Source organism: Girardinichthys multiradiatus, chromosome 2 (genome assembly GCF_021462225.1).
Source record: "Girardinichthys multiradiatus isolate DD_20200921_A chromosome 2, DD_fGirMul_XY1, whole genome shotgun sequence".
Taxonomy (NCBI): domain Eukaryota; kingdom Metazoa; phylum Chordata; class Actinopteri; order Cyprinodontiformes; family Goodeidae; genus Girardinichthys; species Girardinichthys multiradiatus.
In genome coordinates this window covers 46,083,100-46,155,188 of record NC_061795.1, presented here as the reverse complement: position 1 = coordinate 46,155,188, position 72,089 = coordinate 46,083,100, and the positions used below count along the sequence as shown (strand labels likewise).

Below are 72,089 nucleotides of genomic sequence, written 5' to 3'. Positions count from 1 at the left end.
CTCTGACGGTTCCAGAGAGTGGACTGCCTCTGATTCTGGCTCCTGGACCGACAAACTGTGTTTCTGGCAAACTGTCTCTGCTCGTCCTGCACCTCTGGTCCACCACTAAAATTGAACTATGACACTTATGGTCTCTAAATAATCCTGGTGAATAGGCCACTAAGGTGTCGAAACAGTCAGGTTAGTGGTAAACATTTAGTTTTTTGTCTACAAATTCAGAGAAATTATTTAGCTATGCATTGCCTGTTGTGCATTAATTAATTAATTAATTGAGACAAGGACTCATATAACTATAATAACTATTATATAATTACATATAACGAGTATCTTTGTACTTGACATTTGGTATGTAGGGGACAGTCTACTTCCAACTGGATGAACATCTTCAATTTTTCACATTTTGCTTTACAACCACTTTTGGACCTCGGTTGATGTTTTGATGGCATTCACCTTTTTTGTTAAACCACATTCAGTCTTTGACAGACATATTCATGTAGATGTCTTCTCCAACCCACAAATGAGATGTCCTATCCACATTATGAATGAGACCGCTTTCGGACCTTCCACTTTTCAAATATGCTTACATATAGTTCTGAAAATATTTTCTTAAACACAAAGTGGCTCAGCATCTGGAACAGTGGGTCATTGTGGGAAAATTATTCGCCAGAACAGAGTTCAGGGACTTATACACATATAAATCCACTGCTCTGGCCTCAAATTCTCCTTTTTTGCCTACAAGACCCTTCAGCTAACAGATGGATACAATTTCTCGTTAACATAAGTAAACACTGCATTTACAATTTAAGGTGGATGAATGTTTTAACCTCTACTAAACAGTGTCATACAGCAGCAGGAGCAGCAGCTGGTTATAGTTATAACAAACGTGCAAACACACGTGAGATACTGCAGCCACGCCTGGATGCTTCTCTTTAGTGTTACTGCTTTAATAATCATTTTTAATGAGCATCAGTAGCTGTTATTCCCTCCAGCTTGAGTCTCTCTTTCTGCATCTGTCTTCTGTCCAAACATGCACAACGCATCTTTGATTCACACTCACTGGGAGGAAGATGAGATGCTTTGTCATACTTTGTCAGTTCAAATACCATTTTGTGTGCATCCTCATGTTGCTTGTGAGAGTGTAAATTGTGACCTTTGCTCTCTTGCCAGATTTTGAGTTTTTAGCAGCGTTCCCAGCTTGAGCTTTTGATGTGCCTCTGAGATTTTGTCCATTTCATTCCTTCCTGCTTCCAGTATTTTTTTGAGTTATTGAGAGAAATTGTCATAAAAATGCTCAATTCTGCTGCATATTTTATACCTGAGATGTATAGGCACATCCAATCAAAGATTTTTTATGTTACACTCCATTTTTATTTTTTGTGGTACTTATCCGCTTGGAAGTTCTGAAATCTGACAGAATAGGAACCCTCATCAAACATAATTTCGGAGGGGTCAAGTGAGTGAGGTCCATGAGTGTTTTGTGGACTTGGACACAGCTAAGGGATTTCCCTTTTAGGGACTAACTGGTATTTGACTAACTAAATACATTCCTGGGAGAAAAGATGAAATAATTTTCCAGTTCCCGATCCTGTTCGTGGTGTTCAAGGACAAGACTTTCATGCGTATTCATAGAGCCAGGGGTCTCATATTTGCCTTGTGCAGATGGTGTGATTCTGTTGATGTCTACAATCCATGACCATCAATGTGTCCTGGAGCAGAATGAGGAGCAGCCAAAATGAGACTCAGCTCTTTAGGACTGAATCCAGGGTACTCATCTGGAAAATATGGAATGCTCCCTGTGGGTTGGGGTGAGTCTCTGCCTTAGGTAGAGGAGTTCAGGTGTTTTGGTGCTTTGCTCAGTGTTGATGGCAAGATAGATATTGACTCAATAGATTAGACTTGTTTGTCCAGGACATCACCCACACGTTAGATTGCATTCAGATCAGGGAAATGCGGAGACCAGGTCAATATCTCAAACTGGTTGTGCTCCTTAAACCATTCATGAAACATTTTTGCTTTATGGGAAGTAAATCAATGTCCACATGGCTGGCAGGAACCAATGTTTCCTAAAAGAACATTGCTAAACCCAACACACTGCATAAGCCAGCTTGCCTTCATCCCATAGTACAGCCAGGTGCCCTATGCTCTCCAGGTAAACACACCCACACAGCCATCCACATGTTGTAAAAAAAAACATGATACATCAAATCAGTCCACCTTCTTTCATTGCTCCATGGTCCGGTTCTGAATCTAACGTGCCTTTGTTGGTTCATCAGGGGGGATAGAGGTCAGTCTGGTTCTGACACCTTTCTGTCAGAACCAGCATATCAGTGGTCTTAATGTTGTGCCTGATATGTTCATATTCCTTCTAGCCCACGAAGTCCTTGGAAACCACCAGGAGGACCTTGAAAGAGGAATGTCTACTTTTCCATCCTGGAAACCAAGAGTGGGTGGATGGATGGATGGATGGATGGATGGATGGATGGATGGTTTAAAGACTGAGAATAATAGCTGTATGACTGCATGCTAGCAGAATCATGTCCTGTAGAGCATCTGTTATTTATCAGTGTCTGTTGAGTTTGCTGCATGGTGCTAACCTCAGGGAAATATAATATATTGTATAAATTATGCAGCATTTTCTGATTTTTAATTGTTTGTCTACATCCAGGTAACGTGGCTGACCTTTTTAAGGTGGTAGTGATTTATGAGCCTGCAGTAGATAATTACTGCTGAGATGAAGTGAATAATTCATCTGGTTTTTGGAGAGCGAAGGAGTAGATACATTTATGTCATCTTTATTTGTGCAGATCTTAATCACTGTTAAGACTCTGAAGGAGCATCACGACCCTCACATTATAAACTTAGACTCCTAACTGAAGCCAGCAGGGAAATCTCATTTGTAGACCTCAAACAAATTTATTTTTAATGAATACATTTGAATCGAACATGTGCTGTTCCACACTTTGTTAGGGGCCTAAATTAAATGAAGACGAGACAGCGCTGACACAGCTTGAACATTAGACAGGGTTAGTCCAATGTTACTGATAAAATCAAGATATGATGATATTATAGCACCTCATTGTTTAAAAATCTTTAAATGAAAACACTTCATTGAACAGCTCACCTGATGAAAAAATCGAATCTTTATATCTGACAATGAAATTCAGGCTAACAGTTCACATTTAGCCTGGATGTGCATCACTACATAGAATTAAGCCTCAAAAGCTGCAATTGAATTTTTTTTACCTGTTTGCTTTCTCCTCAAACTATGTGCAGGAAAATTTATGAAAAAGCAGGAACCAGCTGATCTTCAAAAAATTCTTTAAACACTAATAATAATAATATGGTTTTCAACTGGCCCTAAAAATGCATAATTGTCCTTCAATTAACAAGGAATGCTTTTTGTTCCATATTTTTAAGACTGAGCGCAAATCTGTTTAGAGTTTAAAACCAAACAGGTTATCCATCCATCGTTGGTCGTCAGTTACGTCCAATCAGGAGAGCCGTCCAGCAGCTTTGCTATGAGAAACAAACTGTCCCTCCAAGCATATTTCGCCTGAGAAAACAATGATGACTCACAAGGATGAAGAACATCTAAAAACATCTTTAAAAAAGTTATAGCTTCAACAGGTTATAAGATATGCCTTTTTTAATTCAAAAGCCTTCTTAAAAACAGTTCAAAAAGGGTTTCTTACCTGAATACTGACTGAAGGTAATATTGTACCATTGTGGAACAACCCACTGAAACGAATGCCTCCAAGAGTTTTGTATCATAATTGCTTATATTGATAAATTTACCAAAATCTGAACATTCAGGCTATGAAAATGAAAAAACTCCATCCTGTAACATGAGTATCTTTATTCAATGGGGAAAAAAACACAATTTCAAAAACATTTTTTGAAACAAACTGGCAGCTGTTGCTGTTAATACTTTGTATTCCCTCGTTCCCAGTCCTAAGTCTCCAGAGTTGTGGGTTCTCTCTTCTTTTCAGCTCACTCACAGCTCATCTACAGGGTTTAGCTCTGGGGATTGTGGAAGTGGAAGAAGGTTATTTTCCATCAGGACCATTTCTTTGTTGATCTGACTATGAGGTTTGTTTCGTTATCCAGCTGATAGACTCATTGATGACCTATTGTCTGTTTGCTGGTAGGGGCCAGGTTTCTGTTTGAAGTCTCCTAGTATTTTAAACAGTCCATGATGTCATACACTCTAGAAAGGTTCCTGAGGTCCGTGGAAGTTAACCAGGCCCACAGCATCACAGATTCTCCACCATACCATACAGTAGGCATGAGGTGCTTTCCACAAATTCATCCTTATTTTTAAGGATGAAAAACACCTGGTCAACTGGTGTTTTATTACAGTTAACAGCTGGGGAAAAACAGTTTGATTTAAAAAATCTGCTTTTGCTAGAAAATACTTTTTCTTACAGTTTCTATGTCAGTTTAAGCCTTCTGGGAAAGATGGTTGCTGTTTTTTCTGTAGCAAAATTCTACAAAGAACAGCTGATGTACATCAGTGCAACACAATGTGTAACTACGTTCTCTCACGTCATTTTACACGCATGCTAGCAAGTGGCAGAAAGTTGAATGATTTTCAGATTTTAATTAAAGATTTTCCCAACATATCCATTATTTTTCTTATCTTGCTGAGAACATTTTACACAGTACTCAACAGAGGGTCCTCAGAGTACTAAAAAGTAATAACTAATAAAAAATGTATCAATAAATTAAGGATTTCTTGCATTAGGGGTCTCTTTCATGTCCGTGCACAGAATCCTTGTAGGTTAGTTTTGTTATAATAAATCCACAACTTTGACCAGAAAATGCCTTCTCAAGTTTGTGGAGGAATGTTACACCTGGACAGAGGATACAGACGGGCCATGGAAGGAGCTCATTCAGCATCTCCTGCGTCTAGTCACCGTAATCTCCACAGACAAGAAGGTGGAGACTGAGGACTCTTTAAAAAGGCGAGTCCAACACAAGGCACAGCTTGTTGAAGTCATTAAAATGTCACAAAAATATTTGAGGTTTGATATTACCATCCGGTCAGTAAGTTTTTCTAAGCAAATTAATCAACAGGTTGGGAATATTTGAGTGGATTTTTGTTGTTAGCTGCCATCTTTAAGGAAGGTAGAGCTTGTTTTTATTGTATTTTTTGAAGAAGATGACTCTTGACTGTCAGGTAGAAGATACTTTAATACCTACCTCTCATATTTTCAGCCACTGCTGCTCATTAACTGGCTGCACATCCTCCTGCATCTTCACTTTGTCTTTGTCAGATTAAATCAAGTTTCTTCATCCTTCGCTCTATTTTGAGCCAAGTTTCTGCCACCTTTCAGCAAACATACTTTCATCTTTTTATTGTTCTTTAGGCTTTTGGGGTATTTTATATAACAATGCCAGCATATAAACTGGTTGATTCTGTGTGAAAACATCTCTACAACAATGGAAAGAATTGTCTAGAGATTTCTAAGAGGACGGTTTTTATATATTTGATCTCAAATTCAAACTGAGCACAGAAAATGAAGCATGGTGTTTAAATAAGAGTGCATAACTGATTAATGTATTTAGCAAAGTTAATGGATTAAGATTTAACTGAAACATATTTTACCATCATACCTCATTAGCATTAGTTAAGGTTCTTGCTTATTTTCTACAGTTTAGTAAAAAGTCCAATGATTCACTTTTGTATGCTGGGAAGGCCTTATTCTGTGTATTTTTAATGAATAAACCTTATGTTTTATTGCTGTGATAATGAAGGATTTTACAGAATGATGCACCAGAGTTTGTTTCCATGTAGCAATGGGGCTGAAATACATTTAATAAAATAAATTTGGACCTTATCTTGTTCTTATGAAGACCTTCAGGTCATATGTACTTATAGGTTTGGTAACCATAGTTTAGTTGTTTGAATAATGCTATAATTGCACAAACACATTACTACAACAAGCAGCTAAAGTAGGATAAATCACTGACTTCATCCATTCTGCTGCTTTAAGTAAATATGGTAGAAACAGAGAAAAACAGCAATTTGCCTCCAACGTCATGTTTTTCTATATGTGTAAAATGCAACAACTAAACCTCACGGCGACTGTTACACAAGTCTTGAACGATAAAGTTTGGCATTTTTGGCATCATGCAGACAAAGCTGTGGGATTAGCTGCAGCCTTTCTGTGTGTTTCTGTTTGAGATTTGTCCTCTCGCTCCATTCTTCCTGACACCATCGTCCTAAAGGTCTCGTCATGATCGTGAAGAATGTTTCCTGTCCTGTGGACTGAATGTACACTTCTTTCATCTTTAAGTACAATTAGTGTGGATCAAATGGAAAGGGACCTGTGCAAAACTTTTTTTTTTCTTTAAATCCATGCTATCATGGCAGTCTGAGAATGAAAATATGCAGACAGTATTTTTAAACACCGGCTGGCTGGCAGCATGTATGTTTGTTAGTATTAGTAGTAGTTGTAGATCCTATTTGGTTTTCACAATCTGTTGTCAGCAGCTGCTTCTGTAGTTTTTATTTAGTATAGAGCTTTCCTAATATTATCAAGCTATACTGTATATTTGTATACAATAAATATTTTGCAATTCTGTCTATAGACAGTTTTTATTTAGCATTTTATATACAACGTCCTAAAGCTTTAGATACAGTTGTAACGGTCAATTTTTCAATGTGTTTTCCTATTTTGATTTAAATAATTATTTAGTCATGATAAAATCTACTCTCCTCAGAACAGGTTTCCTCGTGCATGTCTCTAGTGACATCACAACCAATTGCATGTTTCTGATCAAATTTCTCCTTTGAGTGTGTTTGCTTGTGCTTTGCAGGACTGCAGAAAAATGTCTGAGCTGTAAGTGAGAACCGGCGCGGATCTGAGGAACATTAGAAACACACCAGGGTGGACTGAAACGGGACGATTTTATTATCAAAGACCTTCAGTGATTTGACGCCAGTTTGTTATTAAAATGGAAGAAAACAATATATAGTCTAATTAGTTAACATCAGGGTTTCTACAGAATCAGGAAAAGTATGGAATAGGATCAAAGTACTTTCTATTTCTGGAATAGTATGAAAAGTTCTTTCTTTTCTACCAGCGTTGGGAATCCTAACATCTTTATCCAGCTGGGTTTTACACTGTGTTTGAATGTAAAAAACCACCTCTGAAAGTATTTTTAAATTTTATTTTATTATATCTTTGTAGAGTCGATACCTTTGCTGCTCTAACTGTTCTGGCTTTTATTTTATTCCAACCTCCATCCTAATGTTCTGACACACGTTCTTTCTCTTACATTTTCTGCTTTTCCCTTCGTTCATTTTTCCCAGACAGCAGGCTGGCTGACAGCGCATCTCAACTGGAGCATTTGACCTTGAAGATATGAAACATCTTCATCTTTTCCTCCTCTAAGTCTTTCACATCTCAACCTTTTCTCCCATCACCGTCATTTTCTTTTCCGTCTCTCTTTTCCATTCTTTGCTGCCCACTTTTCCTCTTTGTTTAACCTTATTTTCTTATCTTCAGGATTCACTCTGTCCTCTCTCCATTTACTCCTGTCTCACACCTCTCTCCCCTTCCTCTCCTCTGCCTGACACACCGCTTGGTTTCTCTTCTCTCTTCCTCTCCCTCGCTAAGTGATGGAGTTGTGTTTTTACAGGAACTGACAGAGTAAAGAGCTGTATAAAGGTTACAGTGGCTTCCTCTATGACACCACTATATAACATATCACACACACAACCTCACACGCGGTCTCATATTTTATCTCTCGAGTGGATCACCTAGCAGGAACGAGGACGAGTCCAGTGTCATTTGAAAACAGCTCCTAGTGGGTTTAAGACCATTACTGCCAGTTTAAACTGGTACCTGCACAGCTGAATGTGGAAAAACAAATCGTTGCTTTTGCAAGTGTAAAGCAGTCCAAATGTAGACAAGACTTTGGAATAATTAAGGTTACATAAATTAAAACTTCATTAGCAAGCATGTTAATGAATCATTTATCCAAAGAAGAATTTCTACCCAACATTATAAACTGAAAACCCAACAGTCTTAAAAAACACATGGAGGTGTTTTTATTCACTAGGAAATGTTCACATACCAATCTTCCAATTTTATTTTTCATTTCTCTCTGGAAAGAAAGTGATTTAATTGGAATTAAATACAAAATATTATTCTCGTTTTACACATTCAACTAATGATATCAACAAAAATGCATCTTGGTTCCAGAGAAAGTAAGGACACCCTTCCCCCTAATAGCCAGTGTTACCTCTTAGCCTGAAATAACCTCGGTGAGATGCTTCTTGTTGCCATCTATCAGTTTCCGACATCATGTGAGGAAAGTTCCTGCTCCACTACTCGCTTTCAGCTGTGAGATTTTCTTCCATGTTGTAACCCTGTAACCCTCAATTCTCCCGTATGTCCTTACTACTTTTTTCCTCAGGTGCTTCCTTATGTACTACCATATATCCTTCCTTTTTTGATTCCTTCATTCCTTCTTTATTTGCTTCCTTCATCCCCTCCTCATGTCCTTGTTTTGAGATTAAATATATGAGGCCAGCCTCCTGAATAGGTGTCCACCATAAATTCACAGTGATCTTTGGTGCTTCATATTTAAAATGAACACAAAGGACTTGTCTTTCCAGGTTTGTTGGCTTCCTCCACAGTCCAAAAACACGACCGTTAGGTTAGTTGGTGACTAACACTGTGCTGAGGTATGCGCTGAGTGTGTGCGTGCATGCTTGTTTGTGTCTCTGTGTTGCCCTGTGATGGACTGATAACTTGGAGATAGGCACCACCATCCTGCACGGATAAGTGGGTACAGAGAATAAAATGATGGATAAATTGAACTTGAAGTCTGGAACTTTTACATGAAAGCTGTGTTGAAACCCTCAGGTTTCTTTGCAGATTCCTGTTACTCCATCCTCACTCTTCTCCTCTCTTCACCTGCGGTATCAGTCTTTCTAACCTGAACATATTAATGATTTCCAGCTGTGACTATAAGACTCTTGAAAGCATCTTATTAATCTCTTTATAAATCTGCATCTTCAGAAACTGCAGATGTTGGAGAGAAAGTCAGATTTTTGTATTCTCCCTCAGTTTTTGGCTTATTTGTCAGCAGTCACACACAAATACACTGAAAAATGAAATAGATGCTCTGCAGTAGCTTCATGAGAGAAAAAGAAACACTCCTTCAAAGTGCATGAAAGCACAAACGGGTTTATATAACCCTGAAGTTGGAGGAAGCACAGCTCACACAGTTTGCCTTCGTGCACCTTTTTGGTGACAGCCTGTCGAGCGCTCTAATGGAAGAAACGACACACAGAGCTATTCTTTTCCATTGGGTCTGTCAAACATGTTTAATCCAGAGCCCCGGTCATTGAGGTGCAGATACTTTGAGCGTTCAGCTCTCTGCTGGGAACCAAATGCATGCTCAAAATTTAACAAAGTGGCTCTTCAACAAATTGAGTTTTAGAAGCAGACATGGCTGAACGTATTTCGTTTATTGCATTCTCGGTTTTGAAGTCAATCCTTTGTCATATCAGATGTGAAAAATACACTGGCCCCCTGTGTATCAGAGCAGATTAGATTATTTCAGAAAATTGCTCCAGCCAAAATAAGACAGCTCCTTGTTTTTCAGTTAGAAACTTTTCTTTTGTTCTTCCCTTTGCTGTGTTTACATTGTTTCTTCTTACACAATCACAAACCTTTGAACTTGAAGATCCTTTTTGATTTCACACAAAAAGAAAATAGCTAAATCTATTTGCTGCAAATGATCACCAACAGTTAATTCAGCCTGGAAAGACTCACAAAGAGAAGATAGGGATGCAATTAGAAAAGTTTATTAGTGAATATTTATATATTTGGCGCTCGGACCCCAGTGAAAGACATGAATGCTGAGAATGACATGCGCTTGAATGAACATCTTAGGGTTAGATTTAAAGATGTCTTCCCCCCTGGGATCCGATCCTGGTGGTGCAGTGGAAACCTGAGGAGATTTGGAAAGAGTTTGGAAGCCAAATGGTGGAGATGGGGTGGAGGAGGGTCAAAGTTCAGCTGCTGAACGGAAGGTTCCATGGATGAAGATCTTTTAAAGCGGAGCCTTGAAGGATGATTGGCCGGGAAGAGATGCAGACTTGACGCTGATTGGTGGAGCAGAGCCGCATGGAGGAGTAATTAGATGAAGCTGGAGGTGATGGTGAGTCTTCCATGTTGAATTTTCGTTTAAACTCCATGAGTTATGATAAACAATGAGGACACCTATTAAATATAAGTTCTTTATAAAGAAACGTTCACATATCCATGTCTCAATAAATGTTTTCTCTTTTGAAAACAGACAACAGAAAACTTTATTTTACTCAGAACAAACTAGCAACATAAATCGCGGAAGACGCCCTGCAGCACCTCAATGAGATCAGGATTTGGGCTTTGATGTGGCCCAGAACTTTCCATTTCTCACATCTCAGCCAGTTCTTGGTGGATCTACTGCATGGTTTCATGATCCGCACCTGTTTGTGTTTCTGTTTATTGCATTCACCTATGACCTGCACTCACTGGCTCATCTGTTGTAGTCCCTGCTGTTATCGCCATTATTGTCTCCCTGTTTCCTGTGTTTCATCTCAATTTAACTATATCCATTCCACCATTGGTCCTTCACAACCACCATGACAGTACGACCTGACCAGAAAAAAGGCCAAACAACAGGGGTGGAGCTAATTACTCTTTTTGAGTGGAGGTGGAGATAAACATGAGGACACGGGGAAGCAGTGATTGCCTTTCTGGGGCTCAAGCCTGGCGATTCCACCACCAGGAAGAGGTCTGCAGTACTACAACTCTTGTCAGCCTCTGAGTCTTGAACCTGCCTTGTACTTCCTCTGCGAGTCAGCAAAGTGCAGCGCCGGCATGCCTACAGCTTGCTTTTCAGTCCGTTTACCCGATTAAGAGGCTGAATTGGACTTTTTGTTCAAGGTCCCAAAACCTGCTCCATGCAGCCTCCAGGTCCTAGAGCCAGCCTCACACTGCCTAAAAGCATCAGAGCCTGCGCCAAGCTGCGTCCGAGCTCCAGTGCACGCTCCTCGCCTCAAGCTGCTGCTGCTGCCTCATGCTCCATTGCCCGAGGTCTCCGACGAGGGTGTGCAGGTGGACGGGTCTCGTGTTCTTTTCCTGAGCTCCTTTGTGGGTCCCAGTCTCCAGAGCTCTTCTATGGGTCTGAGTCTCCAGAGCTCCTCGACCAGCCTCCAGGATTCCTGCATCGCCGTTGCTGGTTTCCAGAACTCTGTGCCTCCTCAAGACGACCTCCTGTTCATCCGCCAGAACTCGTGTTTTTTTGTTTGTTTGCACTTCCGCCAAGGCTCCCTCTGCCCGCCCAGTTTGGGTTGTTGTTACGACCCCACTCGGTCTAGGGGTAGGGGGAAGTAAACATTCAAACCAGGTGTTGTTGGTTTTATGAAAGAAAGAGTAATTTATTTCTTTTTAGTTCAGTTTCCGTTATTTTTAACAAAACAAACAAAAGGAGGATACTTAACAAAGTACAAACCGTTTGAAAATAAAAAGGGGTAAAACCCAAAATACACAATAACCATAAATTTTACAAAATACACAACCATCAGTAATTTAACTAAAAATAATCCCCCAAAAGGAGGGACAAACTAATTCAACAGTTTCCTAAATCAAAAACGTCCCTGCTAACAACAAGCAAACAAACAAATCAAGACAAAGCCCAATCAACTTTAAAGAGACTCCTTTGAGCCAAGATGGAGTCATCAAGCAGGTGAGCACACAAAAATAACCAAGCTTCAAAATTTTACAACACCAAAGTCAGAAGTGGCGAGCTGTTCTGTCCAAATACCAGCTGCCTTTAGTGGCAGGTGCAGAGAGTTTATATAATGTAGTCCCTTCTTGATTGGCGGCGAATTAGGAAGAACCAGGAAATGAATAGTCCAACATGAACTCCCGGAGACGTCCAGCAGGAGGAGTGCAGAGCGCGCAGGGAGATCAGAGTCCGTCAGGAACAGCGAAGAAGAATGTATCCAGCGAAGCGGAAATCCGATCCTATCAGAAACAGCGGTACCGATAGCACGGAGGAAAACGGTGCTTTTCAGCGACATCGGCTGGCCAGTCTGTTGATGAAGGTACAAAACAAACACAAGTACGGCCACCAGCCGTAACAGTTGTTTTCTTTCTTTTTTTCATGGACTCATGGGGTTGTCTGGTATATGCCCTTGGGGGAGGGGTAATGTCATGATCCACTCTTGTTTGTCTTTCTGTTGACTGTTTTTTATGTAGTTCTTTTCAACTCCGTGTATTTAAGTTCCTGTTTTCTGTCCCCTTCATGGTCGGGTCATCTTTTGTTGCTGCCGTTGTCGTTGTTGCCATTCCCAGATCCCTGTGCTTCCTTTGTTGTCCTGTGAGGTTAGTATTTAAATGTATACATCCACTATACGCCTGCTGATGTCCAGTTGCCACTTTGGTCCTCCACCATACACCGTGACATGATGATACCATTATCATGGTGATACTCCCACCCAGATCTTTCCTGCTATGATTAATTTTGTTTGTGCCATGCAGAACAAATGTATAGACTTCAAATGTTGCAACCCGGACATGTTTCCATGTAACACATTCGACAAATCAACATTTCAATGAAGACAAATGTGATGCACAGCAAGCAAGTTACTTTAGAAAGAATAGTTGTGTTAATTCAAATCAAAAACTAAGATTCATACACTTTAAGAGGAAGATGCAACACAGCAACTGTTAACAGGAAGTGTTCTGAAAGAAATACTGTAAGAGATTGTCTATAATGCAGAAATTAACAGGGGTTACCCCAGAGGAACAGAATAGAAAATAAAAGTTTTGATGGTTTTTGTAGTCTTGTAAAGTCTGGAAAAGTATAAAGTGTGGTTTTATTTTTCCAAGTTTAGATAAGTATTCAACTATAGAGTATGGAAAATGATTTATATTTCCAGATTTTACTTTGTGTCTGTTATGATTTGGGGTTGTTTGGTTTTTGGTTTTGGGTTTTTTCTTATGTTTTTCACAGTTAAGGTTTTGACTCGTTCTTTTGTTATTATTATTTTTCTTCTTAGATTTTGAATCATGCTTCTGTTTATTATTTTTCTGGCCATGTTTTAGTCTTGTTCATGTTTTGTCAAGTTTGGTTTTGTTTGTATATTAGAGTCTCTGTTTTTGCCGCAGCCACGTTTTGTTCTGTCTGTCAATTAAGTTTATTCGGTTCACCTGCACCAAGTTAATCTGTCTCCTTGCTCCACCTGGTTTTCACTCCATATATACACATCTGTTCAGTTAGTCATCGCGGAAACATTTCTCAAACCAATATATATATATACAAAAGTTGAACCAGCCAGAGTTTTTTACTCTTATAACTCCAAAATTACCAAAAGATAATTACATGGGAAATCCCTTTCATTTATTTTACACAGTCTGTGTTTAGGCCTGATTCATTCTAAAATTGGTGACAGATTTTTCATGTATGGCAAATTAGCTAAAAATTGACAAATAAATTTCTGATTTAAGTCTAGAAATGTATGCATTCTTAAATTATAAGATGCATGAAAGTGTGAGATATTTTCTAGATAGGAAAGAGTCACGTTCCGTGTGGTTCATGGTATCAGTAGTTTGAAGACTGCAGTCATCAGCATCACAATTAAACAGAACTCATTTATGGAGCCCTAAAATCGAAGACCACAAAGCTAAAGGATCCCAAACGCATAGAAAAGAGAAGGTCCAGTTGGTATGAAGCTGTGTGTAACTGTGAGCAGAGATCTGGTCCATGCGAGTCTCGCCCAGGTATTTCTGTCAGTGTGTGTTATGTGAAACAGAGTCTAATGTGTTTATAATTGACTCTAGCTCCAGCAGATTGGCTCAGTAGGCAACAGATGCCACAGTTGCTGCTGCCGCTGACACACAAACATAACACTGTGGTTTTAATGTGACTGATAGTGAGCACACACAACATGAGTGTGTGTTTGTCAACAACTATGATTTAGAACATGTCCGTGATAGATCGTGTCTGCAAATTGTGGTCGTCTTTATTTATTTCCTGTTTTTGTTGTAATTCATCTAATTTGTTTCTTTGGAGCAGATTGTGCTTGGGAATGCAAAAGAACAGATGTAGGATGCTTTCTGTTTTGGACTCATAGCTGGGATTGTTTTCAAGATTTACAATTCAGGTCCATATGTTTTCAGCCTGGAAGACATGTAAGATCCAGGGACGAAGCTGGACTTCAAAAACATGTTGCTAGGTTCTGTTTTATAGAGTCTATGATGAAATTTCTGGGTCCCACATCTCAAAACCTTCTCATGTTTCTGGTGTCTGTTTAGATTTATGTCTCTTTGTTGAGCAGATTGCCAGGGTTTCCCATGCACTGAAGGTGTTTTTATTTTGGACCACTGAGGAACCATAACGTTGAAATCAGACCTAAATGTCATTTTTATATCAAGCAAATGTAAAAAATAATGCTGAAACAAACACAAATTTATAGGTTTGCATTTTAAGGAAATTAGATTTTCAATAAATTAACACAAAATAAAAAAATATATAATCTTAAAAGAATACTGCAGTTACATGTCAATCAAATTTAACCAATAGATAACGTCTATTAACTGACACTTTTACAGTAATTAGTCAATTAAAAACTAAAGAAACCATCTGGATTTTAGACAGATAATCCTTTCTTTAAGCAGACTTTAGCCAGTTTTCAGGCAAAGGATTATAACAAAATATTTCTTTTTTGTTTTACTGACTTGCATATATAGTAAATTACAAATTAGGATGCACATTAATGCATAATTAGTTGAATTAAATTGGAAATCATTTTATTGTTTTTACACCAAAGAGGTGTTGTTCTCCTTATGAGTGTTCAGTTCTTTTCTTTGTCACCAATGTGCAAAGCTAATGGTAGCATTAGCATGCTAACTGTATCATGCACTAACGTAAGCCTACCACCAAACACACAAACAAATCAGCAAATGAAACATGTTTGTGTTCAGTTGTTAATAATTAACACAACATTTGGAGGCCATGAAGACTGTGAAAGCACCCGGTTTATATAAAACATGACTCAAAGCTGAAGAAATTACAGATGTTTTGATATATAGAAATGTAAACTCTCTAAATAAATATAAATCTATAAGCAGTAAAAGAACTGTGCATAATAGTGTTGACATTATGCCTACTGTGCTACAAAGACCGCCATGCTGTCAATTCATTTTTTAACAACTCAAGCTGCATATTTGTGATTATTGTATGACAATGTGTTGGTTTCTGGTCTTGATGCTGGAATTTCTAAACTGATATATTAAAAGTGGGTTCATGTGACTCCTGTCATGTAGGTCCAGGAATGGACTGGCCATTGGAAACACCAGGACATTTCCTAGTGGCCTGGCCCACTCTAGTCTTTTTTTTTTCTTTCTTTTGCCATGTTTTGTGTTGAAATTCTTTCTCCTCACTCTGTACAGGTCCTTCTCAAAATATTAGCATATTGTGATAAAGTTAATTATCTTCCATAATGGCATGATGAAAATTTAACATTCATATATTTTAGATTCATTGCACACTAACTGAAATATTTCAGGTCTTTTATTGTCTTAATACGGATGATTGTGGCATACAGCTCATGAAAACCCAAAATTCCTATCTCACAAAATTAGCATATCATTAAAAGGGTCTCTAAACGAGCTATGAACCTAATCATCTGAATCAACGAGTTAACTCTAAACACCTGCAAAAGATTCCTGAGGCCTTTAAAACTCCCAGCCTGGTTCATCACTCAAAACCCCAATCATGGGTAAGACTGCCGACCTGACTGCTGTCCAGAAGGCCACTATTGACACCCTCAAGCAAGAGGCTAAGACACAGAAAGAAATTTCTGAACGAATAGGCTGTTCCCAGAGTGCTGTATCAAGGCACCTCAGTGGGAAGTCTGTGGGAAGGAAAAAGTGTGGCAGAAAACGCTGCACAACGAGAAGAGGTGACCGGACCCTGAGGAAGATTGTGGAGAAGGGCCGATTCCAGACCTTGGGGGACCTGCGGAAGCAGTGGACTGAGTCTGGAGTAGAAACATCCAGAGCCACCGTGCACAGGCGTGTGCAGGAAATGGGCTACAGGTGCCACATTCCCCAGGTCAAGCCACTTTTGAACCAGAAACAGCGGCAGAAGCGCCTGACCTGGGCTACAGAGAAGCAGCACTGGACTGTTGCTCAGTGGTCCAAAGTACTTTTTTCGGATGAAAGCAAATTCTGCATGTCATTCGGAAATCAAGGTGCCAGAGTCTGGAGGAAGACTGGGGAGAAGGAAATGCCAAAATGCCAGAAGTCCAGTGTCAAGTACCCACAGTCAGTGATGGTCTGGGGTGCCGTGTCAGCTGCTGGTGTTGGTCCACTGTGTTTTATCAAGGGCAGGGTCAATGCAGCTAGCTATCAGGAGATTTTGGAGCACTTCATGCTTCCATCTGCTGAAAAGCTTTATGGAGATGAAGATTTCATTTTTCAGCACGACCTGGCACCTGCTCACAGTGCCAAAACCACTGGTAAATGGTTTACTGACCATGGTATCACTGTGCTCAATTGGCCTGCCAACTCTCCTGACCTGAACCCCATAGAGAATCTGTGGGATATTGTGAAGAGAACGTTGAGAGACTCAAGACCCAACACTCTGGATGAGCTAAAGGCCGCTATCGAAGCATCCTGGGCCTCCATAAGACCTCAGCAGTGCCACAGGCTGATTGCCTCCATGCCACGCCACATTGAAGCAGTCATTTCTGCCAAAGGATTCCCGACCAAGTATTGAGTGCATAACTGTACATGATTATTTGAAGGTTGACGTTTTTTGTATTAAAAACACTTTTCTTTTATTGGTCGGATGAAATATGCTAATTTTGTGAGATAGGAATTTTGGGTTTTCATGAGCTGTATGCCAAAATCATCCGTATTAAGACAATAAAAGACCTGAAATATTTCAGTTAGTGTGCAATGAATCTAAAATATATGAATGTTAAATTTTCATCATGACATTATGGAAAATAATGAACTTTATCACAATATGCTAATATTTTGAGAAGGACCTGTATTTGTGTGTTTGTTCCCCTCTGCAGGTTTGCAGTACCTGTTTCCTTGGTGATATCTAGTAAGCCAAACACTCAGTCAGCTTTGATGACTTTATTTTCATTTATCTCAATCCTTTATTGATAGGCACATACCTTTGATGTTTCAGTGTTGAGCCATTAGTTCATATTGCAATGGAAAGCACTTAGAACAACAAACATGAACCTTCATTGCTGTTTTTTCCACCATCAAACCCAAGCATGAGCGTTCTCTTTATCCAGAACCTGTGAACATCCCTGGTAGTCAGATTACAACTATTTGTCTCAAATGAACCTTTGGTTTGTTTGAATTTTCTATCTTACATTTGTCTGATGTTCAAAGCTGGTCTATGAGCTATACTATCCTGAACAAAAAGAAGGTGGGTTTATTACTATTTCAATTTAAAGTGAATATTTGGTCAGTTAGGTTCTTTATTTTGTAAAAAATGAATTCAGTATTAAACACAAACTTTCTCTCCGTGTTTTTCTTCTAGCATCTGTTTTTATTTCATTTATTTTACTCGTGTTCTCTATTTCTTTCACAGCGACACCCTACACTTTTGTACATGTTGCATTTTAATAGAAATATATTGTTTATGAACTGAGGATCATAATTGGATTTCACCTCCTCTCTCTGACTTCATTAGTATCGACTCATCCCTCTGTGATGATGTCACAGGCGGCTGTTGTTGGCAGGCCAATGATTTGAAGTTAAAATTGGGTTTTAGTTAACAAAATCCTGAAACACACACACACACACACACACACACACACACACACACACACACACACACACTTTCAACTACTGTGGTGTCTATTTTAAATAATTTTGTTCTTAGGTGGGTTTATTTAGTTTAAATTCATCTATGACAGGAAAATGTTTACACTTTTAGACATTTATCTATATAAAGTAAATGGTTTCAATGAAAAAACAAAAACTAAATATGAAATAATTATGGTGGCCTTTTTATCCACCAATATGGCTTCAGTGCCAGACCAGGGCTGGCGCCACAGTGGTTCTTCAATGATTCTATGAAAATCCAGTTTTTGCTAGACTGGCAGCCAGCTTGGATCATTGTCATATGTCACTTGAGGTGTCTCTTCAAATATATAATCCTCCTGCTGTATTCCTGCAGAGGATTGCAGTTTATCTACTCACAACTAGAATGGCTGCATTACCTCTAGTAAAAAATATCTAAATATCACCGCTTTTATTTATAAATGCTGTTTTGCATAAGTTAAGGTTTGTATAAACCTATTCAAAATGGTTTTCTGCAGCTTTTCCAACCACTGACCATTGGTTTGAGGCAGCACTTCAAGGCAGTTAAACACATCTTTAAGCATATTTTGTTAGTATGCTTAGGTTGTTATTATCAAATCCCCAGCAGTTTATTAAGGCCAGATATTAAATAAGTTCTGTCCATATCTTAATGATTAAAAATACAAAATGTTGGGACCCACAGCCATGGACTGCAACATGAAAACTCCAGTACAAACTTTTCTGGAGCTTTCAAAATAAATTGCATTTAATCTACTTCCAGCACAGCACATTTGGAAAAGGGAGGGGGTAACAGCGGACTTCCCATGATGCCACTGGCCGTATAAAACCCCCACCATTCCAATGGTCCGATCTCTTCTACGCGGGTCACACAGGGACCTGGACAACAGGCATAACTCTTCAACTGGATCCGAGAGTGTCATACGATCACGCGATCATATGCACTACTTAAGTATGAATGAATCACTGTTGTGTATCCGGTATTCATTCATAAAAAGGGGTAATTAAGGTATAAGCATGGCTTGACTCTCTCTCTGAGGCCTGCAGAAGCAAACGGTGCTCCAGAGAAGCCCCTGCAGAGACGCTGTCTCTACGAAGCCGAGTGAAGCGGTTTCCCCTGTCTGGAAAGACGACAACAGGACCCGCATCACCATGGTAACGCGCAGCCCCTGCAGAGTAATAGAGAAAGATTTATGATCTGAACGTTTTTCATTCTATGAAGTTTGGTTTTGTTTGTGTTGAACTCAGCTATCTTGGTGCTAGCAGAATGTCTGCAGCACACGTGCTCAGTTTTGTGTTCTGTGTTTGTGTGTTTTTAAAGTTAAGACAAACTTTATTTAAAGGGTGATTTTAAACAGAAGATTGATCATAACGCGCCGTCCGCGCTTATGCATTTTAACCCTTTTATTGACGGTATTTTTAAAGGTGTGTGTTTGATTCTGGTGCTAAGCTATCAGCTTGTTTTGTTAACTTTAACTGCTAACAGGTAAGAACAAGTGCTTGCTGCTAAAGAATATTTACCCAGAAAGGTTGTTAGTTGTCAATCCAGTAAATAATAATTCCCTAAACATTATTTTACTAAATTTGATAACTAAGTAAACACCATTAAGCCCCATTTCTCCAGAAAGATTTGGCTCTTTTCCAAAATACCTCCCGAAATAATTGAACATTTCCTTAATAATATTTATTTAAATATTATTCGAATAAATAAAGGCACCTAATGAGACATCGTTGAGGAATGGTCATCCAGAAGGTTAGTTTTATTCAGTAGATCATTATTTAAAACATTATTTATTAAAATATTTAATCTGATCTTGCATTGTGAATGGTTGTCTAAATGTTTGCTGATTTATTGCCTAAGTTAGTTCCAAGACAAACTTAACTTCATTTCCAGATTCTTCAAGATAATCCTTGGTTCTCAAACATAAACATTGCATGGTAATGTTGCATCACTCTTTTGGTCATAATTTTCAATCATCTTTAATCAACTTGTTTATATTGTACATAGCCCATTAGTCTTCATTATTCTTTAATTCTGCTTGGTAGTTTAGTTGGATTGTTTTAGCATAGTAAAGAGTTTGTTGATTGAAATATGTTTGACTTTGAGTTGACTTATTTTTGTTAATAAATTCTTGTATTTTAAGAAATTGTGTGAATTTATTCCATATATGTGCAGAGTTTATGCTGTTCAATAATGTCAGAGCTCGTCTCACACCTTTCTATTTTGTCCTAATACCATCACCTTACTGGGCTGGTATTCACAGGACAACCCTTAACAGACCTAAATATTATTTGATAAAATATTTAAATATTAATATTTTCAGATTCATCGTCACAACAAATAATCTCAGTAATTGTAATGTAAAACTCAACAGCATATTTGCGTAACAAAATAAGTGATAAATAGTATTTCAAAGACAGGAAAAATCTTGCTTGCTAAGTGCAGATGGAAAAAGAGCAAGTTAAGCATGTTTCTGAATTAACATGCATTGTACAGTATGTTGTTACATAACTATTACACCACACATCAGGTTTAAAGTAATGCTATTAAATTAAAAGTAATAATACGAAAGGACAGTTTCAAGTCTGATAGCTTAATGCTAAAATCTGTGACAAATTTGAATCATTGTTAACAATCGGCAGTGGTGACATAATAATAGACCTAACAAGCAAAGATTAATATGCTATTTATTCATAACATAACATGTATTTAAATACTCACAGGTATGCACTAAGGGGAAATAGCAGGTTTTCATTTTGACTGCTGTTCTGTGACTTCAACACTGTACTGAAGATTTACTTATAACATTATTTTTGGTGAAACTAAAACTAAAGACTATGTTAAACACTACAGAAGGAGACTAAAATGGAAGGTAATATTACATTATGATAAAACGCGCAGACTTGGCATATTTTACGTGCACGTGTTGGGGTGGCTTCTGTTTGGACCACCTCTACGATCAGACCAGAAATGGAACATTAATGGTTTACTGATCCAAGAAAAAAAGAGACAAGGTGCTTACTAAAATACCAGGTGGGGATTTTTTGCAATGCAAAAAATATTTCCAATGCACTAAAACACATTAGGTTTCGCCTGTCACATGCGCCATCATATTTTGCTCCTCCATTGCTTGTTTTTTCAAAGTCCTTTACATTTTGATTTCATTCTACTTTTTTTATACTCTTTTTTTTTATATTCTAAAAGGATACTACAGAGGCACCATTTTAATACCAGTTTGCATTCGGTTTTATTATTATTCATTTAAAATTTGCCTTTCTATATATACACCAGTCAATGTTCATCGTTCTGCAGTAAAACAATGCACTTCAAGGTATCCATACAGTTACACATTACATAATGTATTCATAACTATAGATGCATATTTATTTTTTATAAACAAATAAATGCATGAGCAAATGTGCAAACGACTGTATCATTATGTGTTTGTCTTGCGAAATCTAAGTTGTGTTGCAGCAGTGATAAATGTATGCAATATGCACGCATGCCACAGGGCCTCCATCAGTGGTGTGTGAAAGCTCGCTTCAGCTTGATTCATTAGAAAGAAGGGAAGAAATAGAAGAGAAATTATGAGATAAAGAAGAGAAGAATGAAGACAAGAGTTTAGGATATAAGGGTGACAGAATAAAATAAAATAAAGATTTTTAGAAAAGCAAAATGAAAAAGTAGAACTGTTTAGATGAATTGATACAGAGAATGGCCTAATGGAGGGTAAAATAAGTTAATAGTGCAAAGAATTTCAAAGTCCTCCACAAGTAAATGAAATGCAACTTAATCTCAAACATATTCACAATTTTTAAATTATAAAGCATTATGTGATGATGAATATGGATTATGGTTCAGCCAACTGTGATAGTTTTCAAAATGATCTTTATGGACAAGATTGTGTGAACAAACAAGGAACACAGCGTCCAGACATTAAGTGACAATATGTAAACTTCAGAAGAAAATAAAATAAAGGATAAAAGGAACCATATGTACATGTACTTGCATGTACAAAAATTTTTTCTATGAAGAAAAGAAAAAAAAAGCAGGTTAGGTTGTTATGATTTGTGGGTGTTTTTGGGTTTTTGTTGGTTTTATTCACAGTTAAGGTTTTGAATCGTTCTTCTATTTGTTTTCCTGGTCATGCTTTAGTTTTTGTATTCATGTTTTGCTTAGTTGTGTATTTGGATTGGGCTTCTGGTTATGCTTTGGTTTCATGTTTTTCTAGTTAGGTTTCTGTTTGTTTGTATCCTTGAAGTTCTGTTTTGCCCCTGTCATGTTGTGTTCTGTCTGTTAATTATCTTTATCCGGTTCACCTGCTCCAAGCTAATCTGTCTCCTTGCTCCACCTGGTTTACTCTCCATATATACACCTGTTCAGTTATTCAGGGCGGAAACATTTTTCAAACCATGTCTTGTCTTCTGGATCGTGCTCATGTGTTTCATGCCAAGCCTATCTTGCCACTCTGCCCATGTCTGCTTTTGCATGTCTTGCCTGCCCGTTTATTGTTTCTATTTTGTTCTAGCCTCCTCCGTGAGTGAGTTTTTGTTTTTTATTTATTAAATCCTTTTTTTTCACTTACCGTCATGCTGCCTGCTAGTCTGCATTCTGGGGTCCTCTATCTCGCAAGCCGTAACATAGGTAGTGCAAACATGCATGTTTCACAGCAGAGTAGCTGACTGCTCAGGCTGTGTTCTACTGTCAGAGATACCTTCCATTCCCTCATTGACTTCTATTTATTTAAGGTTGGGTCACAAAGGAAAAAGATTCAGGCAAACTCTCCTTTTCTCAACAACTATCCAATTTTCCGACCAGTAAACCACAAACAATTTTTTTCTTCTCTAACACAGACTGGAGTAAAGCTCTTTTTACTGCAGACAAAACCCAGATTCATCTATTAATGTTTTCTTGGATTTTTGACTATATTGAGATGTTGATTGACTTCTTGTAAGGGTATTTTCTATCTTGTAGAAAACTTCAACTTTCACTTTGTCTTTCCTATGCAGCAAATTAGATAACTTTTTATTTTTCACATTTCAATGAAATTTAAACATCAATGAATATTGGTCTAACATTCATTCCTGCTTATCTGTGCAGATTCAGGAGGGGCTGGTGCCGAACTGCAGCAGCCATTGAGCAGGAGACAGGGTAGAAACTGCACAGTTCGCCAGTCAATCAGAGGGCAACACAGAGACACATTGGACAAACAACCATACAGACATTCACTCCTCAGGGTAAGTTAGAGAGACTAATTAACCTAACAGTTATGTTTGAACTGTGGGAGGAAGCCGGAGTGCAAGGAAAGACCAGACAGACTCCACACAGAAAGACCTCAAACCGGTAACTTCTTGCTGCAAGGCAACAGAGTTACCAACTGCACCACTGTGCAGACCAATCATTGAACATCTGTGTGTAAATCTACTTTCCTTAATTTATATTCAATTCAGTTTATTTATATAGCGCCATTCACAACACATGTCGTCTCAAGTCACTTCACAAAAGTCAGGTTCATACATTCCAATTAATCCTAACCATTGAACAGTGCAGTGCAGTTATTTATTCAAATTGGTTAAAAAAAAATTATATCTAAGGAAACCCAGCAGATTGCATCCAGTCAGTGACTTGCAGCATTCACTCCTCCTGGATGAGCATGTAGAGACAGTGGACAGTCACTGGCGATGACTTTGCAGCAATCCCTCATACTGAGCATGCATGTAGCGACAGTGGAGAGGAAAAACTCCCTTTTAACAGGAATAAACCTCCAGCAGAACCCGGCTCAGTGTGAGCGGCCATCTGCCACGACCGACTGGGTGTTTGAGAGAACAGAGCAGAGACACAAAGAGAACAAAGAAGCACTGATCCAGGAGTCCTTTCTATGGGAAGGAAAAGTAAATGTTAATGGATGTAGCTCCTTTAGTCGTTTCACCTAGAAAGAAAGAACAGATAAACTTTGAGCCAGTTTTCAAGGTTAGAGTCTGCGTCGGGGTGGGGTTTAGAGAAGGACTAACGTGCAGGCAAGAGCTGGACAGCAGCATGTTAAAGGAAAGCTTCTTCTTTATTCCAAGGTTTTTTACAAAACGTAGCAAAAACGTAGCATAGTCGAAATCCTTAACGTTTCAAAAAACAAAGCAAGATGTAACAAAATCACTGCAGGTGTACAAAGGTGCTAAGCCAAAAAATCACAAGAAGTCACTCTGCAGGAACGAAGCATAAACAAAACCTAGATGTGGAAGGGAACGGGGTAGTAACGGAAGGAACCAGCAAAGAACAATCAAAACCAGAGAGCTTATAAACAGAGGGAAGTGAGGTATGAACCAATGAGAAACAAAGGCAGGTATTCAGAGGAGAATGGAAAACAGGTATGAACCAGGCTGCAGAGAACTGAGGGAATATAAATGGTAGCTAAGAGGACCAGGCTATAAAACAAAAGGGAACACGAGGGAAGCTGGGCAATAACATAACCAAAGGAACCTGACTACAAAAACAAAACTATAAATAACAAAACTCAGGAAAACAGAACTAAGCAAAACTATGGACAAAGATAATAAACCAAAAGAAACATAAGAACCTTCAATAATGATTAACTAAAGTAAACAGAGAAACTAGAATATGTGCAAACCAAAAGTAGACAATAACTAAAGCTAACCCATAAGGGAGGCTGAAACTATAGAAACTAAACCGAGGAACTAAACTAGAAAAGAGAACAACTACCTAACATAAATAAACACAGCGATACTAAATGAGCAACTAGACTAAAGAATCCAAGGAGAAGAAGAAACCATAATAATAACAATAATAATAACAATAATAATGAGAAAACCATGCAAAGTAATAAGAAAGCAACCATAAAGAAAACTTAACAAAAAGGAAAGAAAACAACAAAACACAAGGAGGCAGTAGAAGAAAATAAACAAACAACCATGACTAGAAAACCAAACTAAAGTCAAAACACAAAACCACAACAAAGACCAAAATGTCGCACCACGACAGTCTGAAAGAGAGCACATATAATTAGCTACAGTAAAAGCTCAGTCAATTGCTATATCTAGGTGAAAGAAAGGGTTAAACACTGAAAGACAGGGCCAAGTGGATCATCTGTAGAAGGTGTGCATTAAGTTGTTGCCAGCAGAAGCTTGGACAATGTCCCTCTCCAGAAAGGTGTCACAGGTAGACACAGAGCCAGGCCAGGTGTAGCTTCTAGGACGAGAAAAGAGAGAAAACATAAAGTGAAAAACTGAAATAACAGCAAATAATGCAAAATTGGAGAGTAGTGTGAGAATGTAGCGAAGAGGGTGAAAGTGGTCATTATGTCCTCCAGCAGCCTAAGCCTATAGCAGCATAATTACAGAGATAGTTTCAGTTCAGATTATTTAGTTAAACGGCGCTTATTTACAACAAAGTTGTCTCAAGGCACCCCACAAAGGGTCCAGAACGGCGCAGGGCCACAGGGGAGGCCAGACCAAACCACCGAGTGCCAGAGCCAGGCCACCCCAGAACGGGCCACATGTAAGGCCACTAAGTAAAATAATAAACTGATAAGGTTTGTCCATCTAGAGCCCACCGATGGCCATTGTTATACTAAAAACCACAAGGATTGGGATACTTCTCTCTGTCAGACTGATTATAACCATTGGAAAAGAGAAGGGGTCACACAGGTAGCAGAAATGGAGGGTGTGTTTGCATCTCAACCATAACTGAGCCGGTTTAGGCTAAACCTGACTCCCCCTTACTCCAACCAACAGGGAGGGAGAAAGGCAGAGGTAGAAAATAAGGAAAATAGCCTAAGCCACTCTAACTACTTTATCAAAAAGGAAAGTTTTAAGCCTAGCCTTAAAAGTAGACAGGGTGTCTGCCTCACGGTGTCACGGGGTGACATTTTGGACTTTGTTTTATGGTTTCTTGTGATTTATTTTGTTTAGATGTTTCTATTTTGGTTTTTGTATCATGTTTTTTGTCAAGTTTTCTTTTCTCCCTCTTCCGCCTCCTAGTGTTTACTTCTTAAGTTATTTTATGGTTGTTTTCTTATTATTTTGTATGGCTTATCATTCTTATTAGGCCCGAGCAGGAAAACTGCAAGGGCCTATTGTAATCACTCGAATTCTTATTCGTTTTTCCGCTGCCTCTTTGCGGGGCAATATGGGGACTTTGCCATGCCCCAAAACTCACCAAACTTCACCCAAAATTGTCCCCCGCGTGAAATTCTTGATCCTTAATGTCATCGTCAGTGGGCGTGGCCAAACCACTTAGCCACGCCCCCAAACGTGAGATAGCCCGAACCGTAAGTCGTACAGATCTGAAATTCGGCACAATGCTAGAACTCCTAAAACCAAGAAAAAAAGTATCTTGGGGGTATGTCCTAAAATGCACAGGAAGTCGGACATTTTGGATTAAAGGCCGATTTTTGCCCCTTTTTCACTTTTTCTCACCTCGAACTTTAACGAACTCCTCCTAGGGATTTTGAGCTATCGGGTTCATATTTGGTCTACATGCAGTTAAGGGATGGGGGATTAAAAGTTATCAAAATAGTTAGTTTTTGGCCATGTTTAGGGGGCGTGGCCGGGCCACGAACTTGGCGTTCGCGCCAAAAGTGAAAAATTGCAATAACTTTCCCAAAGAAATTCCAAATCACACCAAAGTTGGCATGAAGGAGAACATTAGGGTTCCCGACAATCCTATGGGGTCATATGCTGACATCATCAAAGCCACGCCCCCTCAGAACAGGAAGTCACTTTTTTCACTTGGAAAGTTGCCTCTCTGACCCTCTTGACCCAATCAACTTGAAAGTGTGTCAGAAGACTGATAACTAGTGGGTCTAACTTCGTTTGAGGCACAGTGTCTTTTCATAAAAGGGCGTGGCCGTGGCGGCGCCGCGAAGTCAGACGTCACGCCATCGCCATACGTTTGCCTCTAATTTCCACATAGATCATCTCATCTGCACCACATTCAATGTGATTGATCCTTGTCCAGTCCCCCACAAAGATCTGATGACATATTCGGTGCGCGTCGCCTAATTCGTCCACAGCGCCCCCTAGAATATTTCAATAAATCAGCCCCAACCCATGCTTTGACCGAGAATTCTGAAATTTGGTACACTTATGTATCTTCTCAGGACCTACAAAAATGTCTCTTGGAGCATTGGTCTAAACCCCACAGGAAGTCGGCCATTTTGGATTGAAGTTGCCATTTTGACCCTCTTTTGGGCGTTTTTAGCCCGCATATCTGAGCAAACTCCTCCTACAGCTTTTGACTTAGAGACTTGAAAATCACTCAGTATACTCTTAAGGGATTGGGGATCAAAAGTTATCAAAAGCTTTTTGATACATGAAAGCGTGTGGGCGTGGCCACCCCTCAAAATATGACTTCTTGCCATAAAACACTACATTGATATAGCTCCTACAATGAAAGTCACAGACAAATGAAACCTTCTGGGATTGATCTGCCTCTAGGCCTCAACAATATTCACTGATCAGATGGTGACATCATCGAAGACCCGCCCCCTGAGAACAGGAAGTGCCATGTTTTCCTTTAGAGAGTCAATTTTTGATGTTCTTCACCTAATCAATGTGAAAATGTCCCAAGTAACAGATAACATGATGGTCTTAGAAATTCGCCAGGACTGACTGCTTTAACTGGAGAGTGTGGCTATGATGGTGTGGCGAATTCTGATGTCACGCCACGGCCATACGTTTGCCTCTAAATTACACCTGCATGGTCCCATTCACTCCAAACTAAATATGCTTGATCTTTGTCAGCCCCCAAACAGCTCTATTGGATTACATTTAAATTTGGATCAATAGCGCCCCCTAGGACACTTCAAGGGCTATATCTCCCTCATACATCATCGGATCCACTTGAAATGTAGTATACATGATCATGACTTAATGATGGACATTTTGACACAGTCAATTGATGATGTCGTTTTAGCCCCACCCACAAACAAACAAGTGAGTGTAGCTTCCATCTGGAAGGTCAGAATTACTCAAAATTTTGAATGCTTTTTGCCAGACCGAAACTCTGCATGACCGAAGATCATATGACATGATGCTCACAGTACCACTTAGTGACGACGTGTTGAAGTGAAGCGGTGTCATCGTCGGTGGCGTGTATGAGGCGATGCCAGGCTCCTGCGGTCGCTCAACAGACTGAGTTGCGCTGAGGGGTGCGAGGGCCTTCAAAGCTGCTTGCAGGTTTCTAGTTATTATTGTAATTATTATAGTTCTTGGTCTTCGCTGGATTCTCTCTCTTTATTTCTCTTTAGTATCTTTGCGTTTAATTGTGTTTTATTATTTGTTCCTTTGCACTCTCCTTGTTTACTAGTTTATTTTCAGTTTCCTTTCCGGTTTATTCAGTCAGTGTTGTTAGGTTTGTTTACTTTTGTATTCAGGTTTTCTTTATGGGTTCTTTGTTTGTTCTCAGGTTGTTATTGTTGTTCCTTTGTTCCATCTAGTTTCTCTGTTTACTTTAGTCATGATTATTCCCCATTTGATTATTTATCTTTGTATATAGGTGTGCTTGGTCTGTGTTTCTGTTTATTAGTTACTTTGCCCATCCTCAGTCTTTGTATTTGTTTCACCTATTCCTTCTGCCTCCTTGTCACACCTGTTCCCTGTTTTCTCTGATTACCTGCCCTTTGTTATCCCTCTGTATGTTAGTTGGTTTTGTGTCATTGTTTGTTGCTGGTTCCTTGTGTTTGTCATACCCCGTTCTCAACCCACGTATTTGTGCTACGTTTTTCTATGTTCCTGCAGAATCTATCTTGTAAGTTTTTTGGACCTGGACTTTTGTTTGTATCTGCAGTGCCTTCTTTGGTTTCTTTGAAAACCTTTGGAAATAAAGCTGAAAACCTTTTACAACATGTTGCTGCCCAGCTCTTGTCTGCACTTTGGTCCGCCCGCAAACCACATCGTGACACACGGACCAAAACCGGGAGCTGGTTCCACAGGAGAGGAGCCTGATAACTAAAGGATCTGCCTCCCATTCTACTTCTAGAGACTCTAGGAACCACCAGTAAACCTGCAGTCTGAGAACGAAGTGCTCTGTTAGGAACGTATGGAACAATCAGATCTCTGATGTATGATGGAGCTAGATCATTAAGGGCTTTATATGGGAGGAGGAGAATTTTTAATTTTATTCTGGATTTAACAGGGAGCCAATGAAGGGAAGCTAAAATAGGAGAAATATGATCTCTCTTTTTAATTTTCATCAGAACTCTTGCTGCAACATTTTGAATCAGCTGAAGGTTTTTAACTGCATTTTGTGGACATCCTGATAGTAACGAATTACAATAGTCCAGCCTTGAAGTAACAAATGCATGGACTAGTTTTTCAGCATCACTGCTGGATAGGATATTTCTAATTTTGGCAATGTTCCGGAGTTATTTCCAACTTTTCTGCCTACTGCTCTGGAATTTTTGGACATTCTGGTCAAAGGTGCGCTCACCTTTGTTCACGCGGTGAAACGCCAGAAGAGAGGGAAACGGGTTGGGGTGCTGGTACGTCTTCGCCAGCGTGGACTACGAACACCGTTACCTGGAATATTTCTCTCTAACGTGCGCTCACTTCCCAACAAAATTGACGAACTACAACTGCTGTTGGGGAAAAACAGGGACTTTTATTCATCGGCAGTTTTGTGCTTCACGGAGACGTGGCTGTGTGGATTAATACCGGACTCTGCGCTGCAGCTGGCAGGATTCCAGCTCTACAGAGCGGACAGAGACACGGAACTCTCCGGCAAAGCAAAAGGTGGAGGAATCTGTTTTTACCTCAACAGTGGTTGGTGCAACGACGTGACAGTGATTCAGCAGCACTGTTCTCCAGACCTGGAAGCCTTCATTATAAACTGTAAGCCTTTCTATTCCCCCCGTGAGTTCGCTTCGTTCATCCTGGTCGGTGTTTACATCCCGCCGCAAGCTAACGTGCAGGTCGCACAGCGCATGCTCGCCGACCAGATACTGAGTGTGGAGCGGACCAACCCGGACTCCTTAGTAATCGTCGTTGGTGACTTTAACAAAGGTAATCTGACCCACGAACTCCCCAAATATAGACAGTTTATTAAATGTCCGACCAGAGAGGACAACATTCTGGATCACTGTTACACCACCATCAGAGACGCTTATCACGCTGTCCCACGTGCTGCACTGGGCCAATCCGACCACATCATGGTCCACCTGATTCCTGCATACAGGCAGAAACTAAAGCTCTGCAAACCTGTTGTGAGGACGACAAGGAAGTGGAGCAGTGAGGCTGTGGAGAATCTCCAGGCGTGTTTAGGCTGTACCGACTCGGATGTGTTCTCAGCCAACGACTCTGCATCTGTCTGGAAAGGGCTCAAGCAAATCACCAACTACAAGCCGAAAGCCCCCCACTCCATCAACGACCGATGCCTCGCCAACGACCTGAACGAGTTCTACTGCCGCTTTGAAAGACAAAGGGACAGTCCTGCAACCATCCCCCACGACGCCCCCAACAGCTGCAGCCACAATCCACCACCCCCACCTCTCCAACCTCAAGAGGGGTCTTGGCACCTCCAACCCCCACCCTGAAGTTCCCACCCACCAGCCCCCTACCCACGCCGAGGACGGCTCTTTCCATCCAGGAGAGGGACGTCAACAAACTCTTCAGGAGACAGAACCCCTGGAAAGCTGCTGGTCCGGATTCTGTCTCACCAGCCAGCCTGAAGCACTGCGCTGATCAGCTGTCTCCAGTCTTCACAGACATTTTTAACACCTCACTGGAGACATGTCATGTGCCAGCCTGCTTCAAGTCCTCCACCATCGTCCCTGTTCCCAAGAAGCCAAGGACCACAGGGCTTAATGACTTCAGACCCGTCGCCCTGACCTCTGTGGTGATGAAGTCCTTTGAGCGCCTTGTGCTCTCACACCTAAAAGACATCACCGACCCCCTCCTGGACCCCCTGCAGTTTGCCTACAGAGCCAACAGGTCTGTAGATGATGCAGTCAACCTAGCCCTTCACTTCATCCTCCGGCACCTGGACTCCACAGGAACCTATGCCAGGATCCTGTTTGTGGATTTCAGCTCTGCCTTCAACACCATCGTCCCAGTTCTGCTACAGGAGAAGCTCTCCCAGCTGAGTGTGCCCGACTCCACCTGCAGGTGGATCACTGACTTCCTGTCTGACAGGAAGCAGCGCGTGAGGCTGGGGAAGCACGTCTCTGACTCCCTGACCATCAGCACCGGTTCCCCCCAAGGCTGTGTTCTCTCTCCTCTGCTCTTCTCCCTGTACACCAACAGCTGCACCTCCAGTCACCAGTCTGTCAAGCTTCTGAAGTTTGCGGACGACACCACCCTGATCGGACTCATCTCTGATGGTGACGAGTCCGCGTACAGATGGGAGGTGGACCATCTGTTGGACTGGTGCAGCCAGAACAACCTTGAGCTCAACGCTCTAAAGACAGTGGAGATGGTTGTGGACTTCAGGCAGAACCCAGCCCCACTTGCCCCCATCACCCTCTGTGACTCCACAATTGACACTGTGGAATCTTTCCGCTTCCTGGGAACCATCATCTCCCAGGATCTCAAGTGGGAGCCAAACATCAGCTCCCTCATCAAGAAAACCCAGCAGAGGATGTTCTTCCTGCAGCAGCTGAAGAAATTCAACCTGCCAAAGACTATGATGGTGCACTTCTACACAGCCATCATTGAGTCCATCCTCACCTCCTCCATCACCATCTGGTACGCCGCTGCTACAGCCAAGGATAAGGGCAGGCTGCAGCGTGTCATTCGGTCTGCTGAGAAGGTGATTGGTTGCAGTCTACTGTCGCTCCAGGAACTGTACACCTCCAGGACCCTGAAGCGGGCAGGGAAGATTCTGGCTGATCCCTCCCACCCCGGTCACAGACTCTTTGAAACTCTCCCCTCTGGCAGGAGGCTGCGGTCCATCCGGACCAAAACCTCACGCCACAAGAACAGTTTTTTCCCATCTGCCACCAGCCTTGTTAACAAAGCCCGGAAACCACCCTGACACTCTCCCTTCCCCCCCGCCCCCCTTTCTTTTTTTTTGCTAACAGGACACCTGTAACCTGTAACTCTATGCGTTACATTAACGCTCAGCTTGGACTCCTGCTTTACTTGCACAATGATCACCTGCACTGTTGTATTGCTCTTGCATCTTATACCGCTCTATATTTACTCTCACTCACTTAAAACTGTGCACATATATTTATATTATATTGTAGATATGTTTATACTGTTTAATTTGTATTGTATTGCACCGACTACGCCAAAACAAATTCCTTGTATGTCCAAAAACGTACTTGGCAATAAAGCTTTTCTGATTCTGATTCTGATTCTGATTCTTAACCTTTAAGGGAATTTTGTTTAAAAATGCAAAGGAAAATGAAAATTGCTACACCTCCTAAGTGTAATAATTGCAACTTGACTTTTGGTTCACCCCCTTTTATGGCAGGGTGTATTAGATTAAATTTGGAATTTAATCTGGCAATAAATCCTGTTCTTTAAAAACACAAAACAAATTCAGGGATTAATAGATACACAAATGTTTTATATTGAGCTGCATTTACCACTAAATACATCTTGCATTCATAAGTACCGTGCACTTTTTGGTAAAAAACTGTTAATATGAACGTTTCTGCAGGCGTAGAATCAAGCAGTGTGTTATCTTGTATTCTCTTCATCCTTCTTTCTTTCCTCCATTCTTTTCTCCTTCTCTCCCCTTTTCCTTTTTGCCCAACCTCTCTCTCTTTCGTGCTTCTTTTTTTTTTCCTTTCCATTTCTGTCTCCATGTCCGTAACAATTGAAATAATCCCAGAGCATTTTCTAATAAAGTTTCTTTTATAAATATCAAGCAGAGCTTCAAAGCGTCAGCTGTGATGCTCCACGTCTGAAAGTAAATCTGTTGTGCTTTTTCTTGGCACTCAAACAACAATTCTGAGTGCTACTCTGTCAAACAGGACAAAAAAAAGACTATTACATCAGACCACCTAGCCTCATCGAAACACAGTTTTTTGAATACGACTGTAAATAAAATGAGAACACATACGTTTGAGTGAAAACCTTAAACCTTTTAACAGGTCATTTTTTGAGTGCATGTGCCTGAAACATTATGGAAACAGAAGAATGAGTTGGATAGATCATCTGTGTTGACTGGAAGCTATCTGGCTTTGCTAGGCTGCTATTTTGATAAGAAATAATACCTTGTGTGTGTGTGTGTGTGTTTATGTGTCTCACGTGTGCTCACCAGCAGCAGATATGGTCTGTTTCCAGGTCGGTGGCATAGCCCAGCCTGAGTCATATTACCACGCTGTCATACCAGCTCACATCTGCCACAGGACAGACAAAATCCAACAAAATGTCCAGGAGCTGGCAGAAAAAGAAATGGGAGCGAAATGGAACAGACGCACTGGCTTTTTTTCCTTTATGTGTGCGCTAGATATTGCTTTGATTTGTTGGTGCGGATCCGACTCAACGGTTCATCAGTTAGTGCTTAACACCACACCCACACTCCTACAGCTGCAATCCGTTAGACTCCCCGAGGTTCATTTGGAGCTGGCTTATTCTTTCAAAGGTCATTAACCAGTCTTTACACACACACACACACACTTCCAGCACAGATTAAAACCTGCAAACACACACACACACACACACTCAAACTTCCATATCATTAGGCACTTGAACCAGGGAAACAATGTGTCAGCTGTTAATGCGAGAAATTAATTCTGGACAAAGCACTCGTCATTTTGCTGTGACACTAGTGTGTGAATCAAAAATAAATGTAAGGATTATATTATATTAAGAAATATAAATGTTTAATATAATTTCTAAAATATTATTAATATTCAGGTTCAAAATTAAAGGATTTTTAGTTGTTTCTAAGAGCTAAACCGAAGCTAAGGAAAAAAATGGACGTTTTTTATCAAGTGCAGATCAAAAGAGATGACAACAATAAGTTAAGATATCCTTGATAGACACATTTGGATCTTTTGTTAAGCTGCGTGCTTTTGAAAAACAATAAGCATTAAGTTCAATAAAACCTGAGTAAATCCAGATTTCCTGTGTGGTTGTATATTGATTCCACACCTGCCATTTCTCCACCCGGCCCACATTGGGCCGGGTGGAGAAATGTTTCTGTTGCCATGGAGAGACAAGACTTGACTAGAGAAAGGACCCCACACCATTTACTAGCTCCAACAAAGCCTGGATGCACCACAAAAGAGAAAGCCAAGTGATGCAATAAAATGTTTGTCATAAAAACTACAACACATCTGTAAAAACTATCTGCCCCTTCATACATTTCTTCTGTTTCTCTCCTAAATGTTTAAGGTTGAACAAGTTTTATTGTCCTAGATAACCTGATAAAAAAAACACTTTTCAGATTGATGATTTAATTTAAAAAGAGCTGTCCAAATGAACCAGTCAGCTGCTGCTGATCAAATGCATTGATTAGCTGATCTTCATCAGTGTGAGCATCTCAATAAAAGCAGGGGTTAGTCTGCTGCTTTGTAGCATACAGGAGTGTGTTAACTCATATTGATGTGGAAAGACACCAGCAATTGTTATAAGGTAATTTCCAATACTAATTGCAGTCCATGATTCCCCAGAGAGAAAGATTATTCCCAAGTGGAAAACATTTCACAGCTGCCAGGCTTCCCAAGAGTTGCCTTCCCAGTAAATTCACCCAGAGTGCAATGCTTAGACATGACCAAAAACTCAAGAGCTCGAGCTCAGACTCCACTGGTCACAATTAGCATGTTAAATGTTAAAGTTTAGGACAGGACAATTAGAAAACTATGAATTCATTTATGAAGAATCGCTTGGTTGGAAAGGTTAAAGGTGAAAGTTCATTCAGAGAGCCAAGATTTTGTCTGTATACCATATTCTGGAGTCACATTTAAACCCATCTGCCTGACACCTGAAGTCTGGCTTAAACTGGGTCATCAACAAGAAAATTATTCAAAACACAGCAGCAAATATATCAGTGTTTATAAGTCCTGTTTGAAACTGTGTGTGTAACTTCTGTTCGGTGTGGTGTTTATAATTACTGATCCCAAATGCTGGCCTGCTTTTATAAGAGCATTCACAAAAAGACTTTGGGAAAATGCAAACACCTCTGAATTGACAAATGAAGAATGTGTGGCTGATCTGAGGAGAGTTCTGGTTAACTCAAACTGTTCTGATAAAAAAGGTTTTATTGCCGACTCCGAAACTGAATAATATTCATTTTCTGCTTCACTAGAGCTGTTATACGGTCTAAAGAGCTGTGAAGCTGAATTTGTCAAGGTGTCTTTGTCTTCATGTAGTCATAAAGTGTTCAGAACCTGAAAAAATAATTACAATAAGGTTTTATTTATTCAGTTTTCAGTTTTATTGCTATCAGGTTACATACACGTCATCGTGAGCTTAAATGTCTTTAAGTGATGGACTCAACCTTTTCATAGTTCTGTCTGCAGTGTTTAGAGATAAAAAACATCCTTGGATTGAGCTCTAAAAGAGAAAAAACCTCGCCAGCTTGAGCTCAGAGGTTAATGGGAATAAAGCTTTACAAAGTAAAGTGAAAACATTTAAAAACCTACAAGGACAAATTCCACCTACTGATGAGTTCAAAGCTCAAAGTGTGTGCAAGGTTTCCTGACAAAGGTCTATAATGTGTCACACAGTGCATCAGTGTCTAGAAAATGTAAATTAGAGTGACATGCATTTATGCAAAGCCTATGAAAGAAGTCCTACTACTCACAATTATTTTTAAAACAGAGAAATAAGAGTTTACCCTGACCGAGTATAAATCTGCAGTTAGATGCAGAAAAAGGATGATTCAGAAAAGGAAAAAGAATGTGGAGAAAGAAGACAGAAAGACAAAGGCATTACCTCCCATTTTCTTTAGCAGATGACAAGGGTAAAATAATTATTATCACACAAACAATAATCTGTCTTTCCTGTACCGTCTCCCCTAAGTCGCATCCGTAGCTCCAGGCAGATAATATACTGGACTGCCTGAGATGCATTTGAATATTTCTTTGGCAGGAAATCACATTACTGGCTATTAAAAAGTAATTATTTGTACATAAATTCCCTGCAAGTTTGAGCTCAAACTTGGCAGATGCCTGTGTACTTCTTTATGTGTACGCTCTGGTGTGTGTGTTTGAGTTCAATTCTAAGGCAGTTAGCGTGTGAGGCGTTGCGGTGTTGTGTTTATTAAAAATGCAGACAGCCTCTCCATCATCAGAACACACACACACACACACACATACACACACACACACACACACACACACACACACACACACTTTGTTAACGAAACTATATTTCATAGGGCGCATGATAATGTAATTACCAATACTTAGCATAGACACCGAGGAAGAGGGAGAATGCAAAGAATAGTTACAAGGAGGAGCAAAAAGTTAGAAATGAGACACTTTGTTACTGAATATGAAGCACCTCCTGCAGAAAAATAACCAGCAGAAACTATTTGGAATAAGAAATTGAATCAAATTTAAAGGGGACATATCATGCTTTTATATCTTTCCTTTTCTTATTTAAATTATTCAGATGTGGTCTGTGGAACTGCAATGCTTTGGTTTGAATTTGTCGTTTTTTTTATCTCCTCAGGCATTTCTTTTACTCATTTTTTAAGCTTCCTTTTTGATCATCTCATTTTGTTGTGGTGTCTTTAAATGCAAATGAGGCACTTCACACTCCGCCCCCCTCCAGACTGTGGAGCTTTCCACTCCACCTTGTAACTTGTAATCCCATTACTAATGTTACTGATAACATTTTTACACAAACTACATGTAAGGTACCTATTAAAAATGTTAATGCTACCACAAATTGAATGAACAAATTGAATTAAACAAGACCCCAACATAGTTAACGAGTTAGCTAACGCTAGCATCACTGAATGCATTTGGATCATGTGTTTCCCAAGGCAAAAAGGAAACCAAACAGATAGCAAAACTGTTTGTTTAGTATTTTTATTTAAAACACACAATAAGGTGATGTCCTTAAGGAGTTAAAAGCAAGCGCACAGCATTAACAGTAGCATGAGTCACGAAGCTGTGCTATCAAAACAAAACCCAGTAAGTTCTATCAACACCTCAACAATCAAGCTTGGTGTCATTTTACCATTACCGGCAGCTAACCTCTTTGCTCTGTCCATTGCTTCCATAGACAGAAGGAACTGACCCTTCAGACAGACTGAGTCTCTCGGCTAATCCTCCTTCATACTGGTTGAGGTTGCTGAAACACTTCTCCCCGAAGTGCTTCGCGCAAACAAGGAGAACTTTCGCCACTGATGTCGGCACGTTTCCATGAAAAATAAAATGTAACCAGGCACTCCGAAGAGGTTCTCATCCTGGGGGACGGTGTAATGACTGGTGTGGGTTAATACACCCGACAACAGAACATTTAGATTTTTCCACTTGCTGCTTTGGCATCTTTCAACTTGAACTACAAGAATGCTGCAAGAAAAAAATGACGGATTCGCTGGATTGGTTAGTCGGAAGTCAATGACCATCTTTAGAAGTTCCACAGGAAATACTGTGATGTTATAGGGAAAATGGAAAAATCTGAACAGACTGACCAAATATGATAGAAAAAGCATCTAAATACTGTATATCATCTGTATATCTGGAGTGACTAAATTTAAATTTTCTAGACTTTCAGACACTCCCAATACACAAAAAATGTGTTTAAGAGCTAAAAAAGTGGATTTTGCATGATAATTGCTCTTTAAGAAATACGGTCAGTTTGATGCAGTTACAATGTTTTTCTGCCAACATGTATAAAAGCAAACCAACCCAAGAAGTTTTCTCTGGAAAAAAAAAGGTATTTTACCAGTGATATAGACACTTTTTTATTAGTAAGAAATTGCTCCAAATTACCGGTAACTCCTCTAAATCTTTCCATTTCAAAGATTTTTTATGGCAGGGAAACAACAATGCTCTGTTCTACTGTTGTAGTAGAGGTGGGCCAAGCACATACCACCCCAACATGTGCAGATCAAATGAGCAACGTCTACACTTTTAGCATGATGTCATGGAACTTTCTACTTTAGACAGTAGTTTATACGAAGATAAAAAAGTGGTTTAAAAACTTCCAGCAGATGTCAAACTCAAACCATCAGACTGACAAACTGTTACTACTTTTACTGTAATAACTTTTAATCTGATATTTAAAGAAAAAGTATTCATCTCCCTGTGTTCTTGTGTATTTATTGACTGTAAATCAGTGTCACTGGTCCATGTTAACACATCCTCCTGAACTTTCTGGTTCTCCTCTTCTGTAGATAGCGTAAGTATTAGTAACAGATAAATACGGGTTTCTCTTCTCGTCACAAACCTTCCTGACCTACAGGAGTTGAATCATCCATGTTTAGTCTCAGAGGAGCTGTTTTTCTCATTAAAATCTGTTTGTTGCTCTCTGGTGGGAGGTTATTGCAGACAGATTGTGCATAGACTGCTTTTTCTTTGCTGTCTTTGTTATTAGGTGTTCCTCCATCTGGACCTCCCACATTAATAGCCTTTATTAATGTTTAATAGTGGGATTACTCTGGGAATCTTTATTTGGCTTGGTTTCGCCTCAAAATGAAACTGGACTGCAATTTATTTGCTTGTGTTTGTGGTGAACTTTGATGTCCTGAAATGTCCTTTAAACCTGTCGGTTTTTTAAAAGATTTCAGCTCTGAATGTAGCCAGGAAGATACTACAGAGGTGGCTGAGAAGAGATGAAAACATTGTCTCTAGAAACAAATTAGAAGGAACCTCAAAGGGCAAATTTCATAATTGTTTACGCATTTTCTGTTATACTTACAGTTATGTTTATCTCTAGTTTGAAAATATGAGAAAAAGTGCAAGAATAAAATTTTAAAAATAATGTGCTTTCTTTCTGTTATTTGCATGGTTTTTCCATTTTGTTGCTGTTTTTATGCACTAACATACATGCATAATTTGTACATATTTCAAATTATCCTACTCAGTTGCACATTTCTTCGAATCTGAGTATGAAGCTTTTTAAAAACAGCACAGTACTTAGATTTGCCTTTCTCTTTGTGGCTGGTACACCTGAATTTTCCCACTGAGGAACAATAAAGGTTATTTCTATTGTATTGTATTCTATTGTATTCTATTCTATTCTAGAAAAATCTAAGGGTGCAAGAAAACGAGAAGCAAATTGGCTGCTCTTATGTTAAAGTGGTTGACAAGGAATACAGTGAATTTTTGTTTTCTACCTAAGATTCATGGATTTAAGTTTCTGTGTAAAGACAAACCTGCAAAGAGATGCAGAAGACTTTATAGGAAAGGCATTGAGAGACAGCTTGCCGTCCATTAACAGCATGAATGAAATAGACTAAAGGACAGTAAACAATGAAAGCGGGTTTGTAAACAGTAAATGAGTGAAAGCAGAAAATGGAGACAGACAGGGAGGGGAGGCTGGCAGTGTTTATTATCAGGGGTCCTGTTGGATATCATTCAGTTTGGAGCCATAAGGCTGAGTTGGCACTGTGTTGGATATGCTGTCACACAACTCTGATTATGAGCTTACTGCTGCATGAGAGATGAACTCTCATGGTAGATTGTCTTTGTTGGGATAATTACTTGTTTCTTTTATTTATCTAGAAATAGAACATTGCATGATGCTGCTGTTCATGACAAACTGGATCTTTTTGTGTCATCTAAGCAGATTTCAGATTATTCTATAAAAATGTGTTCAATGGTGAATGCCTGGTTAAAGACCTTTTTTAACATGTGTTTTTACCCTGGAAGACTTTACAACTTTATGCTGAACACATTGTTAAACTGCAAAATACCAAAAATCTGTGCCAAAAATCAGGATAATATTAGCAAATAACCAAATTTTTTCAGATGATTTCCAACAATGTATGGAATCTGTGAAAGCTCAGAAATATTTAGTTTTTTTCCAAATCCAGAAGACGATGTAGTTAATGAGCGATATGATGATACTCAAGGTTCTACTCTTGGCCCATTTCAATATTCTTTACACAAACTTTCTTTGGAATACATTATCCAGTACCATGGTATGTCCTTTCATTGTTGTATTGTTGAAACCTCACGTTCTCTTTCAATGAAACCAGATTAAACCAATCAGACACCACGGGTTTGTCTTAAAGATGTAAAGACATGGATGACAAGTAATATGTGTGTTCATTTTGGGTAGAAGCTGTCTACCTTTTATTTTGGTCTTAAAAGTAGATGAAGATTTCATTTCCAATCATATAATTGGACTTTGTGGAATAACTTAAGGCTACTCTGTTGGCCACATGTAGCATAGAGGCTCAGAAGTTTATGAACATGAATGTTGTACAATAATTAAGTTAAAGTCACATAAACAGCCACACTCCACCTTCCTACTGACACCAAAATAAGTAACACAGCTTTTCATCATGATGGAGAAAAACTCCTTAGAGCTTGGAGGCCTTCATGGTTTGGGCTTACACTTAATTCACAATAAAACACAATCATTGTGCTGTGACAATGGGTCATTTTGCATGCACATGCAGCAGGTTTTGTAACTAAATCATATCTGTAATGTTTAGCAATGCAGTTGATAAATACAGCAATATTTCTTTAAAAGAGACCGCAGTTAAAATATTCCTGTGGTTATGGCCTTAAAACAAAAATCTGCATGTTCAGACTCTGACAAACTCCGTACATAGAGAGAAGTAATGATAACATAGAGCAGCTAATATTAATGACTCCCGATTTATAATTGGGGATCCAGCACCTGATGCTACGACAGTCTGACTGGGTCATTTGAGCTGATTGGACTCAGGGGATGTTGGGTTATAGAGGCACGTGCACGGGGACAGAGACAGATGGACAGACGGACAAACGGATGTGGACAGATGTACTGAGACCTGCAAACCCTCTGAGGAAAACCACATAGACCCAGTGACAGTGACTGTTCTGCAGATGGTCCAGCCAAGTCCGTAGTTCAGCAGGTGGGACGTGGATTGGCTCTCCACATGTGGCACAAACTGTTGTTTATCAGATAATACCTGCAAAAACTAAAGCTTATTTTAGCTGTGATAAAGGAGACATTACGTTGCATTCCTTTTCCAAGGTAGAAACAGTAAAAATGCATCAAGTGGAGTTCAAGTATCTTGCTGTCATGATCACAGCTATAAAGGAGATTTGGTATGATTCTTGGGTCTTTCTTCTTTTCTCTGTTGATTATGTTCTCCAAAGGTGTTGCCATTTTAGTTCATTCTTGTGTTCTTTGTACATTTAGAATGATCTCTGTTACATTTTTCTCTAAGGTTTCATGTATCTCTGTTCAGCTCCTTTCAGGTTAATTAGTCTCCCTCCCTCAGCTCCATGCCTTTACTCTGCCTGAGATGTTGCAGATTTCTCCCTGATTACTCACACCAGCACTCTTTGTAATTCTCCAGACTTTCCTTAGTATATAAACTCTCTGATTCTCATTGTTCCCCCTCTGGATCCCTGTTGGGTTGTCTCATGTTGCTTTGCTCCATTCAGCTGGTTGTTCCTCAGCCCATGCTTTGCGTCCTGATCTGCTGTTTTCATACCATCCTTAAGTTTTTTCTGTTTTTTCATTAAAGAATGCATTGCCAGTTTAATCTGCACCTGAGTCCTTCATCCAACCTAACAACCATGACAGACGGAGAACCAGATTGAAGCTTTGTCTGCAGCATTGAGGACCTGACTTTGATCTGTTGTGAAGCGAAAGGAGCTAAAAGCAGAAAGCTCTGGATTTACTGGTCCATCTATGTAAAAACCGTCACCTGCAGTCATGAGGTATGGAGCATGGCAATACAAAAAAAGGAGGTTCCTTGATACAGCTATCTGAAATGTGTTTCCTCTGTAGATGTCAGGGTTTGGACATCTTGGACTTTGTTTTTGGTTTTGTTTACTGTTAGCTAGAGGTTTCTTGTTTATGGTTTTGTATTCATGTTTCATTGTTTTCTGTTTCTCCTACAGTTCTGGTTTTCTTCTGCCTCCCAGTGTGTTCTCCTCTCGTCATTAGTTTTCCTCTTTTAGTTGATTACTCGGTTTTAGTTCCCTTTATTCTCCAGTCCCTCCTTTTAGAGGTTAGCTTAGTTATTGTTTACTTTTATTCTAGTCCTCGTTTTCCCCCGCTTCATTCTCAGTTCGTTCTATCAGTGTTGGTTTAGGTTTGTTTACTTTTATAGTCAGGGTTTCTTTATGGTTTCTATTTTGCTAAGTTCTTAGGTTGTTGTGTTCCCTCCAGTTTCTCAGTTTCCTTTAGTTTATGTTTATTCTTGATTCTATGTTTTATTTGTCTTGGTCCATAGTTGTCGTTTAGGTCTGTTTCACTGTTGTGTTTATTAGTCCCTTTCCTCATGTCTTAGTCTTATTAGGTTCACCGCCTCCCTCTGCCTCCCTGCCTTTTTGTCACACCTGTTCCCTGTTCCTTTGATTACCTGCCCTTTGTATCCTCTCAGTATATTAGTTATTTTGGTTCATTGGTTCTTCGCTGGTTCCTCCAATCACATTAGAGGATTAAGTTCTGTGTTTTACTACGTTCCTGCAGTATAACTCAAGTAAGTTTAGTTTGTACTCATGCCTTGTACCTGCAGTGAGTTTTGCTACGGTTTTCTTCGATTTGTAAATCTCTGAATAAAGCTGAAGACTGCTTCAGAATGCTGCTGCCAAGCTCTTGTCTGTGCTTCGGTCCACCCAAAAACCCCAACGTGACTACAGGAACCAGCCAAACGGACCAAGCGCAGAACGTTGGAGAGCTGAAGAAGTGGGTGCAGCAATAGGAGCAGACGCTGCGCGCTTTATATGGGGAAGAGGTGGAACTTTCCCCCTCGCCTTTGTTGCAGGAAGAGATGGAGGAGTGCTTCAGTGAGACCAACTGGGCGGCTGTGATTTTTGAGCCGGGTTGGAACCGCTCTTCTCCAGCCCTTGCCTCCTCCAAGTGACGTCGCCCTCGCCGCAGGCGTTTCACCCCAGCACAGCAGCTCCGGTCGAGCTCATCATGCCCACAGCAGTTTCGCCTCAGCTCACGCTTGCAGTGCCTCCAGCGGAGCCATCCTCACTTTCACCAGCCGCAGCAGAGTTTCTGGCTGGGTTTTCCTCCTGCGCCGGATGACGTTGGCGGCGGAGGGCAGCCGCCACTGGAAGGGTCCGGGTGGACGCCTCCTATGCTTCGAAGTAAAAACCTGGTTTATGTCAAAGTTATCAGCCTAATTTGTTGCGGTGAACCCTTTTCTCAGAGCACGGCTTCCTCGCGGCTGTTTTCTCTGGCGTGGGTCCAGTCCGGACTGGAGATTCCACAGGAGGAGCTCATGAGGCTGCGGGTGATGGGTTTTGCTGAGGACCCCAACGTGACGGTAGAGTACCTGGATTGTGCCTTAGAGATGGCGGTACTCAACATAGAGTACCGCCATCTCTAAGGCAGAGAGCCAGTATCTCTGTGCCTTAGAGAAATGGTGTTGAGCTCAGAGAAGAGCCATTAATAATCAAAATTGAAAAGGTGAGATGTTTCAGATCTAATCTAAATAATGATGCATCCTGGATGACTTCCTTTGGAGGTTTTCCATTCAAGTTTATTTTTACTGATCATGCTAACCTGATAAGAATAAGGTTATAGAGCGAGAGGTTTTCCTTCACGAGTCTCACCACAACTGTGGTAATATCATACTAGAAACTCTAAGCTGCTGCTTGACCTCGTTCCTTCTCCTCATCCTCCTCCAGCGTTATCGCTAGGTACAATGGCAAGGCTGCTTTTTTGCAGAGTGATAAATAAATGTTGCATTTAAACTACAGCCTACCAAACTCACAACTTTATTCGGATTACTAGCAGCCTGCCTTCATGCACAATTTGGAGGTGAGTTGCTCTTCTCTGGCTGGGAGCCACATTTTCATCTCTATATGCAAGGTGAATGTGGTGGTGCCATTTTTTTTTAGGTGTTGTGGACATGATGAGAATGTATCCTTACTCATCCATGTGTCCATCCGTCCGCTGTCTATATCTGCTTAACCTTGCAGGGTCGCAGGGAGACTGGTGCCTATCCCCAGCCCCCCTCGTGGTTCCTCTTGCCCAGGGTACATCCTGCACAGGTCACCAGTCCATCACAGGGCTACATGTACTATACAAGCACATACTCACTTCTAAGGGGGAATTTAGAAACAAAGTTGACATAATAGTCTTGTTTTTTGACTGTGGGAGGAAGCCACAGTACTCAGAGAGAACCTATTCATGCATGCATAGGGAGAATGGGGATTACAACCCAGGGCCTTCTTGCTGGAATGTAACAGTACTTACAACTGCACCACTGTGCAACCCCCAAACCTTAATTCAAATCCCCAGTGACCAATCCAGGAGAAGAGAAGGAAATAAATGTATAAATCTAAACCATACACCCATCTCATCTGCAATGGTTCAGTTTCATAGAAGTATGGTTGAAGATAACATTTGCCGATTTTTTAGTTTATCTGCTGTTACTTTGAGCTAAACAAGAAAACACATTATGTCCTCTCAGTTGCCAAACTGTCCTGGTGGTCATCTCTGCTGGGTTTCAGTGAAATAAAAATACTATTCATCCTTTTTTCTTTTAAAGGTGCACCAGAAAAACAGAAGCAGAGATGCATGTTTAGCCATTACTGAAAACCTACAACGTTAATCTGTGGCTATTATGAGACCTCTAACAAGATTGTAGACTCAGAAGGTGAAACAGATCTCAAACATTTTCCTTTGGAGTTTTTTTTTTGTGGAAAGCATAGACACTGCACGTCAGTCTGGACTGGTTTCCTCCTGTTGGCATCATTAGGAAAGAGGGAGACAATCACTCATATCTTCCTGACAAGTCTTGGGTGGCTGTCAGAAACTGATACACTGCACAAAGAATCAGAGATCGGAGCTCCATCTGGGTTTTTTCATCCGGAAGTATCACAGAGAACTGCTTAACGTTTGTATGACCAAAATAGATCAGAGAGACAATGACCCTGTTGTCCCGTTCCGTAAAGGATCCATGTGGCTGCTTGTGAATTTATTGGTGTGACTTAAAAGCAACTTGCAGATATTCTTGGCAATAACTTGAGCTCTGCCAAGAAGACTGTGTCTGCTGTTAAGACTTGACTGTGAACAGGAAGAAACGGCATTTAGTCAGCCAGTGTGGTGCCTTTAACAATCTTTCTGGCTGCTATAAATATGCAGTAATTATTGTAGTTTCTGTTGTATTTCCAGCTTCAGATTTCAGGTTACTCCTCCTGTAAAAATCTTGCTGTCATCTGTTGAGGTTTTGTGTGAAAACATGGTGCATTGGCAGCCAATCAGACTTTGTGGCAGGAAACCCATCTCTGTCTCGCTGAAGGCTCGTCATTTCAAACCCTGACTGAGTGCCGGTTTGGAAGTCCATTCAGCAGAATGTGTCTTTGTACTTGACACAAACATTTTGTTTATGTGGCAGGATCGTTCATTCTGATCAGCAGTACAGACAAAGTATCAGATTACCGCAGGAACCTGAATACCTTTCCTCAGTCCTTGTGCCAACGTGATGCAGGTTCTTTGTAAGAATAAATCTAATGAAATTTTCACTTTTCCACACTCAGCGGTGAGTGTAATTATTTAGATTCCTTGTCATCACACCTATCTGACACGTCTTAGTATCAGTCCTGCCAGTTATGTGTCAAATTTACAGCCTAACCTTGGCTGACTTGATGCCTTTATTAAACACAGACTCAGCAGGCTGTTTTATGAAATGCCTTGTCATTCAGTCCAAATACTGCAACACAGGAATTGCTGTGTTCAGATGGGACGTTTGGTGTTTTGTCCCATGCTGCTGCAAAACATTCATTCGGCAAAAAGTCTTAAAATAAATTAATATTTTATTGCTGCAGCAAAATCTTGGACTGAAAACCTTTAATTTAAGAAATATTTGTTTTTAACATTAAAATCATAGGTGTAACAATAATTACCAGTAGGACAGCTGTTAGTCATCGTTAACACAAGGGTTGGAGCATCCAGAGAGAGGGATCGTTCCTTTTTCCACGGTCTCTTTAGATCCTCCAGCCCTGGGTTCTCTCTGATGATCTCTTCTCTTCAGCTCACCCCAGAGATCTTTGATAGGATTTAGCTCTGGAGTTTTAGATGGCCAGTGTGAAAGTTGACATAGTGTCTAATAAACCATTTCTGTGTTGATTCGGCTGAATGTTCTGGATCAATATACTCCTGAAAGACAAAGTGATGACCCATTTTCAATGTTATGCCAACAGATCTGTATATAAAATGTCCTGGTATTTCTAGAAGTTCATAATGTTCTGTACTCTAACAGCATTCCCAAGGCATTTGGTAGAGAAACAGGCCCACAGTACCACACATCTTCTACCTAGCTCTAGAACCAGTACTTAACGTTAGCTACTGTGGTTCGGTAGATTTATTATTTGAACCGGCAAGACTGCAGTGGGCTGGTTATTTTACTGGTGGAGATGGGAGCTCTAGGGTTCTGGTGCTGTGTTCTAACGGTCTCGTGAACTGATCTATGCCCCATAACTCTGTGTTCATGCCTAGTGTTTTTGTGATGGGTGAAGAAGTGGGGGTGTGTCTTTCTTTAATTAGATTTGATTAGTTGTGTAAAGTTGTCTGTTTACTGTAAACTGGGTTTTTTGGCATCTAAATAATAATTGCGGTTATTATCAGCTTTAGCAGCAGTTTATGAAGTACGTGTAAATCTTTTGAATTGAAGCTTGTTTCAGCTCAGGTTGTTGCCTATGGCAACCCAGAAGTGATAATAGTACATACATTTGCATGAATATGTGTCACACCCACTGTGTGTTTCTCACTTTGGTTTATTTTTCATTTCTCACCTCTGATCCATCTGTTCATTCATTCAGCTGATCTGAAGAGGTTGGATTAAATGACCTCAGAAGATCTCAGGTTGGCTCATCTGTGCTTCCTACTTTCACTTAGTAAAATAAAGAGAATACTAGTTTATAAACTGGACTCTGAAGTTGGTTAAGTGTCTCAGTCATTCAGGACATAGTGACCCCAAGTGCTCATGGAGTGGGGGCTTCAGACCTACACTGCGGTAAAAGGTGTTTGCCCTGTTAATGATTTCTTCTGTTTTTGCTTTTCTATCTGACACCTAAACGTAATACATTGTTAAATTACGAATTAACTGTGATTAGACATTTCTGGTAAGCTGTGCAGCTACTTCATGGCCACAGTTTCACCTCTTAATGTAAAGTTTTGTGCATCCGTTTTGATGCAACGGAGGCACATATCTGGAGTGACAGAAACTGCCGAGTTACTTTTTTCCTCCACACGGCCATTCCTGGAAGAGCTTGAAAGCTGGAATTCTGTCTGATACAAGAAGGTCAGGTTCCCCCCCCCATTTTTCTTCTTCAGACCTATCCATCCTCAACTGGAGAAGACAAGAAATCAATGTCAGAGTTGTTTCGTTCTTTTTATATTAAATTGGATAGGTGCATTCAGAGGTCTGGGCAGGATGAGGCATAGTTAAGGTGATTTATAATCACCAGTAGTTAATCCAAGGTATCATCTTGTTGCATGCAATACTGATTGAAGTGTTTCATGCTGTGCTGTGTTTGATTTGTTGTGCAAGGTTTTGTCCGGCTGATCCCAAATCAGCCAGGAGTTGGAAGCTGGACTTTTAAAGACTACTCCTTTGTTCCAGTTTTATTACTGGAGTTTTTCCACTGAGTTCCCGCCTCAGAGTTTTATGACACTTTGTTCGAGATTTGGGGCAATGAGCTGCTAGTGGCTAAGAGAGCAGCCCACCGTCTACCAGCTGATAGCCACCATCGAGACGCATCAGCACACCAGGAGGGCTTCTCTTTCCAAGTTAACCTAAATTGCACATTTTGTCCATAAAACTGCTGGTTTGATCTTCATAGACACTCACTGCGCATATATTTTCTTTTATTATTATTGTTAGGTAGTCATTTTTATCCCCTTTGTGTAGAATAGTGCTTGTTAGTTAGACCAGAGTAGTAATTATAACCGGGCTATATGGCTTCAATAAATGTTCGCATATATAAAGAGAAGTATTTGTGTTTCTTTCGTGCAAGAGTGATTTATCTGTCAAATTAAGGTCAAAGTTCCCCCATCTTCAGTGCAGCGGCATTTGGCATGGTTTTGGTTAATAATTATCAGTTATTAATGATAATTAACTAATTGTAATTATTAAGTGCCTTGAGCCATAATCACAACACCAGAGGACATCTCTGACTTCTATTCGTAAGCAATGATTTTTGGTTAAGAAAACTATTTTTCTGAATTCTGATTTTTAATTATAATTTTTGACAAATGTTTATTAATCAATAATCATAATCCTTACAGTTTATACATCAAAATGTGCGATGGCACAGCTAGAGAGGACTCCACAATGCAAGACCCAGCACAGTGACGTCAGTCCAGCAGTTAAATAGTCCAAGGTCAGTAGTAGTATTAAATAGAGCATTAACATAAACCCATTGTCTTTCATTGGGGATTCTGACCTATGTTGTAAGAAATTATTCTGTATTTGGTGTTAGTAAAATACTCTTTGTTTTGTAGAACTCTTGTGCTGGAGATTTAGTTTTTCTTGTGTTGGAGATTTAGTTTTGTCAGACAGGTCACCGTCTGACAATTTCAGACAGTGACGTGTGTTTTTACTGTGTAATGTTTCCAGGTGTGGATAAATTCTCCCTAAACCTCGTGGGAAAACGTTTTGACCCAAAACTTTTAGGTGTGTAAAGCTGAGGATGAGGAGGACAAGAAAATGGGAAAACTCAAATGTGCCCTCTTTTTAGAAGGGTCTTATTTAGTTGTATAATGTCGAAACAATTTATGGACAATACATTTCATTCAGTTCCTCTTTCCTGTACACTAAACTCAGGGTAACCAAATATTTGACTCCTTGACTGTTTACATGCACCATGTGTCGTAGGGAAGCGTTGTCTTTGCGAGGCTGGTCCTGAGAGGTATTGGAAAAGTCTTCGGTCTTGATTAAATGTGATTCTCTTTGTGGAATACCAGAGGATGCACAACCGAACCAGAGCTGAGGGTGAGCAAGGTAGATAAAAAAATATTAAAAAGGAGAGCCAGAAAGAACGGTGACGTTAGTGGAAGGAAGAAAACTTAAAGGCTTACCTGAAGCTTCACTCCAATATGAAAACACAGCGTCAGTAAGAATCTCATCATGGCCTCACTAAATCCAACTTAATTGACTACAAATCTTGGCTCAACAATCCCCGGCTTTCCATCAGTTTACCTCCTTTCTCCCTGCACTGAATTATCTTTATCTCTCTCCTGATGCACTGCTTTTAAAGACATTTATTGATCTGAACCAAACTCAAGTTTGTTTTCATGAAATTTCTCATTTTTACTCCTTTAAGATCTTCTAAGAATTTATTCCTTTCTTGGCGCCTTTTATCCATCAGCACGGAGGCTTTTGTGCGTCTGTGGGATTTTGCGAACACGCGTGTGCTGTTATATTTGAGTGTGTGAGACAGAGACTTCACACTAGCCTCTGTATAAATGAGGACTGCCCGTGTTTTGATGGAGAGAGCAGCTCATTAATATTCATGAACAGAGGAAAACATCAACCGAACACTTGACTCGGCCCTCACAGGAGTGTGTGTGTGTGTGTGTCTGTGTGTTACAGTGAAATGGTCTACTTGTCAGCAACAGTCCTGCTTTTGAGCCTGTTCCTGCCAAGGTGCGGCATGTTATATTTGTTTTTCGAGACATTTGGTAGAAAGTTCTTGCCTGTGGATGTTTATCGACAAGTAGGACAAACAGACTGTTGAAGGTGCCGAGCTTGGTATAAGATTGTGATCGAACGATATGAAACCACCGTACGCACACAGTATTGTAACAAAAAGTAAATCCAATGAAATGTATGATGCACAACATTTTCACATTTTATCTCAACCACAAACTTCAATGATATTAGAATTTTCCACAATAGACTCACAGAAAGTAGCACCTAACTGTGAAGAGGAAGAATAATGACACATGACATACATTAGGAAATCCGAACACATGTATTTGAAAAGATTTGGAGACCTTTTATCAGCTTTTTAAAAGATTTAGATGTAACAGATGATTTGTTGATATTTGGAGATCACTTTCAGGATTTAGGTAAAAGTATACAATTGCAGACATGTTATAAGACTATAGTTTAATTTTTAATGCTCAATTCTTCTGTTGATGAGTAGTGAGTGTGAAGAGTGTAAAGAGGTCATATAGCAGTCATGAAAGAAATTTGTATGGATCAGACAGCATTTTATTGTAAGACTGTAATATCATCCACTTGAGCTCAGTCCCCTTTCAGTCTGACACCCCTAAATTACAACCAGTACAACCAACTGCCTTCAAAATTACAAAATGCACAAATATATTGGAGCCTGATGAGTTCAGCTTTGGACCTGTAGTTTGCTTATTTTACCTGCAGGGTGCAGTAGGTCTGGTAGCATAACTTTGTATAAAAGGTTGTTTGACAGTCGTTATGTTGGAGAAATTGAAAGCAAATATTCATTTTAAAACTGATAAAACTTCCTTTAGTTAATATATTTATATTTAAACACATTAGTTGGTTCTTTGTCATATTTAGCCAAAATTATTTCGAACCATTGCAGAAGGTCCAAAGAGCCACTTTTGTACTAAGCTTTAGTACAAAAGTCCGTTTTTACAGAAACCGGTTTATAAACTGATTCAGCTCTGCTGCTTGTCTCTAAACTGTCACAGTACAATATTATGAATCTTGAATGTGTTATGATTTATGAGGCTGTAGCTGGACCAAAGTGCAGACAAGTGATTTGGGGCGACATGGTAAGTAGAAGGGTTTTAATGAGATCAAAAAGCAAAAAATTTGTTATTATCAAAGCACTCAGAGAACAGGATGGAACCGGATGGGGAGAAACCAGCAGACAACAGTGAAAACCAGGGGGCTTCAATACAGGGGAAGTGTTATTAGTGAAACCAGGTGAGTCTAATAAAGGGAACGCTGAACACCTGAGGGAGAGTCTGAGCAGCGAAACAATGGAGTCCAGCATAAACACAAGAGAATAACCCAAATGCACAAACAGAACACAAGAAACAAGTAAGAAGCTAAACACAAAGAATGAACCAATAGAAAGATAGATATATCTGTCTTTCTATTGGTGCTTTTACTATTGGAATGAACTAATGTGAACAAATAAGGCAAAAATAACAAATGTTGAAAACCCCAAAATGATTAGATAACAAACAGAAAACCCAAACATCCACAGATCATCCTAATATGAAAATATTTAAAACATTTGTGCTGAGAGGTTATTTTACTGCTAGTTTAACATTAATCCCTCAGCTCTGTCTGAAGTGTGCCCACCGGTCTGTCTTCCTCTTCCATTCACTGTTTTAACCTGGTTTGTCTTCTTCTTTGCTGCCTTCTCCTCCATCATCTCTACGTGTGAGTGTTTGTAGGACGTTTAGAGGAGAACTCGCGCACAGCTGCACAGTTTGAACTGTCCAGAGGGAAGAACAGGAGATCAGCAGTGCACAGCTGTCCGCACACCAACGTGCTGGAGGACAGATCAATTGTGAGCATAAAGAGATGGAAAGCAGGCACCTGTATAGAGGGTAAAAACTCTGGAGAAGTGTTGGTGTGTTTTAATGTTGGGGTTATGTTTTCTGTTTAATGCCAATCAAAAACATTTGGTAAAAAATACTTAATTTAGGATTTGAATTATCTTCAGTCATTCATCTTTGTATTGGTTTATGGGAAATGAGGTGAAGTCAGTGTGAAGTCTGAAGAGATGGAAACATGACTGTGTGTGTGTGTGTGTGTGTGTGTGTGTGTGTGTGTGTGTGTGTGTGTGTGTGTGTGTGTGTGTGTGCATGCATTTATTAGTGATGCAGATGGGATGAAGCAGCTGTCAGTGAGTTCTGACGTCCCGCTGTCAGAGAGCAGTGATGGAGAGGCTGAAGCACACGAACCTAACCAGACTTCAGTGAGGGCAGCGGTGCAGCATGTTGAGAGATCAGGTGGCTGCAGGTTTCCTGTCTCTGTTTCAAACAAAAAGCTGTGGAAAGTCGAGGGACAGAGGAAGACGCCTTCCTGCACATCGTAGTGTCACTGTCCTCATACATGTTGGGTTTCTGTGAAAGTGCTCGGTTTGTCACAGAGAGCAGTAACCTCTGAAATGCTTTACTTCTCTGAAATAAACAGGCAGTGTTTGGTTGTGTTGGTTTATTTGTGTACTTACTGAAGTGGTCCTGAGTGGGAAACTGTCCCGGTTTATGATTGTGAAGGACCAAAGCAGCAACGGGGCATCGGCAGGAGCATGGCGGATGGATATATGTTAATGTAAAGAATGAACTTACAGACAGAAAGGAACCATAGGAACCAGGGAGATGGCAACAGAGAACTGTTGGGATTATGATTATTGATTAATTAATATTTATCAAGAATTATAATTAAAAATCATAATTTGAGAAAATTAATTTCTTAACCAAAAATCCTCATTTATGATGTCAGGTTTAAACCACCTAACAATATTTATTAACATCACAAAAAGAAAAGAGAGACAAAGTATTAGGTATTTTACTCGCTTTGCGAGGAGAAACGGTCAAGATATGCCTAGTTACAGATCTCGCACCGCTCTGAAGCCTATCCGACCGCTTCTTCTTTTTATTGTCTTTCGGGGGTCCCTAGTTTACAAAAACATTGTTCTCTAAAGGATGGGGGAAAACAGCTGCATCGTAAACAGGTCATAAACAGCTTTATACATTAACAACACATTTCCACAGTCCCCTTTCAGCTTCCAGGGCCGGTTGTGCCTTTTGTTGAGTGTAATCAGCCTTCATCTTTATGACCTCCTCAACTGGACTGCTTCCTTCTCTGCTAGTTCAGCACCACTTTATGACCTTTGCCTGCAGACAAACTCACACATCCTTTACTCACACAAACATCATGAAAGGTTATGAGATCAAATAGTCAAGTTAAAGAATAGGAGAAAATATAAGATAAATCTATATTCAATTATTCCAACATATGAATTGAAACCAGAGATGTTCTCTGGTGTTGTAATTATGGCTCAAAGCCCTTGATAATTACAATTATTAAATTCTCAGTAATAGTTGATAACTATTACTAGATGTCACTGTTTAATCAACCGTTTCTGCTGAAATGTGGGGAACTTTGACCTTATTTTGACTGACGAATCACTCTTGCACAAAATAACACAAACGCCTTCTCTTTATCTACGTGAATATTTATTAAATCGACAGTCCTGATACAATTCGCTCTTCGATTCAATAGTCTTCACCTAATCAAACATGCAAAGTTCTACACAAAAGGTCAAAATATCTAACTAAACAAAATAAAACAGCCTTGAGTGTGGATGAAATCAAACAAGCAGTAATGGCAGTTATGTCAAAAATACAAGAGGAATATGGTGTTGAATGAAGCTTTGGGAGCGGCCCGCCAGAATGTGGCTCTGTGTAACACACACACAGGGTCATAAACCCTCCCCCAAAGTTGTAAACTCAGTGGACAAAAGATCATAAACTTTTTGGTGGCAAACCAGTAAAACCAGTAAAGTTGAAGACAAAGAAAATGATGAATTTCACCATGAGGTTATTATAGCAGTTCAGTGTTACATCGCACCTGCGCCAGGTGTCACCCAGTAAAAACACAACTTGAGAAGCTCGGTGGCTCCAGAGTCCAGCGATAATCAACATTCAATAACACTTGGCATGGAAATTCAACCTGGAAAGACTCACATAAAGGAGAAACAACAAGAAAACGGTTAAAGAATTTATTAATGAAAGATTATTTTTTTGGCATTCGGACCCTGAGGGAGACGTGAACGCTGAGGATGAAGTAAGTTTGAATAAACATCTTAGGATTATGATTAGGTACGTCTTCCCCCCCTGGGATCCGATCCTGGTGGTGGCGTAGGCCTTGGTATGGAAGGAGTTGGGAGCCCATTGTGGAGAAGAGGTGGAGGAGGGTCGAAGAACAGCAGAAGAGCGGTGTTTTCCATGCAGAGGGTCTTTAAAAGTGATGCCCTGGGAGATGATTGGCTGAGGAGGAGTGCGGACCTGCCGTTGATTGGAGCAGCCAGTGAGGAGTGATTGGACATGGCGGGGGTGGTGAGTCTTCCATGTTGAATTTTCGTTTAAACTCCATTACACTTCGAACACATTAGACTATAAGTGGCGATTCTAAGTTGCCCTAAAATTATCATCTTTATAGGTCATTGCACATGTCCTTTACAACGACATTTGTCCTCTGCATTTAACCCATCCCTTATAGGGAGCAGTGGGCTGCCATTGTGCAGCACCTGGGGAGCATTCTGGGGCTAAAGGTCTTGCTCAGGGACCCAGAGTGGCAATCTGTGGGATACAAACCTGGCCCCTTGTGTACCCTCTGGAACGCAAACCTCCTGTTCTAACCACTGATGTTGTCTTTTCGGCCTCCTTGGCAGAAAGGTGAAAAATATGACGGACCATCACTAGTCGACTGGAACAAAAAAAAAACAAGGAGGAAAAATTGCGTCTCGTTGAAAACTGTGTTTTTTTTTTTTGGTTACGTGTTAAATCCACGCCCCCGATTGGTAAAGTGAAGTTTCTGGTCTTCTGATCCCAGAAACTTCTTTCATGAATTTTTCTCGTTGGCCAACGGGGGAGAATGTATGAAAATCCACGTGGGATTTCTTCTCCAGAGTGATGCTCCAGTTGCGTGGTTACCGCATCTCGGTTTCCAGCGTGAAAAGCCATGGTGGGTGTCTACGGTGCCCTTACATAGTCCACTGTGACGTCAGAGCTGCGACGCCCCCGTCCTATCAGCCGCGGTGCCCGCCGGGATTTGTAGTAGCGGACTATCCTGGGGTACAAAATGGCCGATGGCGCCAGAAGGCCTTGTGGCGTCCAGCATCGTGCAAATGGTCCAATATTCAGCAAAACATGGTCCAACAGAACCCAACAATGAAGGACAGAAAACAGGAACCTAAATACAACTGAACACATGGAAAACAATGGGTGCAATTAAGAAAACATAAACCGGTGCGGTTCATGACAGAAATCCTTTAACACCTATTGTAAAATAATAGTGCAATTAAAGAAGTTTAACGAAGATGTGTTTTTTGGCAGTCAAGATGATCAATCAATCAATTAATTTACAGAGCCTTTTTCACATAGACAAAGATAACACAGGTGCTTTGCAGAGATTCAAAAACATGCATACAGTGTTGGTTCTGACAGCAGATTTTTATTTGGTTTTGCTCCAATTTAGTCATCTGTAGTGATTTTAGTTTTAGTTAAGTTTAATTTTCTTAGATTATAATTCACTAATCTTATTTTAAGTTTGGCCCAACTAAAATATAAACTCCTGTGAACTCATTTTAGTGCCTCTTACATTTCAAACTGCTTATCTGCTTAAACCACCAAGCAGCCAAGGAGGCTCACCACTAATTCCTGTTGATGCATATTTAACACTGTTGGATGGGTGCAAAAACTTGTTATCACTCATGTAAAAACTTTGTGTTGCAAGGCACCTGCACTATGCCTTCCTCCCTGTGTGTGTGAGATCATTGTTATCTCTGTGTGAACCAGCCTCCTTTCTGTCTCACACACACACACACCCTGTCTGAACTGTCTGTTGAACTGTGCATATAAATAAAGAGATAGGGTGTCAAAACTTTGTAGTTTCACTGCAAAGTGGGCTACCCTTGCTGCAAGTAACTCTGACTGTATCGTTCTTACCTCTGAGTTGACTAAATAATACCTAACAAACACATTCCAAAAAGCACATTGGAAGCACTTTGCCGAATTCTAATGGTTGGGATTATGCCTCATCTGGCTAGTTTGCATTTGAGCTATATTCAAAGTAACAAATTCTATTTTATTTGGAATCTGTTTACAGCAAAAACACGTATTAATATGTATAATAAATGTATACAGATACAATAAATAAACTAGAATATTATTAAAAAGTTAATTTATTTTTGTAACTCCATCACTAAGTAAAACATATTATTTAGATTAATAACGGAATGACTGATGTTTTTAAGCTTTTATTTCATGTTAATTTTGATGATTTTACACTTACAGCTAATAAAAACACAACATTTGAGCTCAGAATATTATATCAGAGAAATAAGTAAAACATTTTAAGCAGAAATGTGGCTTAATGAAAAGCTTGATTAATACCTGCTTAATGATTGTCATGTTTAAAAGGTACTTTTATCTGACAAACGAGCCTCATCAAAACATGTATTCTAATTTATTGAATATGATTGAACATCAAATAAGTGGCTGCACGGGGTCGCAGTTGGTAGCACTGTTGCCTGGCAGCACAAAGGTCCCAGGTATGAACCTCAGCCTGGGCTCTTTCTGCATTTATATGGGTTCTCACAGCTTTCTCCGGCTTTCTTTCCATGGTCCAAAAATAAAATGCGTTATTCTAAGTTGCCCCTAGGTATGAGGATGTGTGTGGTTGGTTGTTGTGTGCTGCCATGTGATGGACTGTGGGAACTGTCCTGGGCGAACTCCGTCTCTCATCCAATGACTGCTGGAGATAGGCATCAGCGACCCTGCAGAGATAAGCAGATAGACAATAGATGGATTGTTGAAATATCAACACTTTGTTGGCAAGTACAATGTTGTTGTTAAATTTATCATTTCATTTAACTTTCTACTGTTGAAGACTAGGTCTCATTGGCTGTTTTTCAAACCTTCTTACAAACAACTAAACTTAGATTTGATTGGATTTCTTGACACTTTTAGTTGCTTAAAATGTTTTTCAGGTTTCAGAAGCAAAAAATGTTGTTGAGAAAAGCTATAATGAAAGGTCTTTGCAGCTATAATTGTCATAGAGAATAACTGAGGAGCAGTTATTCTGCATGTGTTTTATGGACTTAGATGGTCATAGTCATGGTGAAGAGAAGGTCTGATTTGGAAACTCCAGTTCTTGTATCTACTTTTTGCAAATAATGCGGTTCTGTTGGAGTCTTCGAACCAAGACTACCCAAGTGTCCTGGAATGGAGAATCAGTTCCTCTGAGAACCTTGCTTCCCAACCTGAGAAAAGTGGATAGCTTCCTTCTGGTCAGGGGTGTTTATGGATCTCTGAGCTCAGAATAGAACTGCTGCTCCTCTGCATCAAAAATAATCAACTGAGGCAGTTCTTCTGATCAGGAAACTTCCCTTTGGAGATTTTACCGGGGTGGATCCCTAAGATTAAACCCCAGGGCAGACCAAGAAATCACTGAAAAGACAATATATCCCATTTGGTGTATTAATGTTCTGGAATTCCCCAGAAGGAACTGGAGAGCATCTCTGCCTATCAACAGATGAAAATGTATGGTTTTAAGAAGAGCATTACTGAGTGGACACTCAAACAGATTTTCAGTAGGAGATGTCCTTGGAGATGTGTCACATCTGGGTTATGTCCTAAGGCAGAGTCAGGCCACAGTACATGTTGAATGTTTGATTGTTTTCAGATTGAAAAAAAACCTAAAAATCTACAGACAAACTACAAGGATTTGTTTTGCACCAACAAAATCAGAACTGGATATTTCACATCTCCATGACGTCTCATGAGGTGCTAATCTTTTGTACTTGTTGCTGTATAATAAACCTATGGAGCCTTGTTGTGGATGTTTCGGTTACAACAGGCCTAACAACGACCTGCTGGGTCTGTGTGTGATTATCTACACATCTTTTACACAATGATGAAAATATAAATATGTTAGATCAAAGTCCTGCAAGCAAAGGAGAAACTGCAAGGTTATCAATAATACGTTTCTAATGTTTTCATTTTAAAGTTTATAAAATATAAAGCATTAAATATCTTAATAACTACCATACTCACCTGTAATGCTAATGTCTCAAAAATGGTTTAGAACCAGCTTTGATTCCCTTCTTAAATGAAACGATAAGATGTTAACATAATTGCAGATTGTTTTGTTATTTTGTATGAGTTTTATTTCTATCTGCTCACAATCAGTTTGTATCAGGATGTGAGAAGCTGACAAAAGAGCCTGAAGGTGAGAAAATCTGGTGGGTGAAACTGGCTCCAGTCTTCTTCTTGTTGCCAAGTCACATGTTCTTCTTCTCCTTCATCATCTTTCCTCCTTCTTTCTCTACCTCCTGCTCTGTCTCCACATTCACCATTCTCTACCCTCTTACTGAATTCAACCCATCCATCCCTTCTGTGCTCTAACATCATGGCTTTCACAATCCTTTCATTCATTTCTCCTCTGCCTTCCTCCTCTTCAGTTCCAAATTCTCAAGCGCTGAGTCATATTATACTCGATTAGTTTTTTCTCTTATGCAAAGCTGCCTTTGTTTCTTATTTAGTGTCTCACACTCTTGCGCTTCAGGTTTTAATATATGAATACATCCTGCAAGGCCAAATAAATAAATTTGTTATAGTTTTTAATCATAATTTTTTCAGTAATTTACAAGATTAAGAAAACCTTAACTGAACCATTTTCTGCACACCGTTGGACTCTCTCCATGAAAACATTTACAACAGTTTTAGAATAGTTTTTAAATCATTAAACATCAGCTGAATGTATAACCCTGAACCTGCCAGAACCTCTAACTCAACAGGAAACCCTAAAAATATTCTGAAAAATGCTGATTTTATGGCTCTTCTTTGGCTTTTCTTCTCATCTGGCTTTAAAGCACTTAGTTTATAGATCGATTAGGGTCTTTTCACACTAATACAGATATTTTTTTCTGTGTGTGCAGCCCTGTGGGCACATGCAAACAAAGTACGTGGTGGTAAAACAGATTTTTAAAACGTTTTCCATAGTAGAGATTCTTCTTCAACATCAGATTTCCATAATGATTCTACTAGTTAAGCAACCATAGCTTCATCTTCTGGCCAGCAGTTGGGATAAGACCTCTCAAACTGGGTCAGACGTGTGAGAAGATCGCACTCCGCTAGCAGGTCCTGCAAGCAGGCCCCATGTCATACGCTGCCACCACAGTTTTAAACCTTCACTGTGCCAGCTTTGTGTAGTTCTAATCTCCCAGGCAACTCTAATAATTTACCACATGTAACACTGTGATCCTAATACGCCCCTGAAGACCACAGGGATTATGTACCTAATCTTACAGAGGCAAACACCTGGCCGCTGCCGGCACTGGCGGAAGACAATCTGGTGCGTCATGACGCTCTGCGGAACAGTTAAACATCCAGCCAGCAAGACGACACAGTCATTTTACATGTCTGCCATTCAGAAGAGTTCAGAAAATGTGCTGTCCCTCATTAGATAAGCATGGCATGCCGCCTAGCATCGGAGGCGTTGGCTAACCCAATAGCCGTTATGAATGTCTCGCGTGACTCTTTCCAGCGAGGCCATTGAAACGGCAGCTTGCCAGGTAGATTGAGGCAGAGGTGAGAACAGGAGCTCCATCTTCATGGCCAATGTTGTATTTAGTACTACCTGGACTAATTTCTGCTCCCATTGTATTTTATTACCTGTTTCAGCCACTCATCTGCATATACATACTACACACTTGCAGCTGACATAACCCCGCTCTTTTTACGGCATCCCTCGTATGCTACACAGTCTTTGGTCCAACTCAGTTTTCAAGTGTTGTTTGTTATATTTGCAAACAGTCACTTTGCACATTAAGCCTAAATTGTGCACAGATTTTGGATGATAATTACAAACTAACCCTAACATTTACATCTGCATTTAGCCTGTTAAGTGCAAAATAGGCTTTGGTCATGAGGTTCAGCTCCTGCTGTAAACAGACTGGTTAAGATTTTTTTTTTCCAAGGATAAAACCATCCATCCTTCCATCCATCCATCTTCTATACCGCTTCTTCCACAGTGGGCCGCGAGGGAGCTGCAGCCTATCTCCAGCCGTCTATGGGCGAGAGGCGGGGGTACACCCTGGACAGATCGCTAGTCCATCATTAAACCAGTTTAATGAAATACATTTCTTGTCTTTTGTCTGCTTTCTTTATCTGCATTCAGAGTTGTTTCAACTAAGCAGCTGTATCAACTAAGCTTGACTTACAACGTTTTGAGTTCTGAAACCTTCTAAAGAATAACTGGAAACACAGTCACTCCACATCTGTCAAAATAATGTATTTTTTTGGCCTGGGTCAGCACAGAAAGTACAGCACAGCTCAGTTCAAGGTTGAAGGGTTGGAAAGAAAAGGCAGCTCATTATACAGACTCCACATCCTCCTTCTGCATTATTTTACACATATCCTGTCATCTGAGGGCTTGTTGACAGGAAGACACACAAAAAACCCCATGTGAACACTTTGACATATAGACACAGAACCAAGGGCACCAAATACACAAGCATGGAAACATTTAAGTGGTCTGGAAACATGCCTCTCTTTCAGGTCAGGCTTTAATGATGCAGAAGAAGAAGAAAATAAGACAGATGCATGAGCGAGCTGGAAAGACTGCAGCAACAAATGAAGTTGAGGTCATCCATTTTTAAGCGGGGCTGGACGAATGGAGGAGACGAGGGAGGGATGGAAATGCAGTTTGTTTTTTGAAAAAGAAATCTGCATAATTTCTGGCAGATGACTGGCAGGATGAGATGTGGAGGGAAAGGAGAGCAGTGAGATGGAGAGAGCAAACACGAAGGAACGTCTTTAAAAATTTATTCTGGGCTCTATAAACAGGAAAATCGGAAGAAACACAGTCAGAGAACTAAAGAGATAGCTTTAATGTTGCCTTCAGTGCTCTGTCATCATTGGTTCAAAAGATAATTTATTTTATTTCAGTTTTGAGGACTAAGGCCTCCGTACATGGGTCACACGCTTGACCCCTTGCGCCAGCAGCGCCGTGCCGTCACCTTTTATTTATAAATAATTGTTTATGTTGATCAGAGTGTCTTATGTGGTAAATCGTGCGTTCTTGCTTCCCAGATCTATAGATATGACACGGTGAATATAATTTCCGTATTGTTAAAGGAAAAATTGGCTTGATTAGGATTTTCTGATAGTTTCAGAAGTCATACAGGAAAGAACTAAGAGGTTCAAGCAAAAAATCCAAATTAATCAAACTCAGAAGATTTGCAGAGAAACTTAGCAGTGCAAAATTTTATGCAAATAAGAGGCTTTATTCTGCTCCATGTGACAGGCAAAATGCAACAAGATCCCCTGCAGAAACACAGTTTTCAGCTATCTTTACATGCAAAAACTCCAGCAGACACTCTTTCTCTCTATTTGTGACTTCTTCGGTCTAGGCCTTCCAAAGGCCCTGGGAACCTTGCTAAAGGAGCATGGTAACATGATTGAAGGAACAGAATAAAATGCTTTCTTCTGCTATAATCTCAAATGGGTCATCAAAAGGTCTTTTAGCAGGATAATGACCCAAAACGTGTAGCCAAATCCAGGCAGAAATGGTTCAAGAGACACTAAATCAACCTTTGGCCATGCACATCCTACAGACAAGCTGTAGAGTCAGCATGAGAGATGACACAGGACTCTCCTGACTTTGGACAATCAGCAGATTGTGCAAAGAGATCAAAAATCACTCTCTGTATGTTCAGACCGTTTAAGTTGTCGGAGAAGACTGTGTGGTCAACTTAGACTACATTGAGTCTATTTGACTGTTAGGAAGTTTCAAACTTTTCTTCTTCTTGTTGCAGAAATAAAATTGCTAAAAAGATTTGCGGATTATCCCTTTAATCCATTCTCCACCTGATGAGATCTCTCTGTAAAGGTAAAACCAGCCCAGGACAGGACCTCCAGTTGCTCGCTCTGTGACCTCGGCTCACCTTCCACATTTTCTCCAAGGGCTAAATTACCTCGCTGGACATTACTGAAAGGCTAATGTATATCACCACTCTATTAACCTTCCCACTGAGTTCCATTTTTCCCACAGGATCATTAGCTGATTTCTTACAGGGACACTCACCAGTAACTCATTTTAGCCTGACTGTAGTTAAATACAATAAATGCTTTTTATATTTAATGTAAATATAACTGCAAGTAAAGATACAGTACATAATAAGTGGAGATAGTGGACAACAAGGCAGAGTCACTAGTTGTTTTTTGCAGCGGAAACAAGGAACACTTGAAGAGCATCTAGATGTCTTTACCTCAAACATATTCAATGAGTCCTCATTTCTTTCTGCTTTCCTTCTAAGCTGCCAGGGTCTCATATAATCCTATAAAGTGGACTTAAACAACATGTTTTCAGACTTTCTGAAGCACTTTCAGTTGTTGTTTGCACTCTGGCTGTTATTTTCAGAGCATGACCGTTTTCAGCAGTATGTTTATATTAAGGTCATTTAACTCAGAACTGTCAATCATTCAGACATAAAAAGGCTCTAAAACTTCAGAAATGAACCAGTGCTCTGTCATATTTAGGTATCTTGGCAAAGAACCAATTTTAAATTAGATCTTTCAGCTCTTTGTTCTTCAGGTGACTATCCCTGGGTGGTTTTGCTGGCTTATTTGTGTCATGAAGATGCATGGAAACCTCCCTTCTTATGTGTCTCCAAGGGCCGGTGTCCTGCTGGTTTAGGTGTGTCACAGCTTCAACACATCTGATTCACATAGTTCACTTACATCCTCAGTATGCCATCCAGCTCTGCAGAGGCCCACTAATGACCCATTCATTTGATCCAGAACACCAACCCTTGAGGAATAACTTTGAACACCACTGTGCTAATGAGACGAGTCTTTGGTGCACAAACATCTTTATGCTCTCCACTATGGAGGACCGATCCTGACAAAATTAAAAATAAAAGCAGAAATATACATATTTTCTTTTTCCTTTTCTTTACACATGCCTTTGTTCTTTTTACATTTCCTCGTCTCTTTTTCCTTTACCGAATGCACTTCTGCTTCATTATGCAAATGAGGAGGGCTGCCTTCTTCTCTCCAGCTCCTCTACTATTGGTCAATAAACAGGAAGAAGGAGGATCCATGTGCAGGCCGAGGGTGTGTCCCAATTCAGGGGCTGGATCCTTCCAAGTCCGTACTTGTGGGCCGATTACGTCACAGCGCCAGGCGGAAGGTATGTCAAATGCGGCTGACAAATGTGTCCTTCTTTTGCCCGATTTGAAGGATGACTTGTGAGTATCTTTCGCGGTCCATCTTTTCCCATGATTCATTGCGGGTCGAAGCGGTTTGGTCAAGCAGGGACAGCCACGGTGGACAAAAATTACACTTTCTGTGACACAAATGAACTTTTACAATGTTTTAAGTGTGGGAATATAACTGTGTAGACGTGAAAAATCTGCTTGATTTATTAAGACGTCGCTTAATTTCAAACGTGCTCCAACATGTTCGGAGTTTTCCGATCCGATAGTAACTGCCGGCTTGCCTCGCCAGCCCTACCGGCTGTGGGGCGAGCTAGCCCGGTAGAGATCTGACCGGACTTTCGGCACTGAGCTCCCGCTGGCAGTCATCACAGTGAACGTTAAACCCAAGTAATTTCTAACAGTTTATGTTAGTATTATTTTAATGTATTGTGTCATTTGTTCATGTAAGTCGATTTGACATTACAGGTGATATTAAAGTTAACCTGAATAAATGGACAATTTTATGTAATCCTACCGTATCGCTGGAGAGTGTGATTGAGAATAAATAAGCTTTTAAATATTCATTTTTGATGAAGAAATATGCTATATGTGTTTTTAAAAGTGTATTTATAATTCAGCTAGCATTATAATTCGTGATTCCAGGTACAGCTGAAGAGAAATACACTTTCAAATGCAAGCAAATCTCAGTAAAGAAGTGAAAAGTTTGTAAGAGCTTGTTTTAGGCATTTACGTAGAAATATTTTAATATGTTCTGCAAATTAAGACAAATGTAAAATTAAAAAATACTTTTTTTACACTAATATTACGCAAAATGTCTGTTTTTTTTGTTGTTGTTTTGTTGTTTAGAGACAAAGGAGCAGACGGGCCAGTTTATTAAGCTCAGGGGTGAGAATGACCAACTTTTTACTGGAGCTAAAAACTCAGCCACCGTGGCTTGGAGGTACAATAACAACATTATTTGCAGTCAGTTTCTGTCCAGTTTCAAAAACTCCTATCTTTCTAACTTTCATAAATATCCATCCAGTGATTAACATACTTCTTTTGGTTTTCCCTCTTTCCTTTTGCTTGTTTAGGACAGTTCTGGAGAAGATGGGCCAACAGGGGAAGGTCACCCCCTTGCAAACCAAAACAAAGTGGGACAATATGAAAAAGAAATATAAAGTATGTTCAGAATTTCTCATGTCACACACAAATAAAAAATATTTCTAAAAGTCTTATTGGTTTCTCTGTTTAGTCAACTCTTCTTTTATTCCTTCTAACTTTAGGATTGCAAGTATCCAGGGTCAGGAGTCAGTGAAAAGCCCACTGCTGCTACTTGGCCCTGGTTTGTCCTTATGGATGAGGTGTTGGGACAGGGGTCTTCCACAACACCTCCTGTCCTAATTGCCTCCATCCCTGAGGACACTCCAGGGCCAAGCTGAGTGGTGGTCAACCAGGTGGAGAAGGAAGACAGTGAGCCAGCAGGAAGGGGTCAGAAAAGAAAGAGGGACAGAGATGATGGAGTTGATCAGGGAGGACATGAGGGCACAGAGAATGGACAGACTGTTTTCCATCTTAGAAAGAATGGTACCGAAATAAGGTGCTATATAAGAAATAAATAAATATGTTTTGTTCAGATAGTTTCTTAAAGTTTTAAGTTGTTCTAATAAATTTCAAAATTGTTTTTGTCACGAATGTATTTAATTTCCATTTGACCTAACAATACATCAACTTCATTTAAATTTCTAAACACAAAGTTTATTTTGAAAATTACAAATAGCATTTTAAACAGAATGTGGAAAAAAACAACATTCAAACAGATCAAGATTACAAGACACTGTTGGGATTATCAATCTAAGAATATTATTTAATATTAATATTTTAATATTTAATCAAATAATATTTTGGTCTGTTAAGGGTTGTCCTGTGAATATCAGCCCAGTAAGGCGATGGTATTAGGACAAAATAGAAAGGATGAGCCAAGCTCTGACATTATTGAACAGGCAAAACTCTGCACATATATGGAATGAATTCACACAATTTCTTAAAATACAAGAATTTATTAACAAAAATAAGTCAACTCAAAGTCAAACATATTTCAATCAACAAACTCTTTACTATGTTAAAACAATCCAACTAAACTACCAAGCAGAATTAAAGAATAATGAAGACTAATGGACTATGAACAATATAAACAAGTTGATTAAAGATGATTGGAAATTATGACCAAAAGAGTGATGCAACATTACCATGCAATGTTTATGTTTGAGAACCAAGGATTATCTTGAAGAATCTGGAAATGAAGTTAAGTTTGTCTTGGAACCAACTTAGGCAATAATCAGCAAACATTTAGACAACCAATCACAATGTAAGATCAGATAAAATGTTTTAACAAAATAATGTTTTAAATAATGATCTGCTGAATAAAACCAACCTTCTGGATGACCATTTCTCAACGGTGTCTCATTAGCTGCCTTTATTTATTAAAATAATATTTGAAGGAATATTATTAAGGGAATATTTTTGGAAAGAGCCAAATCTTTCTGGAGAAATGGGACTTAATGGCGTTTACTTAGTTATCAAATTTAGTAAAATGATGTTAGGGACACATTATTTACTGGATTGAAAACTAAACCTTTCTGGGTAAATATTATTTAGCAGCAAGCACGTGTCCTTACCTGTTAGCAGTTGAAGCTAACAAAGAAGCTGATAGCTTAGCACCAGAATCAAACACACACCTTTAAAAATACCGTTAATAAAAGGGTTAAAATGCATAAGCGCGGACGGCGCGTTATGTTCAATCTTCTGTTTAAAATCACCCTTTAATAAAGTTTGTCTTAACCTTAAAAACACACAGACAAAGAACACAACCTGAACACGTGGTGCTGCAGATAGCCTGCTAGCACTAAGATAGCCGAGTTTCACACAAACAAAACCAAACTTCATAAAATGAAAAACGTTTTGATCATTTCAATCTAAATCACTTCTATATTATTCTGCTCTGCCCAAACCTAACCTCTGACCATGCTGAGGAGTTGTCCGGGTGACGACGAAGTTTGAAGAAGGTATCCACAGTGAACAATGGTTAGTTACAGCTAACCTCCTAAGCTGTGGGAGTGGCGGCTGTTTTGTCGGCCGGTCTGTGAACAGTTAGCTTCTAGCTAACCTCCGTGACGGCCCGTTCTGTCCGCTAACCACACTGCACGTTACCGTTACCACGGCGATGGTGTCTCTGCTGTCTCTGCTGTCTTCCTTCCAGACTGGTAGACCGCTCCGCTCGTCTTCATAGAGACCGCTTCTCTGTAGGGAACTTCTCTGGAACAGTTTGCTTCTGGAGGCCTCAGAGAGAAAGTAAGCTATTCTTACACCTTAATTTCCCCGTTCATGAATGAAAATACCGGATACACAGACAGTATTTCATTCGTACTTAACTTTGCATATGATTGATGATCGTATGAGATCCTTGGATCCAGTTGAAGAGTTTATGTCTGTTTGCCAGCAAAGAGACATTAGCACGCTGTTCCCTTCCTATCCCTATGATCACCGGTGGAAGAGATCAGCTTGTTGGAGAGGGGGTGCTCTTATTCAGACAGTGGCATCATGGGAAGTCTGCTGCTACCCCCCTTTTCTCAGTTGCTGGAAGTCAGTTAAATGCAATTTATTTTGAAAGTTCCAGAAAAGTTTGTACCAGAGTTTTAATGTTGTTTCCATGGCTGGGTCCCAACAACACAAAAGGCATAAAATAAAACTATGTACAAGTATTTACAATGGCGACAGCAGGATCAACCTGAGTAACCGGTTTCTGGAACACCTCTTCAATAGAACAAAAAGGCAGATGTCTTTCTGAACAGAAAGTCTCTGGCGATGTGGCTAAATCTCTCGCAAGGTCAGAGACTTGGATGTGATGCTGCAACTGAGACCTGTGGTTTGTCTTTCTGGATGGTGAGCGAAGCATCAAACAGGTGGTCTGCAGATGTTTGTGATGCTTCGCTGGCTGGATCTCATCACTTAGATGTAATCAGAAATATACAGAATTAGAAGCACTCACAAAATATTACAACTAGTTATAGCCCACAAACATTAATAACATCTACAATATTATACTTGCCTGCATACAGTAGTCATGTTCTGGTGGTGCTGCTCAAAAAAATAAAGGGAACCCTTAAACAACACAATATAACTTCAAGTAAATCAAACTTCTGTGAAATCAAACTGCCCACTTAGGAAGCAACACTGATTGACAATCAATTTCACATGCTGTTGTTCAAATGGAAAAGACAACAGGGGGAAATCTTTGGCGATTAGCAAGACACTCTCAATAAAGGAGTGGTTCTGCAGGTGGGGACCACAGACCACTTCTCAGTACCTATGCTTTCTGGCTGATGTTTTGGTCACTTTTGAATGTTGGTGGTGCTTTCACACTCGTGGTAGCATGAGACGGACTCTACAACCCACACAAGTGGCTCAGGTAGTGCAGCTCATCCAGGATGGCACGTCAATGCGAGCTGTGGCAAGAAGGTTTGCTGTGTCCAGAGCCTGGAGGCAGTACCAGGAAACAGGCCAGTACACCAAGAGACGTGGAGGAGGCCATAGGAGGGCAACAACCCAGCAGCAGGACCGCTAACCTATGCCTTTGTGTAAGGAGGAACAGGAGAAGCACTGGGGCGCAACAAGCAAACCCACACCAGCCCGCCGCCTCTCCCCGTCGGCCACTCCAGAGTAGAAGAGAGTCCAGCCCCTCTCAAGGAGATGGGTTCCAGAGCCCACGCTGTGCGTGGAGGCAAGCCCGACTATTTCTAGTTGATATCTCTCGACCTCCCGCACAAGCTCAGGCTCCTTCCCCCCCAGCGAGGTAACATTCCACGTCCGTAGAGCCAGCCTAAGCATCCAGGGGATTGGGCCGCCGAGGTCTCCACCTTCGCCCAAACAAAAAAATCCATCTTGCTTAATGTCTTTTTTAATTTTACATTTGTCTTAATTTGCATAACATATTAAAATATTTCTATGCAAATGCCTAAAACAAGCTCTTACAAACTTTTAACTTCTTTACTGAGATTTGCTTGCATTTGAAAGTGTATTTCTCTTCAACTGTACCTGGAATCATAAATTATAATGCTAGCTGAATTATAAATACACTTTTAAAAACACATATAGCATATTTCTTCATCAAAAATGAATATTTAAAAGCTTATTTATTCTCAATCACACTCTCCAGCAATACGGTAAGATTACATAAAATTGCCCATTTATTCAGGTTAACTTTAATATCATCTGTAATGTCAAATCGACTTACATGAACAAATGACACAATACATTAAAATAATACTAACATAAACTGTTAGAAATCACTTGTGTTTAATGTTCACTGTGATGACTGGCAGCAGGAGCTCAGTGCCAATAGTCCGGTCCAATCTCTATCGGGCTAGCTTGCCTCACTTCCGGGAAGGTTGGCGAGGCAAGCCGGCAGTTACTACGGCAGGATCGGAAAACTTTGAACACGTCGGAGCACGTTTGAAATTAAGCGATGTCTTGATAAATCAAGCAGATTTTTCACATCTACACAGTTATATTCCCGCTAGTGATAATCTAGAGTATGCTGCAGCATAAAATGTGTAGTAAGGCAATACTGGAGCATTATTTTGAAGTGGCATTGTGTCTTTTTATTACATTAAAATGAAAAGCAGAGTGACAGAATAAATAATCTTTTATAATTCCTATTAACCAAATATCATGTATTGTCTCGACTCCTGAGTCAGATGCAGTGTTCCACTCTTGATTTCACTGTGCTTCAGTAATACATGAAATGTTCTCCCTTTATTTTCCAACGAGAGTTCACTCTGATTGCTGTCAGTTGCAGGAAAGACACTTACTGCTCAGTAGAACTAAAACAATACCAAATAAAAGACAGAAAGGAGGAGGTTAAATGAGATTGTATTTTATTTTCAGCCCTAAATGAATAAATTATGACATTAACGTTGACTAGGACAGGAAATGCCACAGAAAGGAGGATAAACAGAGGCAAATAGAGCAGTTTTCAGTGTCCTCCCAGCTGGTAATGGGCTCCAAAAACACAGTGAGAGGGTTGTGTTCTGCTAAGTGGCGATTGATCACCGAGTGTGTGTGTGTGTGTGTGTCATGAGGAAACATGATGATGGTTTAACTGATCCCGTCAGACACACACAGCCGTCTCACTTTCGTCTTGTCTCCCTCCCGTTCTTCATCACCCTCCCTCCTCCTCATCTCCACTTCTGGGTGTAGAGTGGATGTGCTCTGCGTCGCCCTTCTTCAATCTGCTTCCTCAGTGTGTGTCCACCGCTGCCATGGACACAGCACAGATATACCAACACACACACCTTCATCTTCTGCTCCTAAAACTTCCTTCCTTTCTCCCTTCGCTTTATCCTCTCCACCTTATCTGTCTCTTCATTAAACCTCGACCATCTCCTCATCGCCTCCTGCTTAGTGCTCACTTATCAGAGCTGCTTTCAAAGCAGGGGGGGGGGGTCTGAGGAGAGGCGGGTCAGATAAGACCTGTGAGCTAGGACTGTGTGTGAATTAAAATCTAATCTTTGTTTATGAGAGGCTTTGTGTAGGTCGTCTGTGTGAGTGTACAGATGTGTTTTCTTTTCCTGACGTCCGAACTGCTTTGACCCTCTGCCTAAAAACAAAACAATTACAAGGAAACAAACAAGAGGACCACTCTGCTGGGATAAATGTATGCAGCAGGGAGCAGGAGGCAAAAATAGCCTTTACACGTTTTTACATAAGAAAATAGTTTAATGGCTTTAACCCAGTGGATCCTGGATCTGCTGACCGACCATCCATCCATCCATCCATCCATCCATCCATCCATCCATCCATCCATCCATCCATCCATCGTTTAGAAAGAAACATGTCTGGAAAATGCCCTACAGTCATCCATCCACAGGGGTGAGGGGAATTCCAGGTTTCCACTGAAGTTTTTGCTGCAATCTGCTTGATGACCTTTCTAGAGTCAGGAAAACTACACATCTTTGGGAAGTGTCCCACTCCAGACCTGAGGGTGGCAATTCATCATTTTGTTGCCGGAATCTTCACTTAATCATGCTGGATGATTTTGAGTCCCTTAAAGACCCTAGAAGCTGTCTATCCTTTTGTGGTTGAGAACCTTTGCATCAGTACTGAGCTGCCAGTTTTGATGACAGATTGATTATATTCAGTGGTGCATAAAGTCTAAAGTCTTGATCCAGACCTGATTTGTTTACAGTTTGTTCCTCTGGAGAAACTCTGGAAGACAATGTCTTTCAGAGTTTCTCTTGATCTTTAGCTCTCCAGGCTTTCTGAATGTCTTCCAAAGGGTTTCTTAAGACTCTTTTTCATGTCAGTACTCAACCTTCAGAGGTTTTTTCTGACTGTTAAATCATTCAGGCAGAAACATTGTCCTGAAATCAAGTGATGGACCAGTTTGGACACAGATCTTTAGGTACCAGTACTTAGTTAAACCTTAAAAAACACCAAAGGTAGAGAGACATTGACATTATGGCCTCAGTAAAGTTGACTGACAGCTTAGGACAGAGTGGATACAATTTTCTGGTCCTGTTAGGTATTTGCTGAATGCAAATGACATTCTTAAGGTCATGACTTTCAGATACTGTTCATTGGTTGAATAGATGTTTTAGATTTGACATTTTTTTCTTCTGTCTTCCATTTGTCAAATTTCCCTAAACCATTTGAAAGACATTGGAAAACATGCTGTCAGGATCCAACTTTTGTTGTCCTTTTGGACTGGACTGAAAATGGATGAAAAAAAAAACAAAAACCAAAGTGTAAAGATAGGTCTGTAAATATCTTGATGAAGACCTATCGATCAAGGCCACTTTACAGTTCTTCTACAACAGTCTTGTAAAGTAAAAGCCAAAATGCAAATAGACAGACAGAAACTACGTTTAAGGCAGAGAGTCTTCTGTGCTGCTACAGAATACCAACAAAATGGAAAGAAAAAGGAGAGGAGAAAACTGGTAGGGGAGATGGGTGATATGGAGACTAGGCATAGGAAGACGTGTACATGTGTGCAAGTTTCCATTCAGTCCTGCTGGCCTTGGTCTGCTCTCATGTTTGCTGAAGGTTGAGCTTTGGGACACAATGAAAGGACCCCATCGGCAAGCATGAGCGCTGTGTTCCTGTGTGTGTGTGTGTGTGTGTGTGTGTGTGTGTGTGTGTGTGTGTGTGTGTGTGTGTGTGAAGAGAGAATAACCACACACACTCACACACACAGCGCAAACACTCTCCTGGTAGCCTTGGGCTGCTGGACACACATGCACCAAAAACACATTCTCCTTTTGTCCATTTCAAACAGCTTTATAGAAAAGTAATAAAGATAGCTGAGCTCTGACAGCCTATTTCACAATTTCTGCAGCGTATTTTATTTTTTCCATCTTTCTGATTCATACCAATGCTCAGCTTGGCTCACTCAGAATATCTCCACCCAGACTCCTCTGCCTTAATCCATCCATCCATCCATCCATCCATCCATCCATCCATCCATCCGTCCGTCAGTCAGTGTTAAAATCTCAGTTGATGCTTTCTTGTACTTTGTGCCTGATTTGTTGACTGTAGTTTTGCATTTAAATGGTTCCAATTTGTTACACCTGGAGATGTTTGGGATTAAATAAAGGTCTAAAACCAAACGTAACCAAACACTGGAGAGAATCTGGAGCAAATGAAAAAGGGCGGTTGTTACCATCTCTTTTTCCTAATTTTCCTTTCACCTATTTCTGCCCCTAAACATCCTCCTTCTGTCTGTTTCCTCTCCTGTTCATGCTGCGTTTGCCTCAAGCTCTCTGTTCTTGTTTCTCTGTCCCTCTCAGCCTCTTTTCTTCTCTTTTCTTTTTCGCGATCTGTTTTTATTCTCTTTTATCCTACCTCCTCAGTCTAACTGTGATGCCACCTCCTTCTGTTTTACCCCTAATCTTCTCTCTGGCTTACATCTTCTGTCTCAGTAACCCTGTTTGATTTTCTTAATTTAAATCTGGATTCTAAAATTAAACATTTTCGACAATTTTGTGACATTGTTTTTATATCTAGTTGTTTTTTTTTAATCATTTACAGAACAGACAAAAATGAGAACATCTAAAGGTTTCCCATCAAGCAGAGGGAATCTTTGTTACACAATGGAAACGTTTACACTTATTGTGGATTTTTGCTAATCCACTAGAAGCCTGCAGATGATCACAAAAAGTATGTGTTCAAGGTTCAACTTGCTAATTTAACTAATTATTAGCGGCGGTGTATGGATATATTTTTGCCTGAATGTGTA

The 72,089-nt window shown here is 40.0% G+C and overlaps 1 long non-coding RNA gene across 3 annotated transcripts; it reads left to right on the top strand.

Moving 5' to 3' along the window:
• Positions 1-18,685: 18,685 nt before the first annotated feature.
• Positions 18,686-52,009, top strand: LOC124877981. 3 transcript variants are annotated; one of them, XR_007040641.1, is made up of 4 exons: positions 18,686-19,019; positions 22,966-23,102; positions 51,255-51,370; positions 51,682-52,009. It is a non-coding gene; the product is annotated as an uncharacterized LOC124877981 (long non-coding RNA). The 3 variants fall into 3 exon arrangements; XR_007040642.1 differs by having other exon boundaries at positions 51,255-51,410; XR_007040640.1 differs by lacking the exons at positions 51,255-51,370; positions 51,682-52,009 and adding an exon at positions 37,008-38,941.
• The last annotated feature ends 20,080 nt before the right edge of the window (positions 52,010-72,089 follow it).